Source organism: Emys orbicularis, chromosome 2 (genome assembly GCF_028017835.1).
Source record: "Emys orbicularis isolate rEmyOrb1 chromosome 2, rEmyOrb1.hap1, whole genome shotgun sequence".
NCBI classification, from domain to species: Eukaryota; Metazoa; Chordata; order Testudines; family Emydidae; genus Emys; species Emys orbicularis.
In genome coordinates this window covers 118,082,532-118,154,620 of record NC_088684.1, presented here as the reverse complement: position 1 = coordinate 118,154,620, position 72,089 = coordinate 118,082,532, and the positions used below count along the sequence as shown (strand labels likewise).

Sequence of the window (72,089 nt, the reverse complement as noted above, 5' to 3'; positions counted from 1 at the left end):
CCATAGACCCTGCATTTGTATGTGTTGCTCCCACTGGCCCTAATGAGCATTCCACAGCTATATCCTATTTGTCCTGCTCATGCAGATAATCCCACTGACTTTAGAGGGACTAACCATGTGAATAAAGTAAGCAGGACTTGGCTCATATGCTAAATTTCTACACACACCGAGTTTAGCTTGCTTTTCTATCAAAGTATATCGAACCCAGCTATCTGTTCTTTAGAGGTTTCCCATCCAGGTACTGACCTGGCCGGACTCTGCTTACTTTGTGAGATCTGACAAAGAGTTCACAAGTCTAAGAAGACAATTAACATAAGATAGGTTGGAAGAGGGGGAAAAACATACAATTTAAACAAATGTCCTGAAAATGTCAGCTTTCCATTGTGTCAGGTTAACATGTAGAGTTTCTGCTGTACAATCACACTTGTACCTTGCATGTCAAGCTACCCAAATCTCCTTGAAGCTTCTCGTTTTCTCCTGTGAGCCTCTTGCATTCTTCTTCCTTTAGCACCAGATGGTTTTCCAGTTTTGTAATCTCAGAAAAACAACAAAAATATTTCATTGACAGTTACTGTCTTAAACGTATCCTGTTAAACATCAGAAATAAAGAGCAACCACTCAGAATGGAAGAGTGGAAGATAGAGGGCAGCCATGATTTCCTGAAAAAGGAGAGTGGTCTTTGCAAGCCTTTATTTGTCACTTGTCTCAGTTCCCAAACTGTAAAGTGAGGATAACGTTGCTTGTACTTACTAGGGTATTGTGAGGCATAAATCAATATTTGTAAAGTATTTTGAGGCTCCCAGATGGCAAGCACTATAAATAGAAAATGCCATTACTTATCACCACCAGAATGTGTTTATGTTTGTGTGTGTATGTACATATATCCATAGGAGTATATACAGTTCACCAGACTTAGGAAGGGAACTAGAATTCAGTGTGACAAAGCGGTATTGTACACTGATTTCCAACAAAAATAACTTCCAAGGCCTTATTCTGTCAGATACTGGTTTCCTCACCTGGCAATGGAGGTCATCACTTTGGTTATGGTATTCATCCAGTTTTGTTCTCAGCAAATCAAGCAGTTCTGTGCCGTTCCCAGTTTCCTCTTGACCAGCACCTGCATCCTATGTATAAATGTGCCATTAAGGAAAATTGGGTCAAATCCAATATTAGTCATTAGACTCGTTTCCTTTTCTATAATAATGGATTTCAAGTTCCATAATGTAATTAGTCTATTTTTACAACTATTATCCAAACCACACAATCTACCAAAGATTAGTTTGGTCTTCAACACACAAATTTTTTTTAAAATTTGCTTGTCAAAATCAGGACAATATAGTCTCTGGGCTTGATTCTCTACTGGTTAATCCAGGTTTAAACTGGTGTAATTCTGCTGATTTTAGAAGTGTTACACTTACCTAAAACTGGAGTAATGCACTAATAACTCAAACCCTCTATTTAGTATGTTTAAGTTTTCCTAAAGACTACATCCCATAATTTAAAATGTTTGGTAAAAGTGACTGATCCACAGAGCTCTACTCATTCTGATATAACTTTTTGAAGTGTAAAATGTAAAAAGATTATGGCGCAAAATCTCACCCCAACTCCACTCCCTTTGTGACTCTCAGGCAATGTAAAGGAAGCTGAGACTCACTATAATTAAGGCTAAGATTTTGTCATGGTTATTTTTAGTAAAAGGCATGGACAGGTCACAGGCAATAAACAAAAGTTCACAGAAGCCATGACCTATCTGTGACTTTTGCTGCTGCTGCAGCTCCATGGTTTCCCCCGCTACTGTGGTGGCTGGGAGCTGTGGGGTTTCCCCTCCGCCCACAGCAGCTAGAGGCTGCAGGGTGGCCTTCTCCACCCAAGGTGACTGGGAGCTGCAGAGTGACCATATTTCCTAAAGAGAAAATGGGACACCCCCAGCCGCTTGCCTGAGATGCCCCCGTCCCTCCGCACGAGGCTGTCACCTGTCACTGGAACCCCAAGGAGGGCCCGCTCAGGAGACTGTTGCTGGAACCTTGCAGGGGGCCCCCTGTCGCTGGTGTCGCCTGTCGCTGGAACCCTGCCAGGGCCCCGCTGGCTGCCAGCTCCAGAGTCCCGCAGCCCCTGGGGCTGAAGCAGAGAATGTCATGGAGGTCTCTGGAAGTCGGATTCCGTGACTTCCATGACCTCCGTGATATAAATGTAGCCTTAATTTTAATTCCCATGCAAGGAATTCCCCCAGCATTGGATGTCCCCAGATGGCACACAGATGTCAGACAGGGCTCTAGGCTGCCTTCTCTGCAGGCCCTGGTGCCAGGGGTATATCGGGACTGGGAGTGGAGAGCAAATGACCAAAGTTTGACTCCCTCAAGCAATCCCCAACTGGACCATAGCCGGCTAGGAGAGGTGAGGCATGTGGCAGTGGAGTATGGGTGCTGGGAAGCAAACACATCCAATTCTGAATCCTGACTTACCTGCACCTTGTCTTCTTGACAGTCAATAAAAATATAACAGCTCTTTTACAGATAAGGCATGAAATTTGGAAAGGGAAAGGAAGAGTGAAACAGGAGGCCTGTCTAAACTAGGCAAGTCACTATGTTAATGAATGGGGTAGCACTGCTAGTGCTGTCTTGCCCTGCAACAGAGCAGTGTGACTTCATTAGACAGTTTGGTTTATATGTATTAGTGCAGTGCATCCAAACACACCCAACTGTTATGCACTGAAACTCCTTCCCCAAAGTTCCCTGCATATGTGTCCTCAACGGGGCACAGCAGCAGGTGCAAAGCCGGCAGCACTCGGATACATACATCTTGTTTTTATTGTACCGTTAGTAGTAGTGTATTCTTCTTAGCAACCAGAACCATAAATCAGGACTGAGACCCTATTATATTAGGCTCTATACAAACACAAAGGGTATGTCTAGGAACAATCACAGGGTATCGAATAGACTTTCCTGAGCTAACTTTAATTTAGCTAAGCTGCAACAGCGCACGCTTAGCATAGGCTAGCCCTTAAAGTAATTATCCAGGGTTCTGGGTGGGCCTGTACAGCCTGTGCTGCCGCAGCTTCACTCCAGGACCCGAGCCAGCTAGATTAAAGCCAGTTTGGGTTCATCTGCTTAAACGGCAATCACGCTCTCTAGCCACACCCACAGTATGAGACAATCCTGCCTCTGGGGAACTAAGTCATATTCTATTTTAATATCACCGTATATTATATTAATACTGACCAAAAAAACCAACCTACTACCTCTAATTTCTGTAACTGTTGATAATGTTGAACTCACCTCAGTCACTTGATCTTGGGAAGCTTTCTCATGAATAATTAACTCTCTCATGGCTGCTATGCTTTCCCTGTGTTTCTGTAACTAAACAGTTACAGTGATTAAAGTGTATGTGAGAGAGAGAATATATGCCACTCAAGTATAATTTATTTTTAACACAGACATCGTAGAAAAACTATCAATCACACAAGCAAATCTTGAGTGGAGAGACTCCCAACCAAAAAATACTGCTTTATAAATGATGCACAGAGCCTGGGTAGTACATTATTTATATCACTTCAGTATCCCCAGCAGGAAGCACAGCTAACAAATGTATCCAATTTATTCTGTTCAGATTTTTGTATCATGCCCATCACTGTGTTCATCCAACAATTTTTATCACTTCCCATCTTAGGCCCCAGTCCATGCACTGATGCAGGGGTACAGCTGCATGGAGATAATTGCAGGATCTGGGCCTTAAGGATCAAGCGTGCCTGTTAGACCCTAACCCCTGCTGGAACCCATCTCTCCCCTGGGGCTGGCTACAGATCTGTTCATTAATTTCTTTTTTTATTTATTTTGATTTTCAAATCCATTTTCTCTTTTCTTCAGAGAGAACAGCAAACCTGGGTACATTAAGAGACATTTTATAGCAGTAATAGACTGCAGCAACTGACATTCCTTTTAAAGAAATTCAGAGCTCCAACTGCACTGTCATCTCTTGTAACAATATTTTGGTATCAATACAGGGGCATATTCACTCTGTAAAACGGTATGTTTATAAAAGCCTATTTATAAGGCGGTATCCAGAATGAAATGTGAGGATCAGAAGCCAGGTTCCCAAGATAAGTCAGTTTAACCAGCCATTCAAGGTTAAGTGGGAGAACAATTTGATTCCATTTAGAAACATACACAGAGTAAGTTCCACCACTGTGCAGCACAAGGTAGGGTGGCAGGATTTGTAGATGCAGAGTATTCTCCATCCACAGTACTAGCAATGGAGCTTGAATGCTTCACCACAATGGGCTTGGTTCTAGCTCCTTCTAGTGGACCAGTACAGAAGGTATGGACACTGCATGCAGTATTGGTATTAGCATACTGCAATGTATCTGCCATTTATCCCCATTCTTTAGAGTCATTGAAATACATTGCCTGAATTTGTTCTTGGCAGTCTTCCCAATTAAGCAGCCATGCTTTTTGTCAGGTTGCTGAGTAAATGGATTCTACTGTATAAAATATTTTGACTGGAGTTTTGACTTACACTCCAGTGGAAACCTCTTGGCCAATTTAAAAGGTGATTAACAGAGGGATATAATACCCAGACCCACAGATCAAGGGCACTGTTTTGCTGAGTTTGCCCCAGAAATTTGGGAACATATCTCAGCAGGAATTAGAATGATAAAAAACAACAACATCATGAAATTATAGGTGATGCCTTTTATTGAAATAATTCAGAATTAAATGGGTAAGCTTTTGAGGATTGCACCTTCTTCATCAGGGACCAAACAGAGATTCAGACCCCGATGAGGACAGTTTGAGTCTCAGAAATCATTTTCATAGTCATTCCCATAGAAGACATCACCTAACGTTGTCTTGTTGTTTTGCTGAATCTGTCTTTCTTCTCGGGACAGTCTGGGCTGGCAGGAGCCCTCACTTCTATCTTCACCAAGAATGAGGGAAGATTTACCTCTTTCTCCAAGGTTTTCTTTTTAAGGGTGACGTTCTTCATTTTTTCTCCCAATTCAGTAATCATTTCACTCTTCTTGGAATATTCAGTGGTAGAATCCATGTCCTAGTAAGCATAACAATGGGACAGCATTAACAATGTTTAAATAGTCAGACTAATGAGATTTACCAGGCCTAACTGAGGTCTGTTCAGAACCATCAGGTTCTGAACTTGTTCCCTAGGCCAGATAGTGCTAGGAACAGTAGTGACTTTAAGGGGAAAGAACACCTAATATTGTTGTTCAGTGACATCCTGATGGCCTGCCCAGAGATAGTTCACATCTAGAGGTTCTTTGCTGGAAGTCCAACCAACAGGCTTTTAATCATATAACAGCAGTACCCTGTGATCTGCACCGGCTGCTTGTTAGTTTCCAGGTGGAGTTTAACTTACATTGTCCCAAATAGTTTGGAACCACCTGCCTACCTGAGAGATTGGATCCCTCACCTTGTGGCACAACCTCATCTGTGATCAGTAGAGATTTTTGTAGCTGGAGAGCCCTGGCTTAAACAGGAAGGGCCTGCTTATAGGACATTTTCCATGAGGGATCCGTGACTCTAGAACTTACTTCCCCCTTGGTTTACCAGAGCACAGATTTGTGAACCTTCCCGACATGCTGTAAAGGACCATCTTTCTTCTCTTCCTGTTTGGGAAGCATGACTTGAAGGACATGGATTGAATAATGTAGGGAAGGGGAGGTTAGCTAGGATTACTGTGGTGGGAAAACATAACTATGCCAGTGGAGGGAGATTTAGTTTATTACATATAATGATTTCAGTGTTACCTTATCTATTATAAAAATTCCTAGAGCAATAGGTGGACACTTGAAATAAGTAAAAAATGAATGACAGAAAGGAAGGATTGAGGGGAATAAAAATAATTCTCTCTCCCTCCCAAAGACTCCCCAAGGATTTGCCTGTGATTAAAATTGAAGGGTAGGCTTGAAGTCAAAGTGGGAGCTGTTCTCCTTTGGAATTTTATGTGTGAATTATTTATTTTTATTACAATAGCAACTACAGGCCCATTATGCTAGCCACTGTACATACACTTAGCAAGACACAGCCTCTGTCTCAAAAAGCTTACCATCCAATTAGACTAGACAAACTAAGGGATGGGAAAAATGGAATCTTATTCCCCTTTGATAGATGGGAACTGAAGCATAGAGAGAGTAAAACCCTGGTCCTGCAACTGATGATGTGCGATTGCAGCAGTACACCCATAATAGATCACTTCTCTTCACTGGGGCTCCACATGGGCTCACTGCCACTACATGCAGTTAGTTGAAGGACCAGGACTTGACCAATGTCATACAGGATGTCTGTGACAGAAATTGAACCCAGATCTCCTGAATCCCAGTCCAGTTGTGTAGGATTTGACCCCTGGTTTCAATTTTGTCCTTTGTTCTGCTCTGAATTTGTCAAAGAGGGCTTAAATAAACACTCAAAATATTGAATAAAATATAGACATATTAAGAAATTAAATGATGAAATAACAAACATATCCCATATAGGAATAGCCAGTAATGCTGTTGTACATCATGAAACAGCCATACAACTGAGGAAGAATTCACCACTTCACTGATCCTTGGGTTTTGAAAATTCTTTACTCTTTTCAAACACTGAACTAAAATTAGTCCAATATGAGTTTTAAATTGTCCATTTCTATCTCTTCTCTTCTTCCATGGGGCTTGTAGCTGTTCTGCCATGCAAGGAGTCCATACAACTTTAAAGGTCTTCAGTATGGTTTGAATAGAATAGGCCAGTGCTCCATTTCCTGTACATGCCACATACTGTATTACCAATCATTATTCGCCTGATTCCCATTGACTTCAATGGACACTGAGTCAGGTCCTAGATGAGAGGGGAGACTTAGGCTTCCAAGCTCTCCCTATGGTACTGAAATAGGAAAATTACTGATATATTTTTTAAAAGTTTATCATAAGGAATGTCATACAGACTCCTGCTACCTCTAGCAAGATTCAAACGGAGTATGTCAGCGCACACTATGGAACTTTTAGTGCATGGTAGCAGGGTCCAATCAGCAAGTTAATGCACGGCAGGTCAGTGTGCTGTAGATTCACACCCTGGCTTGCTGCACACTAACTCACCATGTAGGCAAGCCCCTCTTTTACAAACATAGGCCCTGCTCCTGCAATGTGAATTGCATGGGTGAATCACTGCACCCACCTGGATTCCTGTGGGCTCTGCCCACATGCTGCTCAATGCAGGATTGGAGCCTTAGGGAGACAATGGAAGGAAGAAGCTATTTTATACCATTGCATCTAGGGAAGGAATCCAAATTTTTGAAAGGTGTTATTATTTCACAGTCTATGTAGCAGGGGTGAAATCCTGGCCCCATTGAAATCAATAAAAAGCAACAGAGAGTCCTGTGGCACCTTTAAGACTAACAGATGTATTGGAGCATAAGCTTTCGTGGGTGAATGCCCACTTCGTCAGACGTACCCACTTCGTCAGACACATGCATCTGATGAAGTGGGTATTCACCCACGAAAGCTTATGCTCCAATACATCTGTTAGTCTTAAAGGTGCCACAGGACTCTCTGCTGCTTTTTACAGATCACGGCTACCCCTCTGATAATTGAAATCAATGAGAGTTATGTTACTGATTTCAAAGGGGCCAGGATTTCACCCCAGTTCTTGGAACACTGTGAAACTTCACACATCCACTTGTGTACTGGCAAGACCTTTTCTCATTTCCATGGCTATGAAACATTAACATTGCAAAAGAAAACAAGAATATTCAGAAATTTCTATTTGCCTGATGAAATAGTCACCTTCATGAGGGATACAAGAGAGAACCATCCTTGGATCCAATGGAGAATTCTCATCTTGTCCCAACAGTTCACTTGTTATTTATTGTAAATTCTCCCAATGTGTTTGTAGTTTTATACAATTCCTTAGTATCTATGTGAAGTCAGCATTTTCTGTACTACAGACCAGATTCTTTGCTACATCTGGTCAATGCAAAGTACAGCAAAGATGACACAAATGAGCCTTGCTGCAGCTCCCTGACTTTCGGACTGGTTCTGTCCCAGTCCTAGCCCTGCTGTAATTTACAGCGGCCTGGTAAGTGCTTGAAATCTGTGTGTCATGGGACGGGTTTAGGAGGATTGCAGGTGCAGGGCTGGTGTTTGGGAGCGGCAAACAGGGTAACCTCCCAGGGCTCCATGCCACAAGGGGCCCTGTGAAGCTGAGTTACATGCTTCAGCCCGAGCCCTGCTGCGCAGGGCTGAAGCCCAAGCCCAAGCCCCACCGCCTGGGCTGAAGCTGGAGCCCGAGCCCCGCTGCTTGGGGCTGAAGGCTGAGCCCAAGCTTTAGGGGGTAAAAAAAATTGTTTAAGTCCAAAGGTGGTTGCGCGCACAAGAAGGTTGAAAAACACTTCTCTAAACTATGCCTAAGGGTACGTCTACACTACAATAAAAGACACACATGGTATGGCTGCTGTTGGCCTGGGTCAGCTGACTAAAAATTGCAGTGTAGCTGTTTGGGCTCAGGCTGAAGCGCAGCTCTGAAACCCTGTGCCGGAGGTGGGTCTCAGAGCCTGGGCTCCAGCCCGAGCCCAAATGTCTACACACACTGCAATTTTTAGCCCCGTGGTCCAAGCCCTGCAAGCCTGAGTCAGTTGACCAAGGCTCTGAGACTTGGTGCTGCAGGTTGTTTTTTATTGCTGTGTAAATGTACCTTTGTGACCAGCTAAGACATACCAGAGCACAGTAGCACTCTGGCCACACCTCCAACACACCTCCTCTGCCAAGCCATGGAGGAGGGTAGCAGCCAGTCATGCCAGCTCTACTCCAGCGGAGGAGACCCCATGCTGGAGGAATTTTCAACTGAGATCCCATTTTGGCTCCTTAGTGCTGCCAGCATGGCACAAGTGGGCTAAAGAGGCTAGATAATTTGGCCCTACATCTCCAACACTGTTTATCTCCGACACATTCTTCTGTTTCCAGTAGACATTGTCTATAAAGAAACAATGTGAACTTAATGCACAAGAATTTTCACATTCTTTATACAATTGCTCAGGAGTCACATGGAAATCTTAATGGCCCCACTCTTAATGGCAGCCATCTGTTCCATAGATAGAGGACACTTCATAGCTACCAAATCAGCTCCCCTGGGAATTAAGTAAAAGGAGCCAGAAGCAACCACTGAAAATGTTTCTTCCCTGGTTTGACACCTGTGGCTAAGCCAAGGATACTATGCAGGTAGGTATGGCCTACACCAGGAGCATTGCTCAAAATGCAACCTTGTTGCTAACCCTATTTCAGCTCCACCAGTGTTAGTAACTCACCAGCACTCACTCACCAGAAGTCTTTCTTAAGCAGCAGATCTTAGACACACATTTGGTCTAACGTACAGTGCTTAAAATGCTGGCAGCAACATGGAGCCTAGTTTACACCCTGGCTCTCAGCATCGTTACGTTGGTGGAGCTGAACCGGTGTTACCAAAAACGTCCCTATTGTAGTCAAGACCATAGAGGCTTACAGATAAGAGGGGAGCAATAATTTTAAATTTTTCATTAACCTCAGCCACAATTATTTTTCTTTTAACACGTCGTGTGTGTGAATTTAATGCTCATGAAAGGTGCGGGACTGACAGTCCTGAACAACAATGAAAGCAGTGTTAAAACATTTATTCCACCCGTTTGTCAGTGGAAGGGAGTAGTTTGAGTGGGGTTTTGGCAGGTAGGCAATGCTAGAAGGTGTTTCAGGTACATCTCCATCTGTTTTTCTTCTTCTTGCCCTTCCATGCATGGACAGAAAATGTTGCTTTGGAACCAGCAACCTAAAATCGCTTCCAAGCTAGAGTTACCAATTTAGCAAGGGAATGGGAGCTCAGCCGCGTGACTGTGACTGGTTAAAGTTGCAGGGAGGAGTTAAAATAATAGGGATTTTTTTGTTTGTTTTCAAGACATGTCTGAAATTCCTTTATTTTAAATTACTGGAAAAATACAGCAAGAGTGAATACCAGGTGACTAGCTCCGAATGGATCTGAAATCAGTGCCTAGGACTTGTGTAGATAGGCATTGACAGGGCTGTTTTGCATTACCTGGCAGGTAAGTAGTCCCTCTGTGAGAGACAGAAGGCTGCGAATTTTAGATAGAAGCTGGGATGCTCGCTGCACACATGGAGAACTGAAACGGTCTTCTTCGCTGTGGAGGTTTTTCTGGATTAAATCAGAATGCATCGACTTCATATCCTGTAAGGACACATTGGGGTCTGTCAGATTACAGGACAAAGGCTGCCTTCCAAATGAAAACGCAAGTAGTTTGCATAACTAGCGTTACCAAAGAAAAAAAAAGCTACATGCAACACAGGATTCTCACCAGCTATAGTTACCATTCATAAGAGAAGCTTCAGAGTGAAATCTGGGGACTGAACATGAGTACATGACGCTGTGCTCTTAGTTTTTACAATGATGCTTGTATACTTCAGGTTCTGACAAAGATTTCCTACATGGCCATTGAGGGCATATTCCTATTTACCAGAATTCCTTCCCCATGCCTTCTTTTGTATTTGGAAAGTACCTAGCACACCATGAGTGTTGGGGAACCTTAGGGAAGTGGAGCTTTCAGTTCCCACAGAACAAGCAGTGTGTCTCTCCTACCCAAGATACATCCGGAGATCTGTAGGTCCACCCTGCTGGTCTCACACATCAACAGAAGGGTGATACATTCATGCAAAAGTCCAGTGGTTCCTCACTAATCCTGGTTCTCCCTGACTTTCTTAGTAACTGCTCCTACTAGCTCCCCACTGGATCTATCCCCGTTCTGAGAGTTTGACAACACAGAGCTGGAGTCTGCATAAGATAGTACATGGAAATCCCAAGAGGTGGTGGGAGAGCGAAGCAGGAGGATGACCCAGTCATGCCAAAATCATGTACAGAGGTTTCTGCAGTGCTGGAGGAAAAAGGTATGATGTCACATTAGCTGAATCCCCCTTCCTCTGACATAATTTGGGACAAATTTGGTATGCAATTCCATTCTTTCATCTGCTCCATTGAGGGAGGCGCAGGTAGATGTGGACACACCTATTTTTCCACTTTAATTTACTGTACACTTCAAATTAAAAACTGTAAAACTTATCTCCATTCTATGTAATCCAACATTTGTGTGAGTCACTGTATAAGACATATTTCCCGGCTTAGACCCCAATCCAGCAAAGCACTTAAACATATGCGTATCTTTTAATTGCAGGAGTAGTCCCATGTACTTAAAGATAAGCACATGCTTAAGTACTTTTTTCGGATAGAAGTCTTAGTACTTAGTCCTGTTCCTGCACTTCTTACTCACTCAGAATTCCCACTGGAGTTAATGGGAGTTTTGCATAAGTAGGGAAGAAAAGGACTATGTCATCCGTAGACATGAAAGTGTAACTGTTATTTCTATAATAAAGCATTCTTCTAAGAAAGGACAGCACATGTCCTAACATACCAGAAGAAACCTCCCCAGAATGTGCATCTTCCACTCTATTTCTTCTTCTTTCTTCCTTAGTTCTTCCTTCTGTATGCCAATTTTATGTCTGAGTGTTTGGATCATTTGATACTGCATCTGCTCCTAGCATGCAGACAGCAAAATTAAAGAAGAAATCAACATATGCTGCTTATATCTCTGCTCAATACAAAAGCTCATTTACTCAGACCAGGGGTGGGCAAACTTTTTGGCCTGAGGGCCACATCGGGGAATAGAAATTGTATGGCGGGCCATGAATGCTCACAAAATTGGGGTTGAGGTGCGGAACCTAGTTTGCCCACCCCTGACTCAGACCCATACTCCCGCCTTTCATGAGAAAAGGGGAAAAAAGATAGAAAAATACTACTTTTTAGGGGACCAAAATTCTCTCCCCCCTCCAAACACACACATTTTGAGCACCATATTTATTTCAGTGAGGGATTTTAAATACATAATCAGTGCTCACAACCACAATATTCAGACTGTAAAAGTTGCATTTAGCAGCTACGTGTGACTTGCATTTTATGCAAGTGTGTGTGTTTGCTATGTGCTCTTCGGGTGAAATTCACCTCTGTATACAGAGGCAGATCAAGGCCTGTGTACCACTGAAGCCTTCAAAGTAGGTCTTAAATGGGGCACCGGCCTTGTGCTGAGCTTCTGTGGAGAGGTGAATTTCACCCCATCTAAAAAAGTGAAGGAAAGGCACATGGTGGTGATTGAGTGTATAAGGCAGCTGGGCTTTCTATTCTATTCTAAATGACATAGGTTCTTTTACTTTTATAGTAATACAGTACGTCAAGGATCCAAAGTGTATACTAATACCTTTACTATCTGTGACTCCCTGATTTTGTCATACTGCTCTTTCCACCTGGCAGTTTCAAGCTGGAGAAAATGATTTTGCTCTCTGTCTTTCACTATCTGTTGCTGGAGCTCTTGGTTCTCTATTTTGAATGCACTGATCTGTTGTTGCATTTTCTCTGTCTCAGCCCGCTCATTTTCAGATTCTGTTTGCAGGATTTTAATCTGAGTAACCAGCTTGTTATATTTGGACTCCAACTGCTGCCTTTCTGCCAGCCTGTCGTCTTTCTGTCTCTGAAGTTCTGCCTGAAGGGACAGGAGTTGTTTCTCTGCATTCTCCTTTTCTTCCCTTAGTCTGTGCAAGGCGGAAGTAGCAGTCTTGACCTCATGCTCCAGTTTTTGTTTAAGATGCTGCAGCTCTTGTATTTCTTGCTCTTTCCTGCGTATAGTCTGATCCATCTGTAAGCACTGGGTCGTAGATTTGATCTTCTGCTCCATCTCTGCCTCATGCTTTTCCTGAAGGAGACTATAATCGGTTTTAAGTTTTTCCAGCTGCAGCAGAAGGGCTTTCCTTTCAGCCCCAGCTTCCTCAAGATGGTCCCTGGCATTGGATAAAGCCTCCTGCACATTCTTCAGGCAGCTGTCAGTCTCAGACTTCTCCACAGTGATCTTGTCCTTTGCTTCAATTAGATCTTCGATGTTCTTCTTCAGCTTGTTTATGGTGTCTATAAAATGCAGCTGCTGGACAATTTCCACCTCTAGCTGTTTAATCTTGGTCTCCAAAGAAATGTTATCATAGTAAAGATCCATGATTTGGGTCTGCTGTTTCTTTTGGTCCTGTTCTACCTTCTTTATGACTTTGTCCAAGTCTACACACCCCTCTTCAAGCAGCAGCTTCTCTATTTCTTTAATCTTCTTCTCCAAAAAAATATTATCATACTGAAGATCCATGATTTGGGTTTGCTGCGTTTGCTGGTCCTGTTCTAATCCCTTGATGACCTCATTCAAGTCCACATCCCCCTCCTGAAATTGCCATTTCTCTGGGCCAAGCTCTGAGTTTTTTGTCTCATACATATTGAAGGATGCTTCATAGGGACTCAGGCAGTCGCTTCTTGTACTATGAGATGGGAGAATTCCTTTACTACCTGTGTCCCCTTGCTTGCATTCTTCTTGGCCATCGAGTGACTTTTCAGAAGGATGGAATAAAGACTCTTCAGATATACATTCTCCCTGGGGGACAACCACAACCTATTGTCAACTTATTAGAAAAACAAAAGCATACATGACTTGATTGGCTGTGACTGTCTGCCTTACCTGACTAGTTCACCTGAGGATAATTTGAATGAGTTCCATTTACTGTAAGAGAACCAATATTGTTGCCATTTTACCATTACAAACAGGAGGTCATATCCTCCCTCTTTAGTCAGTCCTCCTTACTCACACTGCATTTCCATTAACTTAAATGGAAGTATTACTTATCTGAGAACTGAATCAATCTGGCCCAGGCATTACAAAGCAAACCAAAACAAGGTTAATAGATAAATATAAATTTTCAAAAACACTTTTTTATAATCATTTTTTCTTTTGAAATTATTATCAGCTCATTTTTGTAATGGCAAAAAATAAAATTGCAATAAATTCAAGACACAGAATCTTTCCCAACCAGAACTAGGATGCTGTGTATTTTACTGGACTGACAATGAATAAAAAACAGCATCTCTGTAGGGCCCCAGTCCTGCAATGGCACCCATGGCCACTGTGTCTGTGCAGAGCCAAAAGGAAATGAATGGGGCTCACAAGGATGCCATTGTAGGTTTGGGTTCTAAATTGTGTTGAGCAACCATCTTACAACAGGAATTTTAAAAATTCAAGCTATTAGGCACAGCTATTACACAGGATAGCATGAAAGTGGAGACAGAGAGCATTTAAGTTGAAAGGGTAAACAAGATCACAGATAAAAAGTGACTTTCACTGATCCGTGCAACAATGTATGTGTTGAATTTCTGTATGCCCTACATAAGGGAGATTTCACTCAATGATGGTACAACTCAACCAAAAGAGAGATAAAGGGCCAAATTCTGCTTTCCATTCTACTGGGCAACTCCACTGACTTCAGTGGGACAGAACTGGGTATCAGTGATGCCTAACACAAGAAGGCCCTGATTTTTGATTGAGAGTTCTCAGATGCTATAAAACTAATAGTAAATGGGAGCAGAATTTGGCCCACACATTTTTATGCAGCTTTTCAACTCATTTAAACTAAAAATTTCTTCCTCTTGTTGCATATCTGCGGCTAAAAGGATAGAAAAATTATAAATAAAAGGCATCTCACAGACTCAGACAGAAGGCTGCCGCCAACACTTTCCTCTTTGTTGCAACTATGTAGTAAGTTGCTCTTGATATTTTCTTTCATGAGTCTATTTGATTTCATCAGAGTTCGAATATATTCTATGTTTTCATCCAAAGAGACTGGAGAAATATCCTTCAAGTTCTCTGCACAGTCAACGTGTTGTTCAGTGGCTGTCTGCCAAAAGAAGGTAAGTGTTTGTAAACTGAATCCGTACGTCAGTGAAAATATGCTCTCTCAGAAAATTCAGAGCTCAGTTAATTCAATAGGCATTTCTAATGCACCCAACTGTAGTATCAAGGGGGGATATAGAATACATCGACTCTATTATTAATAACATCATACATCAAGGAGGTGCACTACTCTCCCACAGAGTGTACGACTAGGTATACACATCATTTCAAATATCACCACTAGCAATAATAGGGAACATCGTTTTCATCAACATGCTTCCACTTTCTTGTGGATTGCAGTTTGAAATCTTACCATATTTCCTTCATGACTGGCTGCTTTGCCAGTCAAGTTAAAGTTGTCCTCTCTGAAAAATAATTCTTCAGTAACAAAACACGGATTTTTCTTAATTAAAGAGCCTGTGGGTTGAGTGAGAAAATAGGACACTTCTTTTATGGGGGATTCCTTAACAATGCACTCCAGCAATGACTCTCCCATTATCACAAATGGATCATCTTCCAGAGGTAACAATTCTTTTGCCAGTGAAACTTCCTCATTCTCAGTTTCCCATGATGCTTTTTTAATCAAGTCTTTTCCAGTAATGGAGCTTTCCTTTGACCAGTCCAGCATTTTGCTGTGTTGTGTTGATTCTCCTTTGGATAATGATTCCTCCCTGGGGAAGAATATTCTTTCATTATCTGAGGATTCCTTCCAGTCTGCTACATACAGAGAGCCCTTGTTGCTAAGGCATGTTCTTGTATCACATAATGGTGTCAAAACTTTCTGTGAAGAGTCTTCAAAATCTGCACATAGTCAGGATGGGATCGAGTAAATACATTGGAACTGGTTCATAGAACATTAATGGAAATATCACACTGTAACTGGGGAGAGGTATGCTGTTCTGTTTCAGGTTAGCACAACAGGTATATGATTTCCCTTCAGTTTACATGGCTTTCTGATCAGAAATAACCTAACCTGAACATGATGATGCAACTGCGTGAATGCTCACACCAGGGATTATGTTAGCACACTCAAATTTCAGCCCTCAGATACATGTGTACAACATCCACTGAAATCAATGTGCATGTGAGAGAAGAATTTAGCCTACAAGGTTGGAGAATAGTGAATAATGCAAAAAAAATTAGCATGCTGTGGACTGGATCCTGGCCTCTATTGAGCTAGCATGTAAAGGGAAACAGGGTATAGGGAGCCTTTTATACTGGAGCAAGCAGCAGAGCAGAATCAATACTAATGCTCAAAGCAATACTAGGAGGTACTTATGACTAGCATGCTGGCTTGCACGCTATGGGCCAGATCCTTAGCTGGTGTAAATCAATGTAATTCCATTGACTTCAGTGGAGCTATGCTGATTTTCACCAGCTGGGGATCTGGGCCTCTAGCCTCTAGAAAAGGTAATCTGCCAGCTAGTGGGTGTGTGTAGCCCCCGCAGCCAGCAAGCACATATGCGGCTGTCAGCAGCAAGTGCTAGTTGGGCGTGCATGTTGCTCCAGCTCACAGCAGTAGGCAGCAGCGTGTTGTGGCAGCCTGTTCTGAGTCATCAGTGAGCCTGCACGGAATGAAGGTCTGACAAGTCAGGAACAGCTGTGAGGACCAAATTATCTCATTTCAGTGTCACCGTGGACACAGTGGAAGGGAATTTATTATTCACTGCAATTTACAAGTGAAATTTGTGTGTTGGTGAATTGAATATGGACCTCATGTTTCTTCTCTAGGTTATTTTCTGTCCTGTTGACATAGTTGTGTTTTTATGTAAATAAATACACCTTTGCTTAAACAGTATCTTGATTATATTCCTACTGTTTCCAAACCTCCTTGCTCCATCCTGTCTCTACTGCTTATCTCCCTTACTAATGTCACATCTGAAAGGTAGATGGTAAGTGCTTGATCTAAAATGTATTGAAATCAAAAGGAGCTTTCTATTGATATCAATAGACTCTGGACCAGGCCTCATGTGCTTTGGGGAAGGGAATGAGTCTTTCTATACCTTCTGTGAAGGGCCACTGTAGCACACTTAGGGGCACTATAAAAGAAAGACAGTTAAAGTTCTTTCTATTTCCTGATTCATTGCCAAAGAGGAACATACTGTATATCAAATTTTCCAACTCTGGCTCAAAAAGATGATCTCCTTTGTAGAGTCTGCAGCCAGGATCCCCTTTCTGCCTCGCATTCTGTATTTCATCCTGTAAACACAAAAAGAGGACTCCTTAACAATCCTCATCACTTGGATCTTCAGCTGGTAGCAAGGCCTCACTCATCACAAAAAGAGTCACTACACACAGACGATTTTTCTGTTTATTTTCTTCAGTAAGTGTGAATCACGGTGTATTTGCTTTTCCTAGCCAAAGATGAGCAAGCGTCATCATTAAGGTAACTGAACTGAGGCACAGAGAGGTTTAGGGTTAGATTGAGCTTTTAGGCACCACCCTGTGTATGGAGCAGTGCATAGCTACAATTCCTTGTTCCTGGAGGTTAGTAAAAATCTGATACTGGCTGTGATCAGTAGTAGATTACAGCTCCCCCCATGCCAGCTCACTTATGCCGGCTGGCATGTTGAGTGGGGGTAGAGCTGCAAGTTAGTCCTCTCTGTCCACTCCCTGCTGACCTGTATGGGGGTGGGGAAAAAGTTCTGGGCATGCAGCCCCTGCTTCCTCCCACCTGTGCTTGAGACCAACGAGACATGGGGAGGCTGCACAGAGGTGGTGGTGGTGGTGTGGGGATTGTCTTACAGCTCTGCACAGCCATGTAGGTCAGGTCACACCACAAGAAAATAGCAGAGCAGAAATTAGAATCCTGATCTCTGAACTCCAGCCCTCTGCTCAGTCCAATAAGTTACAGCTTCCCCTCTGTTTCATTGGCTATCTAGATATCAATGGGATATCCATCAACATACTATCTGAGTTTATTTATTCTCACAACACCTCTGTGAGGTAAGGAATTGTTATTTTCCCCATTTCACAGCTAGGGAACTGAGTCACAGACATATGAAGTGATTTGTGCCAGGTCACACAGGAAGTCTGTGGCAGAGCCAGGAATGAAAGCTGATCTCCTGAGACCCAGCACAGTACTTTAAACCTAGACTGTGAGCCCTTTGGGGCAGGGACTCCCTTTTTTGTTACTTGTCTGTACAGTGCCAAGCATAATGGGGCCCTGATCCTGGATTGGGTTTCTTAGATATTACAGTATAATAATAAGTAAGAATACAGTTTGTTTTCATATGCTGCCTTTCATACTCAAGGCATCTCAAACAGGAGCGCCGCCAGCTTTTCTGCCGCCCTAGGCGGCAGAAGGTCCCGCCCCGAAATGCCGCCCCCCACAGAGGCGGCGGATGGTCCCGCCGCTGAAATACCGCCATGGTCGCCGCCCCCCAAATTGTAGTGCCCTAGGTGACTGCCTAGGTCGCCTAATGGGTTGCACCGGCCCTGATCTCAAATCACGTTGCGTCAAAACGATGTACATACTAATAGAACGTTAAGGCTGGAAGAAATGTTGCAGCTCTCTGCAGTGTATAGGTACTGGGCAGTAGTGCTTTAAATAGTTTGGGAGCCCTTTGACACCACCAGAACCCTAACAGAGCAATGCTGTATATATGGAGCTAGGCCTCATATACTTATATATTTAGTAACTACAGTTATTTGGAACCCAACTGTGTCTGGTTTCCTCATATTCCTAATGCTGTGTAGAAAGCAAAGACACACTACTGTCTTAACAACAGCTCACACAAAACCATAAGAACCTGCCTTACTGGGGGAGAATATCAGTTAGGATACCAGCATGTAATTCCCCTTCTCCTTTGGTAAAAATATTCATGGGATATTTAATTTCCATGTGAACTGATACCAGAAACTGGCATGGGAGAATTTAGAGATATCCCAAAGTAGCTCTATGACGTACACACCTGAGAGATCTCTGAAGCTGTACTGTTGCTTTCAACGTTAAGAGAATCGCGGTGGGTCACCTGCAGAGAAGCATTGCGGAGGGAAATGGCATCTCCTTCACTCATTGTATTTAAAGGCTGCTGAGTAAAAGCATCGACCTCTGATTTACTGATTACTGCCAAAGTCAAAAACTTTTGATAGCCTTCATCTTTACATACTGGATGGTGGGGAAACATCTACAAATAAAAGATTGTAACCCTTTTAATTTCACCTAGCATAAACCACAAACAATGGTAGCAAAAGGCTGGCCTCCACCTTCATTTTTCTAACACACCAACAAACAAGCAAGCAAGCAGTGATCAAACTGTCTGTGTATTGGTTATTAACAGGGTTGTGGCAACCATGTTGGTCCCAGGATATGAGAGAGACAAGGTGGGTGAGGTAATATCTTTTATTGGACCAACTTCTGTTGGTGAAGCTTGAAAGCTTGTCTCTTCCAACAACAGAAATTGGTCCAATAAAATATATTACCTCACCCACCTTGTCTTTTGTATTGAATATTAAGACATTATTATGACATATGTAGAGAAATGAGATCTAGTGAGGACTGAAAATTGGGAATTCCATTGGGTTCAGTTGGAGTTTTGTCGGAGTAAAGAAAGATTTTATAGTATATTATATACTCCCGTATATATAAGACAGAGACCACATAATCTACACTACATACTACATAATGGGTATATGAGTGTGTATATATATCTGCCTTTATAGAGTAGCAATCTTTACTCAGAGAAAGCTTCAATTGAAGCCTGTGAAATTCCTGCGCCCGATATATATATTCTGCCAAGTAAACTCTTCTTGAAAGTAGTGAGTAGTTATTCCTAATAAGGAAGGGTAAAAGGACTTCTGGGAGTGATAGTACTACTGATTTATGTAACCTATGTATGAGAATTCTGTAATTCAGACCTGCCATGGCCTCCAGAATAGAAAGCCCCTGCTTGTCCATCTATCATGGTGATTGGAGTATCAGTGATTGGGGTATCAGTTTAGAATAAGGGACAAGCAGAAGAGCATATGGAGCCATAGTGGTGGTATTGGTCAGACTCTTCTGCCATAAACAGGACTGTGTGCTCACTATGTTCACAGTGGAGAAGTAAGGGCCTGATCCAACTCCTATTAAAAGATTTTCAGATCTAAGGCAGAATCCACCGATCCAGGTCTCCTACTCTGAGGAAGCCCTAGTATTTTTGATAGCATGACATGACATGACAAAGTATGCTTTCAATTTAGAATAAACTAACAAAATAAGGATGACTTTATAAATATTTGTATTCATCTTTTTTTTAAATCACCAGAGTTTAGTATTAGAGATGGATGAACTGGTTTGAATTAAAAAGGCCTGGGATTAAATCCTGGCCTTATTGAAGTCAATGGGAGTTTTGCCATTGATTTCAATGGAGCCAGGATTTCACACAGTTCTTAGACCAGAGGTGGGCAAACTACGGCCCGCGGGCCACATCCAGCCCACGGGACCCTCCTGCCTGGTCCCTGAGCTCCTGCCTGCGGAGGCTAGCCCCCAGCCCCTGCCCTGCTGTTCCCCCTCCCCCGCAGCCTCAGCTCACTGCACTGCGGGCACAATGCTCTAGGTGGCGGGGCTGCGAGCTCTTGCTGGGCAGCGCAGCTGTAGAGCTGTGGCCTGACCCGTTGCTCTGTGCTGCGTGGTGGCATGGATGGCTCTAGCCAGGCAACGGGGCTGCCTGTTCTGGTGCTCTGGGTGGCGCGGCTGTAGCACTACCAGCCACCGGTGCTCCAGGCAGCACGGTAAGGGGGCAGGGAGTAGGGGGGGTTGGATAGAGGGCAGGGGAGTTTGGGGTGGTGGTCGGGGGTGGGGATGTGGATAGGGGTCGGGGCGGTCAGAGGGTGGGGAACAGGGGGGTTGAATGGGGGCAGGAGTCCTGGGGGGGCAGTCAGGAATGAGAGGAGGGGTTGGATGGGGCAGCAGGGGGCAGTCAGGGGCGGGGGGTCCAGGGGCAGTCAGGGGACAAGGAGTGGGTGGTGGTGGATGGAGCGGGGGGGTTGGATGGGGCAGGAGTCCCAGGGGGGCTGTCAGGGGGCGAGAAGCAGGGGGGATCAGATAGGGCCGGGCCACGCCTGGCTGTTTGGGGAGGCACAGCCTCCACTAACCGGCCCTCCATACAATTTCGGAAACCCGACGTGGCCCTCAGGCCAAAAAGTTTGCCTGCCCCTGTCTTAGACCAAACCTCTCCCTGACCCAATTTTCATGCACCTTTACACTTGCTGGTCCTCGTTGGATCAGAGGCATATAAGCCAAAATAACATAAGAAAAGGCAATTTTCACAGTATTTATAGAAAGACTGAAAATAGACATCAGAATTTTTGTGAGAGAGACTGATTTTTGCAAACCAAAATAGTTCAAATATTTCAGAAAAGCATTTGAACTTTGGAGCATTTCACTGATCCAAACCTCCTTAAGGTTAATACAGGGGTTCTCAAACTTTTGTACTGGTGACCCCTTTCACATAGCAAGCCTTTGAGTGCAACCCCCCCTTATACATTAAAAACACATTTTTATATATTTAACACCATTATAAATGCTGGAGGCAAAGTGGGATTTGGGGTGGAGGCTGACAGCTCGTGACCCCCATGTAATAACCTCACGACCCCAAGGGGTCCTGACCCCCAGTTTGAGAACCCCTGGGTTAATAGTTCATGCCATAATATGGGATGCTTAGCAGTCTCTCTTAGAAAAAAAAATACCTGTCATGGTAATGATAATAACCTGCCCTCCCCCCTTTGTATTTTATGAACTGTATTTAATCCAGTTTAATCTTACAGTTCTATTTGGGACTATTTTTATAAGTGGGGGAGAAATTTATCACTGGGCAGCACCTCTTTTCACTTCTCATAATCAGTTTTTGCTACGTTTTAAATTCTAATGGGCTCACATCTTGGATCCATGGAAACTCTTCTGAATTTCGGCCAGGTGCTTCCCGTTCCCTGGACCATCTGCGTATGAGGTGGGTTGGGGTCTCGCTGGTTTTATAAATCCAGTTGGCTAGGACTACGGTGACGTCACAAAGACCCGCTGTGACATGACAAATCCACAACCAATCCCCCTACCTGAACGGCGGGAGAGGGGCGGGGATGAGAGAGCATTGAAGCAGAACGTTGGACTTGTCTCACGGGGACGTGTAAACGGTGCCGGGGATTTGTAACAACCACGCCTCGGCCCGCGGCTCAAGTTCAGCCAGCGACTTGTCACTTATCCCCCGCAACCTCACACCGCGTTAAACGCTATTGGTTTTGACAGCCAGCTCCTAACCATGTTCGAGAAGCCTGATTTCAGTGTTCATAAAATAACACCTGTACACACACACACACACACACACACAGTGTGCGAACACGATATACATATTGCGTTTATTTATAAATATACCGATGTATATAAATTTTGGCCATATAAGTATTGTACGTATGTGTTTATGGATGCGTCTGTACCCCGACTACCTGCTGCGTTTCTGTGTGTGAGAGATGTACCGGTTATGAACGTACTTGGTTTCCGTACCATATTATGGGTATATATACTGCTCTGTATAGGTACTTGGGGTATATGCACACTGTGTCTGCTTACACAACGTACATGGTGGTGCGGCTGGGATTTATATACTTTGCACGGAGGAGGGCGCGTGCAGTCCTGGCGCCTCGGCATTGGTTTAAATGAGACCGGCACTCAGATGGGCGCGGCTTCTCAGAGCGCGCGGTCGCATTCGTGGCTTTTTTGAGCCTCTGGCTCTGCCGTACAAGGTGGTTCCTGGGCGGTGCTAGCGGCAGCGCGTGTCCGAGCTCGGAGTCCCGGGACGCGGAGGAGGCCGAGCGCCGCACCCGGGGAGCTGCAGCCCCAGCGAAAGGGCCACACGCACGTAGCCTGGGACCCGCGCGCAGCGAGGAGCCTGCGCACCACCCAGTAGGCTACGCAACACGTGTGTGTGTGTCACACACGGTACATAGCACGCTGTCTTCCTAATGCACTGCCTGTGCGTGTGGTAACACACACAACACGGCCTATCGAGTGTTTGTGTATAACACACACGTATAGTGTATTCACTGTAACGTGCACAGACTGCCTAACCTGCATACTATAGTATATACACGAGTGTCCTGAGCATACACTGTGTGTGTATATACATCTAACACACGCAGCTCTCACATCAGACATAGCTTCAATGTAAGGTGTAGGTCTAAGAAACTGCACATAGAATTTAGTTTATAGCTCATAAACAAAGAGTACATAAGTTATTCACCTATCGAACACATTGTGTATATGACACAGATTGCAGTTCTCGGTACATGGTGTGGAGACCTACTGCAACAATGAATTACAGGAAGGAGATGATGCGCCGAACAGTCCCAGGACAATTCGATGATGCAGACTCCTCAGACAGGTAAGGAGAAAACAGGCTGCCAAGATTATTTTCAAATCGTGAAAAGTTAGAGCAGAGTTTGTTTTCCCCCCTCACTGACCGCCTACTTGTATTTTTAAGATAGTGTCGAAGAGTTGGGGCAGTGTTGGTGGGATGGTGGGGAACAAGATTTTTTTTTTTTTAATACAATGAGGAACAATCTGTTAATGATATTTCCTCCCCTGCTGTTTTGGCCCCTAAGACTTCTGCATGGGTACAGGGGGCCTCTTGGCAGGGCCGGCACAGTCTTGCAAACATTACTTATGAGGTGTAGTGCTTACTGTTAGGAATAGTCTTGCTGACTTAAGTGGAACCACTCACTCGAACAATTATATGTGTATGTGTTGCAGGATTGGACCCTTGATGATTAAAGATACTTTTTGCCCATCAGGTCCTACTTCACAGCATGGCTGTTGCTTCTTGGTCCTGCAACGACATTGTAATCCAATGTGTTTTACTCCAGATTCTGTTGCCAAGGGAATAATTTTGGCATCAGGCAGTTACTATTGTAAATTAAGTCCAGGAGCAAATATGGACAGGGTGGACTGTGAGGAAAGATACATTTTGGATGATTATCAAAGGAAAGAAAAATCTATGAAACACACAAAACATGACTAGATTTAAAGGAATGCTGTCAGGTTAGAAATTGTATGTGAGACTATATATAAAGTCTATTTACTTTTTACGCTTTCTGCTTAGGCAATAAAAATAGATTGGTTTGTTGCAAATTTGTTTATCGGGAGTTTCCAGGCTGTTTCACTCTGTGATTCTCCTGAATTGTTTCAAAGCATGGAGGAGAATGTTTTTGTTTAAAAATAAAATTGTTTAAATAAAATCATGGAAATATTTCCATTATGTGTAAAATTTGTGAAAGGTTGATTTGAATGGGGAAAAGTTTTTTCTTTTTGTTTTTTGTCTTTGTTTAACAAAACCTGTGTTCAGCACATTTGACATTCCACAGTCAACCTGTAAAACTCATTGCCAGGGGATGTTTGGAGAACAAAAGTATAACTGGGATCAAATAAGAAATTAGATAAGTTCATGGAGGATAGGTCCATTAATGGCTATTAGCTAAGATGATCAGGAATGCAACCCCATGCTCTGGGTGTCCCTTAGCCTCTCCGTGCCAGAAGCTGGGACTGGACTCGATAATTGTCCTGTTCTGTTCACTCTCTCTGAAGCAGCTGGCGCTGGCTACTATTGGAAGACAGGATACTGGGCTAGATGGTCCGTTGGCCTGACCCAGTATGGCCGTTCTTATGATCTGGAAGGATCCCCATTCTAAATTGAATAGTAGAGTTGTCAGCAAAGGATGGAGAAGTGCAGTGGGGAAGGGTTGATAAATTCTTAGGGTGAAATTCACCCCTCCTCATCCCGTATTGGGTCCATGTGAGACCTTCTGCCCTACTTGAACCCTACAGATCTACAACTGTGGCATGTGAGAGCACAGTGGATATACACAGAGGCCTCCTCACTCCTTTGCTTATCATGTAAGAAGGCTCTGAATTTACGTTGGTGCAGTGGCTCAAAACCCCAGTGTAGGAGGTGCTGAGGGGCAATGCTAGGTCATAGGCTGGAATAGCAACCGTGGAAGGGCTGTGGTGAATCTGTGGCTTTCCTGGATGTTGGAGGTAAAATCCATCTCCCAAATTATCCTTGAACTTCTTCCAAGAACCCATTTCCTCAGATTTTGTGTTGGGGAGGAGTAAATTTCACCTCTATAGCCTATGGTCTCATTTTTCTATTGCACTTGATGAAAAGATCTTCTGGACTGCATATGCTTATGATAAATTGATCTGGAATCTAGAATTGGTATGTGTCAGGCTAAGGTGATATTCAGTTTATTTTTGAGGTGGGAGGGAACCTTACAAATATCTGAGGGTATGTTTATATTGCGATTAAAAACCCTGCCGTGTCGAGTGTCAGCGCGTGGGTCAGCTGACTTGAGCTCGCAAGGCTCATGCTGCGAGGTTAAAAATAGAAGAGTAGACATTTGGGTTCAGGCTGGAGCCCAGGCTCCAGTGTGAGCCCAAATGTCTACACTGCAATTTTACAGCGCTGCAGCCTGAGACCAAGTCAGCTGACCTGGGCCAGTTGCATCCATGCTGCGGGTCTTTTATTGCAGTGTAGACATACCCTGAGGTGACTAAGGAGAAATCAGAGGTACATGGGAAGAATATGAAGAGACCTGACAGACCATAGGGACCGGGCTTAGGATGGATCATAAGCGCTCATAACAACTAAATGTTCCTTTCTGGGTCATCAGTTTTAGTGCTAGATCCGTTGATCTCTCAGACCGGGGTATTTGTTGAGCTTTCTGCAGTTTACTGGTAAGGTCCAGTTTGGGAACATCTCAGCTAGAATCCTTGCCTAGCCTAGTTTGCTAGGACAGTGGAGTGTGTCTGCCTCTGAAGGGTGAACAGGATGGTCTTTTCTAGTGTAGGTGTTCGATAGGAGTTCCAGAGAGTGCCAGATATCTGTGATTCACTGAACAGAGTAGATGAACGAATTACAAAACAGCATTTAAACAAAGGAAGAAGATACTTAAAAGTGCTATAGTAAAAGTGAGCCACCATGCAGAAGAGCTCTTCAGGGCAGGTGAAATAATAAAATATTGAACAGAGAGGTACCCTTGCTATTTCATTCTTATGGATTACTGTACATTAATTTCACAATGATTCTGTACGGGGTTTATTTATTTATATATGGGATTTATTTATATAGATTTTTTTTTTTTTTTTAAGTGAATTGACCCAGGGCACGGAAACAGTTAAACAGGAGGAGGTAACAGTTAAACATCAGCAGTCATGTTTGTCTGAGGAAGTGGACACTGATGAAATTGAATATGACGACGACGATGATGAGGATGAAGAGTGGGACTGGGATGATTCAGTTGGAAGACTCACCAAGCGTCATACTGCAGCTGGAGGCTGCAACCCACAGGTACATTAAAGACACTTCCAGGACACTTTTCAGAGTTTCTAATAGCAAAAGGGACTAAAGCAGGACACAATGATATGTGAATGTGACCCCAACCATAAATTCAAGTTGGGACTTCTCACTGCACTCTCAGCTTAGGAGCATCCCCATGCCTCATATCTCTCCTCCTCTCACACATACACACACACCATGTACCTCCTAACCAATGCCACCCTCTTCCCATGCCCCGGTGGTTCTCCTTCCTCAACTCCTATTGCTCGGTCTTGCCTGTGGCTGCAACTCTGTTCCATTCCTTTGGGGTCTCAACCTATCTCCCCACCCTGATATCACTGCGATGTCCTCCTTTTCAATATCCTCCCTCTATATTCCTGGGTTTCTGTCTTTTCCTTCTCACCAGTTTGTGAGACAACATGCTTGATGTGACTGGGGAGTGTGAGGGCAAGCATGCATTTTATATCATTAGTAAAGGAGGCAAGTAAACCTATGAAAAACACCAAAGGTGAATGGATTTAGAGGGGACTCTATCAGGTTAGAAATCTTGTCTGAATTACTAGCTTAAATAATTAACCCACAGAATTTGAAAACTAATTTACCTTTCACTATGCTCTCAGCTTGGGCAGCGGAAGGAGAATATTTCTCCTTTTCTCTTTGACATAGGGACATCAGAGTGTCTCTGGGAAACTGAAGGGGAGCAGTTACAGAATGTTGTGGCTGGCACAAAACATATTTCCTGGGCTACCTATTTCTGCCTTATGGGCTTCGGAAGGAGACCTGTGGAGAAGGGAGTACAGTGGTGTGTGCTATTTAGGGGCTTATGATGGGGATCTGGCTGGGGCAGACATTGATTGGGTCTGGAGAAGAGTACCTAGGGGAACTGATGCCTTTTTGGCAAGCCATGCATGCTTCTTTGTTCTCTCTTTTTGCTCTGATTCTTTCCCTTCTCAGTTTTTCTCCCCATCTCTCTCTTGGTGTTTTCTCTCCTTGTTTTCCCCATCACTGGTGTTCTTGTTCCCTCTTGGGAGCTAAAATATGCTAGTTGACTGAGTGACAGTCAATCCCCTGATTAACAAGCACCTTCTCCTTGAGCTCTTCGCTAATAGGATTTTGAACCCACATATGTTTTTTGTTTTCTCTTAACTGAAATCATTTCCAGTTCTAAGTTATGTCCGTACCCTGACAAATTCTGATTTTCTAAATGCAGATAAGCTTGTACAGGTGTTTAGAGACACGAGCAGATCAAACTAGATAAATTGATTTCCCCCCCCCCACCCCCCAAGGTACTGTGTGTATTTAGAAGGACTACTTAGGAAAGGCAAATTATGTAACAAATCCTTTGTTTCAGGCAAATAGACAGACCCCTAGTTGCAATTCAGCAAAAATGTCCACTCCTACAGACAAGGCCCTAAGAAAATTTGAGCATAAAATTAATCTAGGTAAGTATAATCCTATCGTCATCTTTTATGGTAATAGGTACACCTTGGTGACATTCAGTGACTAATTCTAATTACATTGAGCTAGAGCTTTTAGGCATAACTAGCCAGCTGTTACTAAACAGTTAAAAGGGTTAATATTGGATGTCACCTTCAAACATCATGTTTGTCTTTAGATACCATTCCTGGAGTCTCCTCCTCCCCAGAGAGCTGTCAGTCTCTCTTCCCTCTGCCTCCTTCTGATTACACAAAATAATTCTTCTGTAATTTCACCCCAGAAACAATCTGATTGGCTGGGAGGGAGGGACTCAGCTGTCCATCAGACCATCATCTGATCACTCTCAGAGCTGCAGCACCTCAGCTTTTTTGGTTCTACAATATTCTGTATAGTCAGTATGCAGTGAAGTTGCTGTGTAACATACCATGGTATCTTGTGATAGCAAATTTATACTAGGATACAGTGATTTTGTCTAGTACCTTTCATACCAAAAGATTTCCAAAATGATGAGATAAGTGAGTAGGGCAGTGATTTATAGACACAAACAGCAGCGGTATACTTGGCATTAAGTCACATGCTACCTTAAACATCAGAATTAGTGTTGTTGAGGGAATATTGGCTTGGACACTGAGGGCTATTGCTTACTCTGTTTGGAAAATGGCATGGGATTTTTTAAGTTCCTTGAGAGAAGGGCAGATAGACTTCTGTTTAACATCCCATCTGAAGGACAGCATCTCTAGGCACTGTCTCATCTTCAGGGCAGTAGCCCCTGTTGCTCTTCTATAATCCTGGAGTGGGTCTCAGACCCATAGAGGAGAATGCTAAGTTAACTCATGCTGCTAGTGCATATGTTTTGAAAACCTGATCATCTTGTTACAAGTATTTCTTTATGTGCCTTGAATGTGTGTGATGTGTGATATGTCTGTGTCTGTTGGCAGCAGAACTGTAGCTGCAGTTTTGTGTGTGGAAAACCTCTTTGATCTTCACTTTTTTTTTTTTAATGTATTTTTCAGATAGGTTAAATCTTGCTGACTCTGTTATAAACAAAGTCACAGAAAAGTCTAGGCAAAAGGAAGCAGATATGTAAGTACTTTGGGTGGCTGTATTTCTGTTTGTTTATTGAAAACTCTAATACCCTCAAATTGTTTTCTACTATGAGCTGCAACTTGATCTGTGATGCTGAATAAACTAGAAATTAGAGGTTTCAGAGTAGCAGCCGTGTTAGTCTGTATCCGCAAAAATAACAGGAGTACTTGTGGCACCTTAGAGACTAACAAATTTATTAGAGCATAAGCTTTCGTGGGCTACAACCCACTTCTTCGGATGAGAATGTAAATGTTCTGTGTGCTGTTTGTATTTTGGATAGGGCTGTCAAAGGATTTAAAAAATTAATCATGATTAATCATGCAATTAATCGAACTGTTAAACAATAGAATACCATTTATTTAAATATTTTTGGATGTTTTCTACATTTTAAAATATATTGATTTCAATTACAACACAGAATGCAAAGTGTACAGTGCTCACTTTATATTTATTTTTGATTACAAGTATTTGCACTGTAAAAAAACCCGAAAGAAATAGTATTTTTCAATTCACCTAATACAAGTACTGTAGTACAATCTCTTTATCATGAAAGTTGAACTTACAAATATAGAATTATGTACAAAAAAACTGCATTCAAAAATAAAAGAATGTAAAATTTTAGAGCCTGCAAGTCCACTCGGTCCTACTTCTTGTTCAGCCAATCACTCAGACAAACAAATTTGTTTACATTTGCAGGAGATAATGCTGCCCGCTTCTTGTTTACAATGTCACCTGAAAGTGAGAACAGGCATTCTCATGGCACTGTTGTAGCTGGCATCGCAAGATATTTACGTGCCAGATGCGCTAAAGATTCATATGTCCCTTCATGCTTCAACCACCATTCCAAGGGACATGCGTCCATTCTGATGATGGGTTCTCCTCGATAACAATCCAAATCAGTGTGGACCAACGCATGTTCATTTTCATCATCTGAGTCAGATGCCACCAGCAGGAAGTTGATTTTCTTTTTTGGTGATTCGGGTTCTGTAGTTTCCACATCGCAGTGTTGCTCTTTTAAGATGTCTGAAAGAATGCTCTACACCTCGTCCCTCTCAGATTTTGGAAGGCACTTCAGATTCTTAAACCTTGGGTTGAGTGCTGCAGCTATCTTTCGAAATCTCACATTGGTACCTTCTTTGTGTTTTGTCAGATCTGCAGTGAAAGTGTTCTTACAATGAACAACATGTGCTGGGTCATCATCCGAGACTGCTATAATATGAAATATATGGGAGAATGCAGGTAAAACAGAGCAGAGGACATACAATTCTCTCCCAAGGAGTTCAGTGACAAATTTAATTGATGCATTTTTTTTTAATGAGAGTCATCAGCATGTAAGCATGTCCTTTGGAATGGTGGCCGAAGCATGAAGGAGCATAAGAATGTTTAGCATATCTGGCACGTAAATACCTTGCAATGCCAGCTAAAAAAGTGCCATGCCAAATGCCTGTTCTCACTTTCTGGTGACACTGTAAATAAGAAGAGGGCAGCATTATCTCCTGTAAATGTAAACAAACTTGTTTGCCTTAGCAATTGGCTGAACAAGAAGTAGGACTGAGTCGACTTGTAGGCTCTGAAGTTTTACACTGTTTTGTTTTTAATGCAGTTATGTAACAAAAAAAATCTACATTTGTAAGTTGCACTTTCACGACAAAGAGATTGCATTATAGTACTTGTATGAGGTGAATTGAAAAATACTGTTTCTTTTGTTTATAATTCTTACAGAGCAAATTTTGGAATTGAAATTTTCCCCATAAAATGGGATGATTTGCAGAGCCAGTCACTAAAATCATTGCCAGGTCTTGATCCTGCTTTCTTTGAAGTCAGTGGCAAATCTAATTCATTTCGATGGCTGTGGGATTAGCCAATAAGGCAGAAAATGCTGGCGGTACTTTGGCAGCAAAGGAATCCCATTTTAATGTAATGATGCTTCCTCTTTTCTCTCCCTTCCTTGCCTAATTTTCTTCTTGAGCAATCATTCTGGAAAAATTATTGGCGGAGCTATGGGTATTTCTCCTGAGTAGATCATGTCATGCTGTTATATTTTAATTTCCACTAGGTATCGAGTCAAAGATAAATCTGACAGAGCAACAGTGGAACAAGTAAGTCTTATATATATCAAACTGTTTGTTAAAAGGCTTATTTTCATTTGAATCAATAACCAGAGGTAAAATCCTAGCTTCGTTGGCGTCAATGGCAAAACACTCATTGACTTCAGTGGGGTCAGGGTTTCACCCCAGGTTTTTCTTGTCTTTCTGAACAAGACTGCTTTATAAAAATTGTGTCTGCTTTCACAGCTGGTTTGGAGAACATTGTGGTGCTTAGTATTATGATTTGCTGTTGTATTCAACTGGGATTTTGTTGATAGGCATAGAATTTCATCTTAGCTTTACTCAAAAGTGGAATTTTCCATGGAAAAGACTAAATGGTTCAATTTTTTTTTTTTTTTAATCCACACATTTTTGCTTCTAAACCTAGTATGATACATTAAAGGCCTGTATACCACAAGGACCACCATGTGCTATTATGAATGCCTGGCACATTTTAGGGTAGCTGTGTTCTAATGCACTTTTTTTTCTTGGTATTGTGGATGGGGAAATCACTCCTCTATTAGCATTAGCCTAAGGATGCATGTCAAATATTATAAATCACTGATCAGGAGTTGCATACAAGTCACAAACACATTTTCCCCTAATATTTTAAAGATAATTCCAAAATTATAGAAGAAATAGAGCACTATCCAGATAGAATTTTGAATGGCTTGGTCCACTAAGATGCTGTGGTTCTGTGAGTTCTTCAGTTCAAGATGGATTAGTTTAATAATATTTTCAGTAAACTGGATAAAGTGATTTTGCTTATTTCTCGCCCCCCCCCCCCAATTTCCCATGAGGTATTGGATCCAAGAACACGAATGATCCTGTTCAAGATGCTAACTAGAGGTGTCATATCAGAGATAAATGGCTGCATCAGCACAGGAAAAGAAGTGAGTTTCATTCCAACTGGCATGCTACAGTCTTCTGTGCAAACTGAAAGGAAATTGACTGTGCTGAAAGGGAAATAGTAAAATACTTATCTCTGGCATTAAATTAATTTTCTTGTGTTTGTCAAGAAGTTAATTTATTTACTGTAAAGTGAGACATCTGTTACTTTGAATTTTATCACATATCAATAGTGAAGCTACTGAACTCTGTTTATTAATCAAAATATGGAGCACCATTTAAATTCCACTTACCCCATAAGTGGTCATGAGGACTTGAGTGGTACATAGGCCTCATGCTGGCCCTCGGCACAGAGGCTAGTTTCACTCGTACAGCCAAAGGCTGGTCTCATTGAAGTAACAGGCAAAACGCCATTGACTTCAGTGGAACCAGTATTTGGCTCTGAAGATCTGACCCTGCAGACCCCTGCTTATCATATGTGTAGTCCTCACTCATTCAGATAGTTCCGTTGACGTCAATGTGATCACTCTCAGGAGTGCAGAGCGTCAGTAAGAATTGAGGGTGCATGGCACCTCTTTGGATCAGGCTCCTCTCTAGTTATCTGTAATGAACATCCCAGCCATTATTGTGAAGTTCTACTGCATGTACGCATTTTAGAGCTTTATACATATGCTAACATCTTTGTATGGTTTTAGATCCCAATCCTGCAAACTATTCCCTGTGGTTGGATCCCTGGGCCCATGCAAAATCCTGTTGACTTCAGTGGGGCACCCTTGTTGAGTCCAGGGGTCTCTAGGATTGAGGCCTGTAACAGCATTGCCACCATCTTATATCTTGGGATGTCCCGGCAGCACCCCTGCCTCAGTTTCCCTCTTCTGAGGGCTCCTTAAAAAATTCCACACAGTCCAAGATACTCAAAAACAAGGTTCCCCTTCTGAGGTCCAATTTATTAAGTCCTCATACAGTTTCCAATAGTCTCTCTCTCTCTCCCTCCCTCCCTTCTCCCTGATTATACTCATTTAGTTCTATCTGGACTGGCAATAAAGTCTGTCAAAACAAGTGTAACTCAGAACAAAACCATCTTAACAGTCCTTCCTCCAGGGCATTTCTGCTGGAGTGCTGTTTTCCCACCTTTCTCCAGGGCTTGGAGGCCAGGACATACCACCAGGAAGCGTGCAAACAACCTTCCCCTGCTGTCTCAGGCTACGTCTACACTTACCGGAGGGTCCTGCGGCAGGCAATCGATGTTCTGGGATCGATTTATCGCGTCTGGTTTAGACGCGATAAATCGATCCCGGATCGATCCCGGAAGTGCTCGCCATCGACGCCGGTACTCCAGCTCGGCGAGAGGAGTACGCGGCATCGACGGGGGAGCCTGCCTGCCGCGTCTGGACCCGCGGTAAGTTCGGACTAAGGTACTTCGAATTCAGCTACGTTATTAACGTAGCTGAATTTGCGTACCTTAGTCCGAAGTGGGGGCTTAGTGGGGACCAGGCCTCAGGGTCTCCAGCAGGAGCCTTCTTGCTTTCCACAACTGCGCAGGCTCAGATCTCTGCCTTACCCAAAGTCTCTCCCTTATCTACACCAGAGGCCTGATTGGGTCACCCCTCTGCGAAGGAAAGTTAGCTGTGTCACAGGTGGGATTCAGACCCATTTTCCTTTAAAGGGGCAGCCACCCTGTGACAAAGCCCAAGGTTTAATTTCTCTCCTAAAAAATGGTGTTCTTGACAGTATTTGATACATGAGCAAACTTCTCAATACTTAAACTATTCCCAGGACGTTAATATTGTTTCTCTTACTTTCTCACTTATAGGCTAATGTCTATCATGCCAGTACAGTGAATGGAGAGAACAGAGCAATAAAGATTTATAAAACCTCTATTTTGATGTTTAAAGATCGGGATAAGTATGTGAGTGGGGAATTTAGGTGAGTTGGAGTTCTTTTCTTTAATGACAGCAAACTTCTCCAGGGCTAACAGTGCGTTTACCTACAGATTGTTCTTAATTTTTGTCACAGATATTCTGTAAATGTTTGTCTCTGTGGTGTGCTTGTTTTTAAGATTTCGTCATGGATATTGTAAAGGAAACCCGCGGAAAATGGTGAAGACATGGGCAGAAAAAGAGATGAGGAATTTAATAAGGTGATTTTTATATTTAACTTTGGTGCAGACGTGACTTGTGCATTCCATTGCTGGTGGGAATGCAGCTGATGTATTTAAGGGTCTGATCCAAAGCCTGTGAAGGTGAACGGAAAGACTCCTGTTGGTTTTAATGGGTTTTGGGTCAGGCCTCAAAAGAAGCAGCATGGATGTTGTTCATCACCATGTTGACATCAATGAAGACCAGCGTCTGTCCCATAAACAGAGCAGAAACCAGACTGCCTGTGAGCCAGGGAATCTGGGTGTTCATCATGTCCCATAATTCATAGAATATCAGGGTTGGACGGGACCTCGGGAGGTCATCTAGTCCAACCCCCTGCTCAAAGCAGGATCAATCCCCAGACAGATTTTTGCCCCAGATCCCTAAATGGCCCCCTCAAGGATTGAACTCACAACCCTGGGTTTAACAGGCCAATGCTCAAACCACTGAGCTATCCCCGTTTGATTAAAACCTTCCCCAGAATAGTAGGGTGAGAAACAAAGTGATCGTAGGAGATATTGTCAGTGTCAAGGGTGATTCTCCAGCAAGGGTCAAACAATTACTCTTTTGAGTGATTCTGGCACCCTGCCCTCCCCGGGGAGGCATCAGTCACTTCTTCCTTTTACAGACCCAGTGTCTTCCCACTAGATTTAGTGTGGGATTTTCAAAAGTGTCCAAGTGAGTTAGGAGCACAAGTCATTCACTTTCAATAGGCCTCGTTCTCCTAATTCACACATTTTTGAAAAACCCTGGCGATGAGGGACATAGATCTAAATCTCCAGCATTTCCACACCTGCACAGAGTGAAAGCTGCTGGAACTCGAGAAGAGACGACGTTGTGGCCTCCTTCCACTAGGATCAGTGGTTTGTGCGTGTGTAGTGGGGTCTCAGGGAGGAGGGAATCAGGCAAGCTAGAGAGCTAGCCAATAAACCGGTGCTAACAGGGGGTGGATCATTTGATGGTAGCTGTTCTGTTGAGCTCCTGCTAGTCCCAGATGCCCCGCAGGCACAAAAGGTGGGTTCTGATTTTAATCTGCCTCAGATCCTGTCCTCAGTTATGGAGGGCCAAGATGTTTGGAACCTGATCTCCCATATAATCCCCCATGACCCATAGTGTCACTCACAAAGCGGCGATAGAGGGTGGGAGTCTTTAGTGTTGTCTGTTTCAGGAGTGAAACAGGAGAGAATCCCAGCCACTGCACCAAGGTATCTCCCAGGACTGGGGAACAACCCACAGGAGACAGCCCTCCAACACACACACAAGGGAGCTTTATTATCCCCTCTCAACCTGTGACAGCCATGACAGGGAATAATCGTAAGGCTCTTCCTGCATGCTGATCCTTCTTCCTCTAAAAGTCCCCTCTTCCTCCTTGGCATGATTCCATGGCATAGTCTCTTGGGGTCCTCCTTCCTTGCACTGCTTGGTGTGTTCCCTTGGGGTCCTTCCTCCTCTTTCTGCCCAAGCCCCAGCTCTGCGATTCGATTCCATGCGCTCAGCGTTCTCAGCTGGGTACAGGAGTCCTCTTCATTCCTTGCCCTCTCAAACAGCTTCTGTGTCCCAGATCCTGGGTGGGGGAACGGATCCCCTTATGTCCCAAAACCAGCATTGAAAATTATGTTAGAACATGGTCAGTTTTCCCCATGTAGATGGGGAGCCAGAAGGGCAAAGTATTATTTATTCCCTGTTGAAACACTGTGACCTGTGTGCTGACCTGACCCCATCACGCTCCATGGTAGAACACTGACTGATGGGCACACTGCTTTCTGCTAATGGGCAGTGTTAATGCCATTTTATTGCAGGGTAAAGTTGGTCCCCACTGCACAGACCCTCCTAACATCCCCTCCCTTCCATCAGGGAAGAGAGTGGAGCTGCAAAGGACACCTGGGACAGGGGAGACCATTGCCTTTGCAGAGTATCAGTTACACAGGCACCATCTCAAGGAATCTTTTATTATTTAATCTTTTTGTGGGGAGAAAAATCACAGCGATGTCAACAACTCGTGACCAATTGTTGCTAATGGAGGCATCTGTCTGGGGAGGGCAGCGTAGGATAAGGATGAAACACTTGGTCAGCAACAGAGAGACAGACTGGCTGATGCAGCTGGATAGTGGGGTGTATGAGGCAATTTAGTTTAACAAAATATGTATAACTAAGGGTATATCTACAGGGTGTAGCAGTGCACTGCAGGGGTGTGATTTCTAAAGCACACCAATGTGTTGCACACTAATTGGTCCAGGTAGAGTCTGCTGGTGCACACTAAAAGTTCTCCAGTGTGCTTTAATGTAGCTGTGTTTTTAAAGTGTGCTATGGAACTTTTAGTCTATACGGACCAATTAGTGTGCAATATGATCGTGCGCTTCAGAAATCACAGCCCCATAGCGTGCATTGCCACAGTGTGGACAACACTGGACGCTTGTGGCATACCTTTTCACATTCCAAGTGGCTAACGCAGGACTCAGCGCCACTCAGTTTGGAGGCCCTCTCAAACGGTGGGCCAGGGCAAACTGCCCTTCAACCTGGACAAGGGGCTTAGGGGGTCAAAGCTCAACAGTCCCGCAAAACCCAGGACTGTTAAGAGGTCTGATTTATGGTCTTATGATTAAGACACCAGACTGGGACTCAGGAGGTGTGGGTTCACTTTTCAGGTTTGCCACAGACTTCCTGTCCAACCTTAGACCTTCTCTCTGTGTGTCCATTTCCCATCTGTAAAATGGGGATAATGATACTTCCCTTTGTATATTTAGAATGTAAGCCCTTTGGGACAGGGACTGTCTGTTACTCTGTACAGCACCTACAACAGAGGGGTTCCAAACTTAATTGGTGCCCCTCGGCACTACTCTAATACAAATTATAAGTAATATAGATTGCATTTGTTTTTAATAGGTAGTTATGGGGTTTTTGTTGTAATGTTACAGGTTGAATACAGCACAAATACCTTGCCCAGAGCCAATTATGCTAAGAAGTCATGTACTTGTCATGAGTTTTATTGGTAAAGATGACATGTAAGTATCCTCAGAAAATCAATGAGAACTTCTTTATTGATAGGCTTGAACAAAGGTGAATTAAAAAAAAATCTGTTGAATTTGCTTAGTTTATGGCATAGGCTGGTGATTAATTGAGTACATTGCTCTGGTGTATAAATGAGATGTAAAATATCAAGATACTTCCCAGCTCCTGTGGCGCAGGGTCTGCCTGAATCCAAAGCCTTATCCATGCAAGGCGTGAGCAAATACTCTGCATTAGCTAGAAATTAAGGCCCCAGTTCTGTAACTGGATCTGCATGGGCCTCTTTATACTTCATAGAATACGGATGGTGAGGATTCTATGTTCTAGAAATGTAAAATAAACTTCAAAGCTCAGGTCGTGATGTGTTAATGCTTTAGTTGGAAAGTTCATTAGTGGTGCACACAGAAATGTTAACTCAGCATTTGTAATGTAAATATTTAATATAACGTTGTGGTCTAGTTCTTCAGCTGGTGTAAAACATTGTAGTTCCACTTTCTGCAGTGGAGCGATGAATATTTATATTAGCTGTGGAGCTGGCCAAGTGTTTGAGTAAATCACTGAGGTCTTTCCATTTACTGAATTAAAATGGATCAAGTATTGTGGTGAAGGGACTATACAGCTGGTGTAAAACAGGAGAATTTATTCTGTTTTTTTTGTTTTTGTTTTTTTAAATCCAAGGCCTGCTCCTCTATTGAAAAATGCTCAGTTATCTGACTCAAAAGCCCGGGAGTTGTATCTACAGATCATACAGTACATGAGAAGAATGTATCAGGACGCCAAACTTGTTCATGCAGATCTCAGCGAATTTAATATGCTGTATGTTTTTAAACCTTGCTCTGTATTTTAACATTTAAAATGTCGGTATTGGTGGTTTCTCTCATAATATGTAGAGCTGTGCAGTACTAATTCGCTCCTATGGGAGGGCAGTATCTTCCTTTCAGCTCTGCTTTGTAATTTACCTGATTATTATACAGATTTCATCCCAAATCTATCTCAGATAATTTTAGCTTGCAAAATACTTCCCTGAATAGGTTATTCAGGGAGTTTTTTTCATCAGCTGACAAATAAACAAGTAAGCTATTTTAATTCATTGTTCTAAAATTGCTTTTTGTGTTCACCAGGATTGTTCTCTCAAATAACGTGCAATAGTATAACTGAAAACAACTATTATATGGAACGTGTCCATAGCAAAACTTTAGTGTCAGGCCCCCAAAACTTGAACCATTTTTTTCAAATGGTGGGATTTAAAAAAAAAATTTTCTGCTTTTCCCTTGCTGCACCTCCAGATACCACAGTGGAGAGGTGTACATCATTGATGTGTCTCAGTCGGTAGAGCATGACCACCCACATGCATTAGAATTCCTGCGGAAGGACTGTGCCAATATCAATGGTGAGTGGGCAGTAGTTCAACTCCTCTTCTAATAGGTCATTCCTTTAGGAAGATTAACTGTGTACTTTCTTGTATTCTTCAAACTGACATTGTATGTAGAACAGGATGGATTTCGTTAAAATGCACATCATCTTAGGATGTGTATAAGTTTCGTTAGGAAACCAACAAACTATGCTACGCAAAGTACAGCCAAGGTAGAGTATGTCACACACATTCAATTACATGTGAGCTTATGTTTTAGGCTAGCCTACGGAAAGCAGAGTTCACACAATTTCTGCAAATTTCACTGTTTGACATCTACAAAATTTAATCTCAATACACTGCAACTGCTTGATCCTTTATGAAGCCTTCCCTTCCACCCTCCTGCTTTTCACTTGTTTCCTGGTCGCATTTGGCTTTCACTGAAGTCTATTTGACTTTTGCCGTTAACTTCAATAGGAAGGGGGGATTGGGCTTTGAATTTGCATGCTTCATTCAGCATTTGTTGTATCTGAAAGATGGGCAACTTGGGCTTTGGGTGACTAAGAGTTTTCTGATAACCACACCCAGTGGGATTCTGCAAACCTTGTAGGGAATTTCCCCAATTCATAGAGCCATTATTCTGTATTTACCATCACTTTGATGGTGTAGAAGCATAAAGTGAACTTGAATCAAACTAACTTTGTTTTTTTCCCCTGCTTCCTGACAGACTTTTTCTGGAAGTATGGTGTTGCGGTGATGACTGTCAGAGAGCTCTTTGAGTTTATTACAGATCCTTCTATCACAAGCGACAACTTGGATGCTTATCTCTCAAAGGTCAGACTTGAAGTTCCTGCTTATGTAGGAAGATTTAAGGAGTAAAATAAGATCTGGTTCAAGCTCATCTATCCCATTTATCCCACAACTATGCTTTACAGTAAATATTGTGCATTGAATAATGAGACAGCAACTTAAAAAAATATAGAAATGTTTTAACATTAATACATGTAAGCTGTGGGAACTTATCCACACCTCCCCACCATGTTTGTGTGGGGTGGGGCGTATGAGTGGGATGAGTGAGGCGGACTTGGGGGTAAATGGGTTTGAGTGGAATGAGGGAGGCTTTCACTCCACCTTAAAGTACCCAGCATCACCAGCTAAATGCTGATTAGTCCAGTAGGTGAAAGGAACCTGCCTATTCTAGGAGGAGGGGGGGTATGCTGGCTCTAGGCTCCACACCTGGAATGCTTCAGGCTGGTCTGTTACTCACCATTGCTCTCTTCCCCTTCCCTCTGTCTGTTTAGTCTTGTTCTGACTCAAGCAGGGGTGGGTGTAAATTCAGCTGGGGTTCAGTTGTTGCTCCTTGGGATGCTAGTGAATAGATGATCATTTTCCAGCCCCCTAGCTCTAGCAGTCCCTTCGCTGTTTCATCAGCCCCAGCAGCCACGTTGGGTTCTCCTTTACCAATTAGCTATTGCGGTAAATCCCAGCTCAGGTAGTCAAAGCAACAAAGATAGTGAAGGATCAAATTAAGACTCCTGTATCCTGACCTCAGCCATATTGGGAATGGGGTGTCAGGAGACATTATTCCTGCCCCAACCTGGAATGCTGGGTAGGGGGCGAGTGCTTCCAAGCAGCCCATAAACGCTTGTATGTCATGCACAGGTTTTAGGTACTCACCAGAGCACTGGACTGGAGGGAGTAGGACTGTGGCTACAATACTCCCATCTTGCTCACGCATGCTCCTCCGGCTATTCAGTGCTGCTGGCAGCAATAGCAGCAACTCTCTGCATCTGGGGGGTGTAGGCAGCCTCCTGTGTGAGAGCATGAGCAACAGACAGAGGCTCCCTGTGCCCTGTTATCCCACACTGGTGTAGGGACAGCCATAATTTGGCTCTGTGTTTGGATTGGCGGCAGTGGAGGGAAAGTTTTTTTGCTCTCATTAAGTAGATCAGTAGCTAGGAGTGGGATTTAAGTGGGTGTGCCATGCAGAAATGTTCATCACCATTAGGTGTCACTAAAGGCATTGTGGTATGAAAAGCTGGAGTGTTTTACATGAGCAGGAGAGAACAGTTTCCCAGCGAATGGAGTGGAGGTGGGGAAATATAGGTAGGAACAGCTAGGTGAATTATTATCCAGCATGAGAGACTGGATTGTGAAGAGTGATGATTTTGTATTGCATTTCATATTGCTGTAGGCGATGGAAATAGCAACCCAAAGAACAGAGGAAGAAAGGTCCAGTCAAGATAACGTGGATGAGGAGGTGAGGATTTTTTTTCCTCTGCCAGGAGGGAATCTTTGCAGTATCCCTTTTGAAGACTTTTTGAAATGTTCTCTTTGATACCCTGATCCACAGAATGTTACATTTAATACATTGATACATCCTGAGATAAGTGGAGAGGCTTTCAGATAGTAAATGGTTCTTTATATGCTATCTAAATGCTTCTCATGATATCTTCTTTGCAATCTCTGATCAGTATCACCTGTGTCATTAGGATGTTTCCTAGATCAACATGCTTGGCTATAACTGGTCTTGAACTTAGACATCACAAGGGACCCAGCTAGCAATGAAGGGGAAATCTTTGAGTTTCTGCAAATAATCTGCTAAAATGAGGATTCATAAAGTGTTAAGATGTGAACAGTTTTTGCCCTGCGGTTGTTCATATTGACTGAAAAACAATTCCAGCTCCCTCTCCCAGATTCTGATTTGGGTCTTCTAATTATGGTAATATTGTCTCTCTGCTTATTTCTGATGCAGCAGTAGGCAACATAGGTCTGTTTTCTTTGCATCATTGAGGATGTGTGGTGCACTGGCAGTATTGTTTAGTATGGGAGCAAAAGACAAAATCACTGTCTTGATTTGATTCTTTTAACTTGTCAGCAGCAAAGTGATGGATTACAATAAAACCTGAATTTAGTATATTGAGGGGCATTTTGTACCAGATAAGAACTTTTTTAAAACAGGTCACTCTTTGTCCCTTAGCTAACTGCTGGTGTGCTTATAAACCAAAGGCCCAGTCTGTGAGGTGCACAGTGCCTTCTGTGAGGTGCCGAGCACCCTCAGCTCCCACTGAAGCCAATAGAACTTCAAGTATGTCCATCTGTGTTGTTGGCTTCAGTGGGTGCTCAGCACGTCAGAGGAGAGGGCCTCGTTACATACTCTATATTGTTGCAAGCTCATCTTGTGTAAGGAGATCCACTATTGTAACTTGCATGAAGTTTTTGTTTATGTATAATTTAAGTGTACCTGTACTGTGGGAGGAAGGGTGATATAGTAGTTAAGGCACTGACCTGGGACTCAGGACATCTGGGTTCAATTCCCTACTCTGCCACAAACTTCCTGTGTGACCTTTTAAATAAACCCCTTAACATTCAAACAAATTAATGGTGAGGATGGGGCAATGTATGGAGGTGGTCATAAAGAGGTGGCCAATAGCAGTCATGCTATCAAGACCTTAATTATAAAATCTTAAGATGTTGTCATGGGTGAGCTCCATTCTGTAGGGCCCACCACAACAAAGAGACGATCTCCTGCTGGACAAAGACAGTGAGGTAGGATCTCTAAATTATGGGTGTTGTCTGATTGCAGACACTAATCAGGATGATTCCCAAGGAAGAGGCCTATAATCAGGACTATATGTAAATCAATAAAACTGCTTCTTGTTTCATTTCACTCTGTTAGGTGTTTAAGAAAGCTTACATCCCTCGAACCCTGACCGAAGTTAAAAACTACGAGAGGGATGTAGATGTCATGATGAAATTGAAGGAAGAGGACATGGCATTAAACGTGCAGCAGGATAATGTAAGTAGACTTCCCAAAACATTACAAACAACTTGAGTTGGCAGAGAGAGACAATCCAAGGCAGTACCATTAGCTGTGGATTGTCATGGAAGAACCACCAGCAGGGTTTGTTTGAAGTATTGATAAATCCTGGTTCTATAGCAATATACTATAAAAAACTTCGAGAATTAATGCTTTCAAAAGACACACTAGCATGTCAGGGATCAGTTGCAAACAATCACATCCTCTTTCTGAGTGGATGTGCGGTAGCTGTCAAATAAACTTGACATTCAGTTTCAGCTATGTATGGACTAAACTTCACATATTGTGGGAGGAAAGACCAAATTAATCTCTGGTGTAAATTCATTGATCTTAGTTATATCTCAGCCCAGGAATCTCACCTCTGACTTTTGTTTTTACAGAATTAAAATGCTGCCACATCCCTTTGAAATTAATTTTATATTGGTTTTGGGCTTGACTAGAAGCATAGGGTGGAAATACATAAGATGGTACCTGGAGTCTAGTAATAGGAATCATTGAACTTATATTTTTCCATCATTCATTGTCCTGTTGAAACTTTAGATATTTTCCAGTTTCCCAGAGTAAAGCTAAAACTCTACTACAGGCAGGTGTTCATCCATCAACCTTACTTCAGTAGAGCTGTATAACAGAACTTCTGTGCTACTTATATAGACATATCACTCACCATAGGGCCCTTGTTAGAGGCCTCTGTTACTCCATGAATAATGCAGATCTTGCTCAAGGTCTGAGAAGTCAATTTACTGATGTGTTACAAAATGTAGGGACTGAGTGCTTAAAAGCTATGTTATGCACAGTTGCAGATTCTAGCTCAGAAAAACAAGGCTTTCCAAACAGATCCCTCCTTGAGTGACAAAAGAACATAATTAAGAACACCTGTATAGCTGAAGATTCTAATAAGTGAAAATTGGGGAGATGATTTAAGTAAAGAAGTCAATCACAATATTCCCTTTGTGGTTTTTTTGTTTTGTTTTTTTTTGTTTTTTAAGAAGTGCCATCAGTGCATTGGAGCATATTGGCTGTACTACATGTGTTGAAACGGTATTATTTGTCCCTTTTCTAGATGATCTTCCCATTCTGGATAGTGCCAAGAAAAAGCCAAATCACCAGATTGCTTGCAAAATATAGACAGCATAGTTTATAACGGCGGCATAGCTCTGTCCCCCACCCTTCTTCTGTTTTGTCATTTTAGACTGCAAACTCTGTAGGGTGGGGTTCTGTCTTTCTGTGTGTTTGTGCAGTGCCTAACACATTTGTACACTACTGCCATATAGATGATGATGATGATGGTGCTAGTGAGCTGATAATAAGACAAACCCTTCTAAGGCTTTACAGGAAAGAGCTGTGCCTTCTCCCTCTCAGCTCTTCCGTGTACATGTTGTGAAGTTTCTCCGTATAAAAGATTCACAGGGAACAGAGTCTGATCTCAAAAAATGGAGGTCAGGCCTAGGGAATCTCTAGTTTCTAAAACCTGATGTGCAAAATCTACCGCCTGTGCACAGAGAGCTCTCTGGGCGGTACTGGAAAACGGCCACACCTGATACAGTCAGCCACCTGTTTTCTCTGGTTGGCAGGTTGAAAATGATAGTTTTGCAGCTAGATGTTTTTGTATAATTGATTTTCATTTATCCTCGTGTATAGATTCTCTACCAGACGGTGACAGGATTGAAGAAGGACTTGTCAGGTGTTCAGAAGGTAAGAAGGCCTGTTGTAAAGTTTTTCTTCTATAGTGAATTTCATTGTTATAAAGGTGCATGAGAAGTATTAAATAAGGCCCGGTCTTGCATTTGGTTTCATGCAGGCAGCCCCCGGATTTCAGAAGGGCTGACTGCAGGTTCTTCCAGCACAGAGGCAGTTGCAAGATCAGGGGCTAAGATCTCATCTTTACACCACTGTGTACCTGCATACCATGTGGTGCAGTATGTGGAATGACTTTGCATTACTTAGCCAGTGCTGGAGTAACTCAGGAACAAAAATACTCACGGAGCCACCAGATAGATGGTCAGTATAGGAAGATACAACATATGGCCAGATCTACATTTAGGAAGGTGGGGGGGGGGTAGATTTCCCAGTGCAGAAAACTTACTTTATATAGAATGCTACATCATCACAAGTGTTGTTACGTTTTGTGTGACTTGTGCTGTAATTGTTGTACCTAGAGCATTTATGCAGAATAGGGCATTGTACTAACTAATGGAAATGTTGCAATGCAATACTTTAAAAACACACTGGATAAAAATGCTGTACTAATCAGTCTGTAAGTGATTGCAGATATCCTGCTACTGCAGGAGCCAGGTTGGGTTTTTCCTTTTTTGGAAACCATGCTTAGTTAAACAGCACTAGGCAGACCCTGTCTACAGTGCAAATATAACCATGTCAAGCGACCAGGTTATAACACGTTTGTTCCCCAGTATGATTAAAGTACAGCTCTGTTTTGCATTGTAGATGCCTGACTGTTACTGCTAAAGCCCAGGTGGGTGACTGCTAAAACTGGCATTGGTATGATTCTTAAAAAAAAAAAAAAAACCAAGGTCCTGTGTACACCACAGAACTGAATGGTACTTTAACTCTGTGTGGTGGGGAGGTAGCGGTGCAGCTGTTTTGTAACCAAGGGCTGGTCCACACTAACCCCCCAGTTCGAACTAAGATACGCAACTTCAGCTACGTGAATAACGTAGCTGAAGTCGAAGTACCTTAGTTCGAACTTAAAGGTACTTACCAAAGGTCCACACGCGGCAGGCAGGCTCTCCCGTCGATTCCGCCTACTCCTCTCGTGGAGCAGGAGTACCGGCGTCGACGGCGAGCACTTCCGGGATCGATCCGGGATCGATTTTATCGCGTCTAGACAAGACGCGATAAATCGATCCCAGAAGATCAATTGCTTACCGCCGAACCTGGAGGTAAGTATAGACGTACCCCAAGTCCCCAGACAAGCTGTATTTCCATTGTTTACTGTACCCTTTGTTTTTAACTTGGATTAATTTTGTTTCATTCTCTTTTTTTGTAGTTTTAATACTAGTGTCTAGAGGCACATTGTTCGTGGAGAAGTGGATAAACACAAATTAGCTGAAGGCTTCCTTTCTAGGATGCTCTACCACTTAAATGCTACATCTTTTTTGTTGTTGTTGTTGTTCCACCGACTTTTGATTAGGGACAAAATCCTTCTGTGTTTCCTTTAGGTCCCCGCACTCCTTGAAAAAAAAGAAGACGACATAGAATCAGATTCAGAAGATGGGGGCAGTTCTGATAACTCTGACTCAGGCTGTAAAGAACAGGGAGAGCCACTGCATCCCAAAGATCAACCCACTGACGCTGGCATGGACAAAAAGGTCAGTTGGCCAGGAAGTCGTACACTTCCCCTCTCTGCTCCAGGGAGCTACTCAAGTGACAAATATATTTATTTTTCTACATATCTACTGCTCAGTGAGAACAAAAAAGCTTTTAATTTATTCTTTTGAGTATTTTAATTAAGAGAAATGAGAGCAGATATTGAATGTCCCCAATGAAGCGTTATTTGAAGTGCTCTCTTGGGTTTTGCTAATGTAGTTTCTATAGAGTAACATTTAACCTACACTTACCCACCCACCCCCAAACCCAGAATACATAAGCTTTGTGTGGGGAACTCCACCCGAGATGTGGGGAACAGAATCCGATGTGGACAGGGCACAGCACAATTCTACAGCGTGTTTTCTAGCTCTTGGGCTGGAAGAGGGGCCATGACCCCTGCCCACTTTATATAATTGTGGACCCACTGGCCGTGGACCCGGCTTCATCCATAAGGGTTTATGTAGAGTTGAGTTGTGGAGCCCAGCTCTGCCTGAGCACTAGGTATAGAATCTTCCTGAGAGTCAGCTCTGTGGCTTCCTGAACCCTGCACAGTGGATCCACTCCAGTGGGTCAGAGACCTTAGCAAATTTCACTGAGTGTCCCTACCTTTTAGCAGCATTCCAGGCGCTGCACTAAGGGAAAACTCCATGCAGTTCAAAAGGATTAAAGTGGCATAGAAGATGAGATAATTAACATTGAGCCTAAAAATCTGAACTGCAGTGGCTGTGCCATGGTGAAATTCTTGGGGCTAGGATTTGTCTTTGTGCTGTAAAATGGAGAGTTCTTGGCCACTTCTGACCATCATTCCTTTTTCTCTTTTGTAGGATGGGATGTTAGTTAATCGCATTGTATTGGTCAGATCCCAGTTTGAATTATATTCTGTTTAGCTAAATTGCAGCTGCGGTCTCAGTGAGATAAAGTAGCATTCACCCCTGGACTTAGTGCTGCATAGTGTTGTGGTATCAAATCCCCTCCCTTCAACTCTGATGATAATCAAGTTGCTACCTTCTGAGCTCATTGCAGGCGATGGATTGGTCTCTCTTGGCAGTACATGAAAGTGTCCATTGCAGTAGTCCAGCCTGGATATCGGAAAGCCATGCATCAGATTCCTATTACAATTTGTATTAATAGTGTAATTTACAAATTAAATAATATGAGTTCTCATCCCCTTCGTAATCTGCTGTGTTCAGCAGTTGCTCCCACCATAACTTCCTGGCTTCAAACTCCTCTGAAATTTGGAAACTGGATTTTGTGGATCAGTCTCATCTCTAGAAATGTGGAGTTCATTTAATTTCCTAATACAGCATTTGAAAGCCTGGGCCAAAATTGCTTAACTTCCCCCCTCTACCTTTTCTAATAGTAACATATCACGTGTTAAGCACTTGCTCACAATCGCTCTGGATCGTTATTGTAAATGAAGTCTTGTTCACTTTTTATAGGAAAGGAAAAAGATGGTTAAAGAAGCCCAAAGAGAGAAGAGAAAAAACAAAATCCCAAAGCATGTGAAGAAGCGAAAAGAGAAGACAGCAAAAATGAAGAAAGGCAAATAACATGGCTTTGATCTTGGGGGCAGGGTTGGCTGTTGTTGACTATTGGTCTCCATCAGTTATTTTCGCTACAAAATATTCTATTTATGTAAATATAGATTTCACCGTGATGGTGGATTGTTAACAATCTTGAGATTGGCTGGACGCAGCGTATACCATGGATTTTTCGATGGAGAAGATTGACTTGTGTAAAAATGTGCAAAGCCTTTAGCCCTCAATGTGGGTGGCTGTTCTCCTGCTTCTCGGACTGCCAAGAAGAAGGAGCTTTTTATGATTCTAGCCCAACGCAGAAAAAAGAAGCACATACTTGTTTCTCTCTTTAAAAAACAAAGCAAAACCCCAATAGCAGCATGGATGTCTAGTTATTCTTTATCATGGGCATTAGTACCATGGTCAGTGTTTTCACATGGAGGGAAAATACAGATGCACAAATCCTTATCTAGGCGCACATATAAGCACCTGTGGCAAAACTGCCAACAGCTACAATGGAAGTAGGACTGAACCATGAGTGATTTTTTTTTTTTTTTTCAGAGGTGCTAAATTCCCTAAATTGACTACAATTCCCACTGGAGTCAATGGGAGCGATGAGTGATCAGCACCTCTGAAAATCAGGCCACTTATTTAGGTGCCTAAATATGGGTTTAGGTGCCTGACTTTAGGTACCCAAGTTTTGAAAATGTTGGTGTAGCTATTTAAATGCTTCACCTTAAAACTCTTCCCCCATCTAAGATGCTTCTCATACGGTTGATGTCAATTGGCTGCAAGCTGCTGAGAGGTGATAATTGTTGTTAAGCTTCTAATAATTCTTCTGTGCTCTGTTCCATACCTGTTGTTTCTGGGTCTCAATGCTCATTGGGTGTTTCAGTGGTAAAATTTAACATGCAGATGTTTCCATTTTGAATGAGAACATCTGTACTGAGGTCGTCACATAAGACTGCAGCTTCAAATCAATATGGCTTTGGATCTGCTTATGCAAGCAGAACTTGGTTATATTTGTTGTCTGGAATATATTTCAAAATACAAGCATAATGTTTTGTGACTGGCATACTTCTAAAAATGGGTTTTATTCAGATTCTAGCAAACAGTATAAATCTAAAAAGCTTCAGTATGATGCTTATTTAATTATAAGCTGCTTTTGTTCTCCCCAATGGCTAAAGGAATAGCACAGATATAAGTGGTTGGTTGTAACAAGGGTGCTATGGAATGTTTTTAATCAGTACATAATGCTAACAATTCAAATGAACAAGCAGCCATATTTCATTTCACTATGTATGAATAAGATCATGATCATCACATTGGTTTGACATTTGATCAAGTCTTAAAACTGGTATTATTTTTTCATCCAGAGCTTGATCTGCAAGGTGCCGAGTGCCCTCTGCTCCTACTCCCATTAGAAAACATAGGCCCTTGCTTCTCTGAGTCAAAGTGACACTAGTGATTTTGGGTACTTAACTTGAGAACACTGTAAAGGAGCCTGGTTTTTAGAAATTGTGGAGCACCCGTCCTCTGAAAATCAGACCCCTCTAAGGCACCTCACATGGGACACTCAAAATCACTAGTCACTTCTGAAAAGGTAGGTCAAAATGCATAGTAGTATGCAAGAGGATTAAACATGCAGAATATGAATATCCACAGTTACACTGGTTAGGGTAAAAATGAAGGGATGATTTACCCCCATGCTTCAGGACATAAGCCAACCACTGGATTTAAGAAACTTTCCCCTGTGGGCATGTTGTTGCATATTAGTTGTACATTAGTTAGTTTTTTTAATACCTTCCTCTACTTGCAGGCATCCAACACTCTCCACTGTTGGAGAGAAGCGGATATTGGATTTACATGGCCTGATGCACAATGGCAATTGCTCTGATACTGCAATTCTAAACAACGTATTTGTATTCTTTGGTCAAGCCTTGCAAAATTCAGCTCATATATAAAGACAGTACTGGGCCAGGTATTGGCATGCTGCTTCTCTCACACGTTAGATGTACGCTCTGTTTATGTAACTGTTGCACAGAAGCTTTGGGAGGTGGAGATGTGCAGATGGTGAAGCCAGTAAATCCAGTTTTGCACATAAGGAGGTGTTGACAGGGAGGTTTTTTTGCTGCGCTGAAATCTTTTGATGAAAGAATGCAAAACTAGCTCTGACAGGCCTCTGTTGTACTTGCATCAGTCACTCATTCAAGAGTTACACCTAAGATACTGCAAGATACGGTCTCTGAGAAGCAAAAGCCCGCACTTTCCAAAAACCCTTGGCCTACCCTGTAATTTTTCAGCCACAATCAACTGAATTCATTCACATGCATGTGCAAAGGGTAGACGTGGACCTCTAACTATCTGATTTGTAGGTACATTGGAGGTAGAAATGAAGTTCAGTCATTTGCACCTGCAAAATTGATTGTGGATGTGAAATACGGTGCAGAGTGCAGCTGACTTCCCCTTCCTGATCAGCAGAGCATGAACCTTACAGGGCAGCTGCAGAGAGGATTTAATAGTAACAGAAAAAAGGGAAGCATGCTAGGGAGTCCACATTCCTATCTTCCACCGCCACCCCTTGTCTCACTCCCCTCTGCTCAGAAATGGGAAGGAAGGAATGAAGAATCAGGCCCTTAGTTGCTTCGATGTAATAGTGATAGGGGGCTCATAAAGTACTTAGATTATTATTTTTTTTGTAATCGATTAAAAGAAAATTGATACCATGATAAATAGTTCAGTGTATATATTTTAAAAATAAAACAAAGGATCCATGTACTGTTAACTTCTTGGGGTGTTTTGCTTGGTTAAAATTAATAAATGTATAACATTTTTTCCTGAAAGCACACAACTCTTATTTTAATATCCGTAATCTTACCTTTCTAATGTGAGGGATGTGCCTTCTCTCCCCGGCTGCAGCAGCCCCCGAGCTGGGGCTCTTCCCGCCACAGCAGCCCCACAGCTGAGGCTGGGAAGGAGGGCCGTCTCTCCCCGGCAGCCACAGCCCTGGAGCTGGGGAAAGTCGCCTCTTTCTCTGGCCGCCGCAGCCCTGCATGTCCCAAATTCTCCCCCACCCCCTCTTCTCACCCCACTGACCCCTCCCACCTACCCCTTATTCCCCCCAAGGCCACCACCTCACTTTACATGTGCATCTTCTCCAGGGTCCAGGCACCTAATTAGTGGAGCCATGCCTGCGCGGCTCCACTAATTAGGTGGATGGCCCTTTATTTTCTCATGTGCAGCTGCCCTGGCGCACACCTTGGAGGGAACTATCCGCATATCACCTGAATGGAGCTCACGGACCACTGGTGGTCCATGGACCACAGTTTGAGAACCTCTGTGTTAAAGCATCATTAGCTGAAAAGAAAGAGCTCTGGCCTAGTGTCTGTGTAATGTCCTGCTCCCCATTTTATTTACTTTTATTTGAGATCATTTTTACTTCCTCTGGTGCAAGTTCTTTTTCAGTACATGCTGGAAAGCAAGACAACTCTCTTGCGGATTTTTTTTTTTTTTTAATAGTGGAGGGACTTCTTAATTGCATTCATTTGTGAAAATATTGAGCTTGATACTGTAGCCTTTATGAAAGTCAAACACATTATATTCCAGAGGTCTTTGATGTGTATGAGGACTGCAGCTTCTGAGCCATTGTTAAGAATAAGCTTGTTTTGATCCGGATTTCATCTAGGCCAGAACTCTGGGTGTTCAAATCTGGTACAGCTGGTTTGGCTAATTATTCAGGTGTGGGCCATTTGCAAAATGTGGAGTTGAGTCCAGATTTGGATTTCAACACCCCAACATTTGGGGTTTCAGTGTGTTTCAGCCCATCTGTGTTAATATATTAAAAGTGCTAATGAGGTTTGTACTTCCGCATTAAAAAAATTGGTGAATTATGGTGGGACATACATACACACTCTTAGTACAGACCCAAAGAGAACTGATCTTTTCACGTATACAAAGACCGCCCCCAAGAGAATGACTGTCTGAAAAATGTATAGTTCTTCTTCGAGTGACTGCTCATGTGTATTCTCCAATAGGTGTGCGTGCTTGCCATGTGCACCAGAGCTGGAAGTTTTTCCCCTAACAGTACCCGTAGGGGAGTGCCCTAGCGACCCCTGGAGTGCAACACTTGTAGGTGACCTATGCCAGTGAGTGATCCCCATGCGGACTGTTTACGCTGTTTCTGGGGAACCCATCTCCGCGATCACTGCAAGATTTGCAAGTCGTTTAAGCCTCGGACCAAGAGAGAAAGGGACATTAGGCTCTGGGCTATTCTGATGGAGTCGGTGGTGACCCTGGGTCCAGCACGGTGCTCCGAGTTGGCACCAAGCACCGTGGTGTCAGTGCGCGGCGACCCTTCGGTGCCATCGACTAGTCGGCACCGCTCCCTGTCCACCGGGCACGCCAAGAAGGCTAGGAAGAGGACTTCTTTGCCACGGCACCGGAGTAAACCCAGGACAGAGGCTAGACCCATGTTGGCAGTCCTTGATCCCTACCGGCCTTTAGGCCTTCGAATCAAGTCAAGTAGAGTAGCCTGGCCCATTCGGAGCAGGCCTCCCCAGATGTCCCGATGCCCTCCACGCAGGTGGCCCAGGATGTTATGTCCATGCCGGTACCAGGAGCACGGCCGATGTCAGCCCCGCGCTCCAGAGGCAAGCCGCTGCTGGGATCTCCGCAGTTGCCCCTGGCTCGGTACCAGTCTCAGTCGAGGGGATGTCGGGAACACCTATTGTGGAATACATGTTCCCAAAGCCGTTCAGCACCCAGCAACCGTTCAGGGCAAAGTCCACGTGGATCGCCCTCGACGCCCTCCAGGCTGTCTGGTTGGGTTCCGTCTGGCCGAGACTCTCAGCACCGCTCTGCCTCGAGGAGCAAACATCAATAGGACTAAGGCAGATGACGCAGAAGGTCCCTGTCTCAGAGGGGCTATCGCAGCTGGTCACGGCACGAACGTCGACATCATTCCCGTTTTTCGTCCCGCTCTAGGACCCCGCCACGGCACCACCTCAGCAGTCCCGAGCATCAATTGCCGGTGTCTCGCCATCGGGGGTCCGATTACGGACAGTACCAGTTCTCCATATCGGGATCGCGGTCCCATGGTTGGCATTGCTCCCGTCGCCGCCGCTCCTCCCGATCCAGGGACAGCGGCAGGTCGTATATCAGCCTGGCCTCCCTTTGTAGTCATCCATCGATGGGCCAGGCCGAACAGCCGGCTCTGCCGGTGCCACAGCAGGTGCAGTGGCACCGGGCCCTGTGGCTGGCCTAATGGTACCAGTGGGCACCGTGGCCCCCGACACAGCCCCCAATGGGGGCTTGCTCAGTGGCCGGAGCCTCAGAAGGACCGTCAGTCTCCCTCTCCAGACCTCCGAGGAAGGAGTCGGTGGGATGTACATTCTCAGCACCGTGCCTGGAGACCGACCAGGTGGTGGACCCTCCAGTGCTGGTGGACACACAAAGTACCAGATGAGGCGATTACGGCCCCTCCTCCCTTTGTCCTGCAGGAGGACTTTAGGGCCCACCAAGAACTCTTAAAAAGGGTGGCATCAAGCCTCCACCTCCAGGCAGAAGAGATGGAGGAGTCCTCGGACTCCCTGTTTAATGTACTATCCTCCTCGTCACCGGGCAGGGTGGCCTTGCCTCTCCACGAAGGGGTGGTGAAAATTTCAAATGACCTGTGGCAAACCCCAGCCTCATTGGTCCCCATCTCTAAGACAGCAGAACGCAAGTATTTTGTACCTGCCAAGGGGCATGAATACTTATACACCCACCCTGCTCCTAACTCCCTGGTGGTCGAATCGGTCAACCACAGGGAACGGCAGGGCCAACCAGCCCCTACCCCGAAAAAATAAAGATTCAAGGAGGTTGGACTCATTTGAAAGAAAAATTTATTCGTCCTCGAGCTTCCACTTATGGGTGGCAGGCTCTCCTGAGTTCAATCTGTGGGGCTCGCTGCCCAAGTTTGAGGACTCCCTCCAGGAGCGCGACAAGAAGGAGTTCAAAGTGTTGGCGGAGGAGGGCACAGCGGCTGCCAGGGCAACCCTGCAGGCAGTGTCGGATGTAGCAGAGACAGCCGCGCAGTCCATGGCCTCTGCGGTGTCCATGGCTCCTGCTCTCTGGGATGTCCAGCGAGGCGCAGACCTCCCTGCAGGACCTTCCATTTGATGGCAAAGCTCTGTTTGCGGAACAAATTGATACAAAACTGCATGGCCTGAAAGACTCCCACATGACGCTCCAGACTCTGGGTCTCTGGAGTTTAAGCTGCAGCAGACTCCCGCTCAGGCCACCCATTCAAAATACGAGACCGCGTATAAAAAGTCGCGGGACTATAAGAGGCGCCCACAGAGGCAGTCTCGGCCTGCCCCCCTGCCTGGGTCCTCCAAGGACAAGCAAGCGGGGAAAAGGCGGTTTTGACAGGACACCCGGGGGCGCCCTGCCAGTTCTCCTCAGGGATCCACCCTCAATAAAGCTTCCCTTCTCCAATCGGTTGTGTGCTTTCCTCCCAGCGTGGTCGCGGCTGACCTCGGACTGATGGGTCCTCAACACCATCTCCCAGGGCTACACCCTCCAGTTTACTTCCACCCCGCCCAACCACCCTCCGCCCCTGTCCCTCTTGGGGAACCCCTCGCATGAGGCTCTGCTCAAGCAGGAGGTGGGGCAGCTCCTGGGACTAGGAGCGGTGGAAGCGGTACCGGGGGAGTTCAAAGGCAAGGGGTACTACTCCCGCTATTTCCTTATCCTGAAGGCCAAAGAGGGGCTCAGGCCCATCTTGGACCTGCAAGGCCTGAACAAATACATGGTGAAGCTCAAGTTCCACATGGTCTCCCTGGCCTCCATCATCCCCTCCCTGGATCCCGGGGGCTGGTACGCTGCCCTCGATCTGCAGGATGCGTACTTCCACATTCATATCTTTGAGGGGCACAGACGCTTCCTCCGTTTCATGGTGGGGCAGGAACACTACCAATTTACAGTCCTCCTGTTTGGCTTGTCCATTACCCCCAGGGTATTCACGAAATGTATGTTGGTGGTAGTGGCCTACCTCAGGCGCCAGGGAGTCCAGATCTTTCCCCTATCTGGACGACTGATTGGTCAAGGGCAACTCCCAGTTGCAGGTGCGGGATCATGTGGCGCTCCTGTCCACGTGCTCCACTTTGGTCCTGTTAGTAAACAATACCAAGTCCACGTTAGTCCTGGTATAATGCATAGAGTTTATCGGGGCGGTCTTGGACGCCTCATCAGCCAGAGCCTCCCTCCCACCAGACAGGTTCGAGACCCTGAAGGGGCTCATCGACACGGTCACAAGGTTTCCGGTGACAACAGCCAGAGCATGTCTCCAGCTCTTGGGTCACATGTCGGCGTACACATATGTGGTCCATCACATGGGACTCAGGATGAGGCTCCTCCAGCTCTGGTTGGCCTCGGAGTTCTCCCAGGCCAGGGACAGGATGGACAAAGTCCTCACGGTGCCGGAGCCAGTGATCACCTCCCTGTGGTGGTGGTCCTCTCTGAGAAACATGCTCCAAGGGGTCCCATTCAGGGGCAGGGCCCCGTCGCTGGAACTGGTATCCGACACGTCGGACCTGGGATGGGGGGCCCATGTGGGGAATGTTCAGACCCAAGGTCTGTGGTCGGCTCAGGATCTGATCCTCCACATAAACGTCAAGGAGCTCAGGGCAGTACGGCTGGCATGCATGGTCTTCCTCTCGCACCTGGAGGGCCGGGTGGTCAGGGTCCTCATGGACAACATGGCCTCGATGTTTTACATCAACAGGCAAGGCGGGGCCCGATCCTCTGTCCTCTGCCGCAAAGCCCTCAGGCTGTGGGACTTTTGTATAGCCCACGACATCTGCCTACAGGCCTTCCATCTGCCGGGTGCCTGGAACGTGCGGGCAGATCGCTTGAGCAGGGACTTCTCCTCTCAGCACGAGTGGTCTCTCCACCAAGAGGTGGTGCACAGACTTTTCCAAGTGTGGGGAACTTCCCAGGTGGACCTGTTCACGACTCGGCAGAACCATCGCTGTCCCCGGTTCTGCTCTGGGGAGGGGGGCGCACTATCTCCAATGCCTTCCTCCTGTCCTGGTCAGGCCAGTTTCTCTATGCCTTTCCCCCGTTCCTGCTGATCGGCAAGGTCCTGGAAAAGATAAAGACAGACAAGGCCCAGGTCCTTCTGATTGCCCCGGTATGGCCCAGACAACATTGGTACAGGACCCTCACAGACCTGGCGGTGGCCCCACCGTGGCCATTGTCATCCCGCCTGGACCTGCTCTCCTAGGACCAGGGCCGCCTCTTCCACCCCAACCTAGCGGCACTCCACCTCATGGCGTGGCTTCTCAATGGTTAGGGAGGGAGGAAAGGACTTGCTCGGAAGGGGTTCAGTGCGTCCTCTTAGAAAGCAGGCGGCCCTCCACGTGCCCAGCCTACTTGGCAAAGTGGTCTCGGTTTTCCAGATGGGCGGACGAGTGGGGCATTTCCCTGGTGGCCACCCCGATCCAGCTGATTCTGGACTACCTCCTTCATTTTAGAGCCCAGGGCCTGGTGCCCTCGTCAGTCAAGGTACACCTGGTGGTCATATTGGCCTTCCGTCCGCCGGTGCAGGGCCACACGGTATTCTCCCATGCTATGACTGGCTGATTCCTTAAGGGGTTGGATCACCTCTTCCCATATGTTAGGCCCCCTGTCCCGCTGTGGGACCTAAACCAGGTGTTGACCCGTCTCATGTGGCCCCCGTTTGAGCTGCTAGCCATGTGCTCCTGGTCGCACCTCTCGTGGAAGGTAGCCTTCCTAGTTGTGATCACGTTGGCTAGGTGGGTCTCGGAACTCAGGGCCCTGACCTCTGACCCCCCGTACATGGTGTTTCATGAAGATCAGGTCCAGCTCCGCCCATACCCTTCATTCCTCCCAAAGGTGGTTTCCGCCTATCACATGGGTCAGGACATTTTTCTGCCGGTCCTCTGCCCCAAGCCCCATGCGTCCAGTGAGGAGCACCGCCTCCACACGCTGGATGTGAGACGGGCTCTGGCTTTTTACCTGGAGCGGACTAAGCCATTCAGAAAGTCCTCGCAGCTGTTCATCCCCTCGGCTGAGCGCATGAAAGGTCGGCCGATCTCTACTCAGCGGCTCTCCAACTTTGTGCATCCGTACCTGTTATGACCTGGCGGGAATCCCTCCGCCATCAATTGTGAAGGTGCACTTGACTAGGGCTGCCTTTTTGGCCCATGTCCCTGTTCAGGACATTTGTAGGGCTGCCACGTGGTCTTCAGTTCACACGTTCACCTCACATTATGCGATTGTCTCCCAGACCAGGGAAGACGTCGGGTTCGGCAGGGCTGTGCTCCGTCCCGAGAGTTTGTGAACTCCTTCCCACCTCCAACAGATATAGCTTGGAATCAACTATTGTGGAATACACATGAGCAATCACTCGAAGAAGAAAAGACAGTTGCCTTTTCCGTAACTGGTGTTCTTCGAGATGTGTTGCTCATGTCTGTTCCACATCCCGCCCTCCTTCCCCTCTGTCGGAGTTGTCTGGCAAGAAGGAACTGAGGGTGGGGGGAGCGTGCAGTGCCCCTTATACTGCACCATGGAGGCGCCACTCCAGGGTTTGCTAGGGTGCTCCCCTATGGGTACTGCTAGGGGAAAAACTTCCGGCATCGGTGCACGTGGCGAGCACGCACGCTTATTGTGGAATAGACATGAGCAACACATCTTGCAGAACACCAGTTACGGAAAAGGTAACTGTCTTTTCTTCATTCAAAAGAAGACAGTCCAAGGACTGGCCACATTCATGTTGTACAAACTGTAGCTTTCTGTGCAATTAAGTAATAAGTGATCTCCATACCACATGCTTCAGCAAGTACATAGTACTGATGGTAATCACTAGCCATGGAGCAGCTACTATTTTTTTTGTTGCTTATTTCGAGAGCATCAATTAACTGTTACAGGTGACGCCCACCTCAAGCATTCAACTATCTGTTCTTTGCAGCACTTATTTTCTGCTGCTTAACAAAATATTTAATTTAAAAATGGAAAAAAAAGATTTTTTTTTTTTTTTTTTAAAGAAGTGTAGTTAAAAATCAAGTTGTATGCAATCCCTGGGGGTGGCTGTCTTAGATGAGACCTTCAAAAGCAACATCCTGTGCAACATTATAGATCCCCTGCTGTGTTTGATAAGAGTAAAGGTTTGTCCCAACCAAACATTTCCCTCCCTAGTCCTACTGTTGCCTGGCATGTTGTACACCAGGTGGCTGCTTGCTTCCTTCAACACAGGAGGTGGCTGCACTTTTAGGGTATGCCTACACTGCAGCTGGGAGCGTGCTTCCCAGCTTGGTAGATAAACAGATGTTCGCTTCGCTTGAGCTAGCGCACTAAAAATAACAGTATTGTCGGGGTGCGGGTGGGGGAGTGTGTGTGAAAAAGAGAGACGCCTCATGGGAAGATCCCCCCCCCCCCCATTGTCGGTGGCGGCTTAGGCTAACCACCTGAGGACAAACCTGCCAAGACCCACTGGGTTCACACTCGGGCAGCTAGCTTGAGCCACCCCCAGCTACACTGCTATTTTTAGCAAGATATCTTGAGCAGAGCTAGTGTGTGTCTGTCTGTCTGAGGTGGGAAGCACGTTCCCAACTGCAGTGTCGAAATATCCTTAGTGGTACTCTGTATGGGTTCCCGTCTTGCAAATACTTATGCATGTGAGTAACCTTGAGTTTAATGAAGCTACTTGTGCATAAAGTTACTCCCTTGCAGATGTGTTAGTAGGCTCAGGACTGTAGATTGGGGGGGGGGGGAGCTCAGTGGTTTGAGCATTGGCCTGCTCAACCCAGGTTGTGAGTTGAATCTTTGAGGGGGCCACTTAGGGATCTGGGGCAAAATCAGTACTTAGCTCTGCTAGTGAAGGCAGGGGGCTGGACTCAATGACCTTTCAGGGTCCCTTCCAGTTCTATGAGATAGGTATATCTCCATATATGAGATTGTCCATGCTTTGGGAACTGGGGGGATACAAGGAGCTTTGCAAATGTAAAGTGTATTTTATGATTCTATATTAAAAAAAGCATGACTTGTGGGCTTATTTTCCCATAATTTTTAATACCAGAAACAACTTGCTCTGCCACAATGATGCTTATGTTTCAAGTGAAGGGGCAACTGCAGGGGATGGGGAAACTAGATGAAAGAGAGCCTGTGAAAAGCCTGTATGTTGTTGCTCTAGAATGTCCCATTCCCCCAGAGCTGCAGTAACTTGTGTGTGGTACTTGTTTGTTTCAGTTACTTTTCCATTAATCTACCCATATGCAATGAGCACCTGCTTGCTCGCCCCCCACCCCCATTTTCGGGTTCATCCTACCTCTGTCTCCTTCTCATGGCCACATCCTTCAGAGTAGCTTGAGCGCCGATTACGTGGGAGGCGAAGTAAAGGGAAGGGAGGGAGGAGGTGTACTTAATAATTCCGGAGTGGCTTCAGCTTGCTAGGGATGCCCTGTGTGGGCAGTGACTTGCTTCTGGTGCAGCAGCACTAGCACCACAGTGGAGTGAAACCATGGCATAGTGTGGGTACAGTATAAACAAACGCTTGATCCTGTGAGATGCTCAGCACTCTCAATGCCCAGTGTGGGTAATGGGCGTTGAGATCAGGATGAGGCCCAAAGCATGGGTACAGGGGAGATACTGGTTGAGATCTTCAGAGCCAATTAAGGGATGTAACTGCACAACTCTCAGTGAAAGCCATTTCAGTGGGAGTTGTGTGGCTAAATCCCTAGTTAGCTATGAAAATCTCAGCCACGGTTACTAACGTAAACAGAAGAAAAAATTACACGGCTCCTTTAAAAACAATTTTTACTTGGATTTGGAGAAGGGGCCATTCTGGAGAGGTAATTATGGGCTCTCTCTCTCTTTCCAGACTTCAATAGACGTTGCCTGACAATGAGATTAAAAAGGACTGGAGAAGATGAAAAATATCATATCTTTAACAGTCTTTTCTGTTATGATGTGCCCCAGTGATTGTCATTGCTATCCCCCTATTGTGATCTCAGTGCTTAGTCACTAAATAGTAAAGTAGAGGGGGAACTTAACCATAATCTCCCCCAAAAGTAAAACAAACGCAGCCCTGCAATTACAATATACACATTTTAAAACCAATTGATTTTACACTTAAAAAATCATTCAAAGAGGATTGAACTCAGCAGGCTGGTTTCACAGATATTAACATGGAGGTTTTCAAACTTTTTTAGAATGTGGACCACATCTTAATGGACAGATTGGCTCCTGGACCATCTTCCCTCCCACTGATGATCCAAGAACACCCTGTGGTAATGACAGCAGTTACACACAAGGAAAAATAGATAGTAATGATATAATAATGAGAGTAATGTATTTCCAGTGCCATTTAACAGCTAGAAAGGAGGAGAAGCCAGTGCTATGTGACGAGTCAGTTCTTTGTGTGGGACCACACTTTTACCACAGCTGTCTTAAAATACCCTACAGCCATCTACATGTTACACTGTTTACCACTGAAAGAACATTGTGCTTGGCAGAGCTTAGCTACAGCTAAAGGGTTTTTTGCTCTGATCCTCATTTGTTTTGAAATACATTTATGAGTACATTTTGTGGAGAGCTTAGGGAGCACAGAGTATCGCTGTGGAACAATGGATGAGGGCCGGGGCTCTTTGGGCTGACTGGGTGACCTGAGGTATTCCGAATTCAGAGACTGAAAGGTAGTGAAACAGGCTATGCAGCTGCTGGGTGACTTAAAGTGCTTCGTATTTGAATCACATCTTGAAGAAAACAGGAGAAAGTTCTGTGCAGGGGTGAGAACTTCCTTAGGTTCTGTACTTTGGGTGCGGGTGGGGGAGTGTGTGTGGAAAAGAGAGATGCCTCATGGGAAGATCCCCCTACATAGGGAGATCCATTAGTGGCACAGAGCAGCTGTAGTTGTCCCTGTACTCTGGTGCCTCGCTTTGGTCAGCAGTGGGTGCTTGGCTGAAGTGTATCTAGGACCATAGGTAGATGGTGCAAGTTAGAGCAGCCTTTTGGACTTAAATCTTAAATTGTGTGGCCCTCAAGTTATTGCATCAGGTTAACGTTTGCAAAACAATGACCGCTGTAAAAGATGCTGATTGTACCACATGTGCTTTAGGCGCTTCCAAGCTGCAGTCAGAAGCAGCATAGTGCATCATAAAATAAATATTGAAATGGGGTGCTGGAACAATTTGTATAGTGGGGGTGCTGAGAATCATTGAACCAAACTGTAAACCCTGTATAGGATGGGAACCACTTCAAGCCAGGGGGTATGGCAGCACCCCTAGTTCCAGCTCCTATGTGATGAAAAGACACTAAAATCAGTGGACACATGGCTTCCTTTTGGTCTGTTTTAAAAATGTGTAAATTTGGGATTCATGAAATGAAAGTCTGAGAGCACGGAATTGGAAAAGCGGGCTCTGTGCAGTCTTTCTTACTCAGCTCTGCTAATTATTTATTATCACTTGTATTACAGTAGCATGTGGAGGACACAATCAGGGACCATTGTCCTTTGGTGCTGTACAAGTATTAAAAAGCCAGTCCCTCCTCCAAAGAACTTACAATCTTGGTCAGTGACAAGAGACAACCCCTGGCTGGAACAAACAAATGGATGGGAATGGGGACGAGGGAGGACAAGGTGACAGCCATACTAGCATGTTTTTGCACAGACTAGCTCTATGCCCAGTTTAATTCTAGCCATTATCAGTTGGCAGCGTTTGGTAGGCGTGATGGCAGAAGTGAGCTTTGAGGAGGAGTTCGGAGGAGGATAAGGTAGCGAGCAACTTTATGGCTCTCTTTAGGGATTTTGTGTCAGTGCATTAAGGACAGCAAGGGGAAAAGTGCAAAGGTGGTTGGAGGAAGAAGGAGATTAACATCAGTAAAGGCTGCGCTCCCCTTGATATTCCAGTTCAGAGATTCTTTCATGATCCCCTCATAAATTACAGTTACACCCATGCAATCCCACTGAAGTCAGCAATTGCCTATTTTACAAACACTGCCTGATGCAGTAACTTGGTGGCCACACATTTTAAGATTTAAGATGTACATGTACTACACAGCTGTCAGTGACAACATACATTGTTTGACATGTAATCATGGCTACTTAAGCAATTCTGTGTAGCTGAAGTCAGGTTGCCCGGGTATAACTAAGAGTGGAACTTGGTCTGTAGCGTTAGTAAGAGTTATCCAGTATTATATGGGACTTCATCAGGTGCAAGGGTGTAACTGAGAACAGACTCTGCTCTGGAGTGTATCCATTCATAATGCTACTTTCCCATATTGGCCACACCCTGCAACAATTAAATACTCCTTTAAACCCACCCTTGAACAATTAGTCACTAAAGCCATGCCCCAAACTGACATCACTGGAAAGTCTAATAAGACAGCAGCAGACTTCCAAACTATCCCAAGGAAAGCAAAATAATCTGTGGTGCAATATCTTATCTCTTATTTTTCAATATCTATACTAGGAAGAACTGTTGTGGTGTTTGAGTCTACTCCTAGCAAATGGCTTCTGTGATCAACAAAGCCTCATCTTCTCTCTGGCATTTAACTAGCAACCTCAAAGGGCAGTTTATTGTTTCATTTCTCCTCAGATCTCATGAATATTATTCTCTGGAGGGTCCAATTCTGTGAGGAACTGAGTGCTCCCAATAGCAGTGGAGGGTGCTGAGCACCTCGCAGGATCGGGTCCTGCATGTCTAAGTCAGAGATACCTTTTTTACATATGTCTAACTGTGTCCCCATCCCTTTGTACTTGATCAGTTATTGGGGAGCATAATTGTAATAGTCCGGTGAGGGGGGTGGGGTTCTGCCCTCTCAGGGGCCGTCGGGAGCCAGGCCGCCTCACTACACGGCCCCCCCCCTCAAGGCTGGTTCCCGTGCAGCGGGGCCAGCCCATTCCACACCCCCCAGCCGAGAGAGGAAATCCGCGTTCGCATGATCCTTACCAGCTCTATGGCGGACCGTGAAGGCGAACGGCTGGAGGGCCAGGTACCACCGTTGCATCCGCATATTGTGGTCCTTCATGCGGGCCAACCACTGAAGGGCGGAATGGTCGGTGACTAAGGTGAAGGGAACTCCCAGGATGTAGTATCGGAGCGCTTCACAAGCCCACTTCACGGCTAGGGCTTCCTTCTCGACCACCGCATAGTTCTTTTCGCGTGGGAACAGTTTCCGGCTAATGTACAGGACCGGATGCTCCTCACCGCCTACGTCTTGGGACAAAACAGCCCCGAGTCCTACTTCCGAGGCGTCGGTCTGTAAGACAAACGGCTGGTTAAAATCGGGGCTATACAAGACCGGCTCGCTGCAGAGGCACTTCTTAAGAGTCCGAAAGGCCCCGTCGCACTCGGTAGTCCAGTTCACCTGCCGTGGGCTGTCCTTTGTTAGGAGCCCCGTTAAGGGGGCTGCAATCGCTGCGAACTGGGGAATGAACCGCCGATAATATCCGGCCAAGCCTAGAAACTGCCGCACCTGGCGCTTTGTGGTCGGCGGGGGGCAGTTTGCGATGGCCTGGACCTTCCCGATCAGGGGTTTTACCCGCCCATGCCCGATAGCGTACCCCAGATACTTAGTCTCTTGCCAGCCGATGCGGCATTTTTTTGGATTGGTGGTTAACCCGGCCTCCCTCAGGGATCTCAGGACGGCTGCGACTCTCTCCAGGTGGTTCTCCCACTGCGGACTGTAGATAACAACGCCGTCTAGATAGGCGGCCGTGTAGTCTTGATGGGGTTGGAGGAGACGGTCCATTAGGCGCTGAAAGGTGGCCGGGGCCCCGTGGAGGCCGAAGGGCATCCTGGTGAACTGATAGAGACCTGTGGGGGTGGCAAAGGCAGTTTTCTCCCGGGAGGCGGGATCCAGGGGGATCTGCCAGTACCCCTTACTCAGGTCCAGGGTGGTGATATAGTGGGCCTCCCCCAAGCGGGCCAACAGCTCATCTATCCGAGGCATGGGATAGGCGTCAAACTTAGAGATGGCGTTGACGCGTCGGAAGTCAATACAGAATCGCTGGGACCCGTCGGGTTTGGGCACCAACACCACCGGGCTGCGCCACTCACTCTGTGATGGCTCCACCACCCCCAGATCCAACATCGCCCGTACCTCCTTTTCCACGACCTGTCTCCTGTGATAGGGCAGGGGCCGGGTCGTCCCCCGGATCACCACCCCAGGTTCTGTTTGAATCCGATGGTGTATCAGGGAGGTGTATCCCGGTTGGTCCGTAAAAGTGCGGGAGAAAGCTTGGAGGAGGCGCCGAGTGTGTCGGAGCTGGTCCTCGGTTAAGGTCTCCCCGAGCTGGGGTTCCTCGGGATCTCCGGTATGGGGAACCTGGGGTCCCAGTTCTGGTTCTGGCGGGTAGGGGTTGATCAAAAGCCCTTCTCGCTCCTTCCAGGATTTAAGGAGGTTGACATGATAGCGCTGGATCTTCTTCCTCCGGTCTGGCTGATTGATTTCATACGTGACCGGGCCCACTTTTCTGACCACCTCATAGGGTCCTTGCCATCGGGCCAGGATTTTCGATTCATTGGATGGGAGGAGTAGTAATACCCGGTCCCCGGGTTGGAAGTCCAGAGTCTGTGTTCCCCGGTTATACGTCTGCGCTTGTGTGTCTTGGGCGGCTTTTAAGTTTTCCCGTGCCAGATCCCCCGCCTGCCTGAGGCGCTCCTGAAGTTGAAGCACATACTGTAGGAGACCCTGGGCCGGAGAGGGAGCCTGTTCCCAGGTCTCCCTCATGAGATCTAGCAGGCCCCGGGGTCGCCGCCCATACAATAATTCGAAAGGGGAGAACTTAGTCGATGCTTGGGGAACTTCTCGTATTGCTAGAAGTAGAGGTGGAAGGAGCTGGTCCCACCGGCGAAGGTCCTCCGGGGAGAACCGACGCAACATCCCTTTCAGCGTCCGGTTGAATCTCTCCACTAATCCATCGGTCTGGGGATGATAGACGGAGGCGCGGAGTTGCTTGACCCCTAGGGTTTCGCAGACTTGCTTGAGCAGCCGGGATGTAAAATTGGTCCCTTGATCCGTGAGGAGCTCTCGGGGCAGGCCTACACGGGCAAAGACCTTCACCAGTTCCATGGCAATGGTGCGGGCTGAGATATTCCGAAGGGGAATGGCTTCAGGGAACCTGGTGGCATAGTCCATCATGACTAAGATGTATTGGAACCCTGCGCTGCTCTTCGGGAGGGGCCCCACCAGGTCCACGGCCACGCGCTCAAAGGGGGTTTCCATTAGAGGCATCGGCACTAAGGGTGCCTTCGGGGTCCCGGCGGGGGCGGCCAACTGGCATTCTGGACACGACTTGCAGTAGTCCTTTACCTCTTGATAGACCCCGGGCCAAAAGAAACGCCCCAGGATCCGGGCCAGGGTTTTGTCGTGCCCGAGGTGCCCAGCCGCCGGGACGTTGTGGGCCAGTTTCATGACCGTCCGGTGGTGACACCGCGGCACCAGAAGCTGTGTCCGGATGTCCCCGGTACGGGGGTCCTTCTCTACGCGATACAGGCGTTCTTCTCGTAGCTCAAAATGGGGCCACTGCGCCGCTCGCTGGGGGTCGAGAATAGTCCCATCCACGGAGGCTAGCTGCTCGTTGGTCCGGCTGAGCGTGGGGTCGGCCCGTTGGTCCCGGCAGAAATCTGTGGGCGTCGGGGAATCCTCTCCCTCCCTCCGGGGCGGGTCTTCACGCCCTTCCGGGGAATTGGTGGGGACGGGGGTTTCCATCTCGCCCTCCTCGGTCTCCAGGGACTCCCCTCCCAAGGCCGGTGTGGCCTGCGGGCTACTCTCGAGATGGCGACGTAAGACGGTCGTAAAGTCGGGCCAGTCCCGTCCCAGGATCACCGGGTACGCCAGCCGGGGCGCCAGCCCCACCGTCATCTGTCGGGTGACCCCGTCAATAGTCAGTTGGGTCCGGACGCTGGGGTAGAGTCGTACATCCCCGTGGATGCACTGCAGGGGAATCTTCTCCAGGTGGCCGTCCGCCGGCGGGCCTAAGGCCTGGCAGACCAGCGTTTGGCCGCAGCCTGAGTCGAGAAGGGCCACCGCATGGCGTCCCTCAATGGCCACGGGTACGGTGATCTTGGCCCCTTGCGGACGTCGAGCACGGCCTTCCCCTGAGTAGACTTGGCCAAATGCACAACCCCGTTCAGGGCAATCCCGCAGCAAATGGCCATACTTTCTGCAGGAGTAACAGGGTCCCAGGGTGGCTCGCTCCGGTCATGGCCAGGCCCTGGGGTCACCCCCGGGGGAGGTCCGGCTATATCCCCCGGCGGTGACTACCGGATTCTGTGTGAGCCTCGCGGAGGGCACGATCACCCGAGCCCGGCCCTCTATGCTGCGGGAGGGAACATTCGTGGCTGCCAGAGATTGTGGCCCCCTCTTTTCCGGGTTGGGGCGCTCCGTCCGGGCTGGGATCGCCCGGCTAGCGGACCCCGACGGGACCTCAGCCGCGAGGAAGTCCTCCATTAACGTGACGGCGGCGGACACCGTCGTTGGCCGGTGGCGGAGGACCCAGGATCTTCCCCTCGGCGGGAGGACATGGGTAAATTGTTCCAATATCACCTGCTCCATCAGCTCCTCTGCTGTCCGGCGTTCGGGCTGTAGCCACTTTCTGCAGGTCTCCCGCAGTTCCTGCGCCACCATCCGCGGCCGGGCCCCTGGGGGATAGCCCAGGCCCCTGAAGCGTTGTCGGTAGGTCTCTGGACTCACGTCCAGTGCGTCCAGAATAGCGGCCTTCACTAGGTTGTAGTCCTGGGCCGCTTCCACCGACAGGCCCCGGTAGACCGTCTGGGCAGTCCCCGTTAAGTATGGGGCCAGGATGGTGGCCCACTGGTCTGGGACCCAGCCGGCGATGACAGCCACCCTCTCAAAGGTGACGAGGAACGCCTCGGGATCATCCTCCGGTCCCATCTTCGTCAACCGGATTGGGGGGCTGTGCCGCGGGGCCCCTGGGACGACCCCGTGTAGGGGTTCCCCCGGTTGGGCCAGGGCGGCTGCAAGCTGCTGGAGACATTTCTGCTGAAAGTCCTGCTGCTGGGTAACCAGGTCCACGATCAGTTGCCGCTGTTGGTCCCCCAGCTGCTCTACGAGCTGCTGCTGCTGGTGGGCGGCCTGGTGCTCCTGTTGGTATCGCACCTGGGCCGCCTGTTGTTGCTCCTGACTCTCGGTCATGCGGGTCATGAGCTGGGATAAGTCTCCCTCTCTGGCGGGAGGTCTCTCTCCCATCGCCCCCTTCTCACCGGCGTCTAGGGCTCGTGCCCACATACTGGGCAAGAGAGCCCCACGTTGGGCGCCACGTGTAATAGTCCGGTGGGGGGAGGGGGGGGTTCTGCCCTCTCAGGGGCCGTCGGGAGCCAGGCCGCCTCACTACAATAATGAAGAGTTAATTGTGGTTGGGGAGGGAGAGGAATGTGACCTTGTTTTACTTATAAACACAATTCCTTTGTGAAGAAAATTCTGAGGAAAACCTCTTGAGATTTTGTGAATTGGGTCCTTGGTATGTGAGAAACTGGAAAGCCATCACATTCTTCGCATGAGAGGTGAGCAGGGAAGCTGGCCCTGAATCAGAGGAATTAGATCTTTTCAGGAGCATGTCTGGCTGGCAGGCCTACCATCCAGAGACAGTAGGATTATATTTTTCAGTTTTGCTTTGCCTGGGACCAATCCTACAGAAAGCGACCTTCCGGACACAGTAAAAAATTAAATGAGTTGCAAGAGAGTGGAAGAAAATAATGGGAAGTTATCAGGGAGAGACTGCTACATATTAACATGGATGATGGAGGCAAGAATCTTTGTGATTGGAAACAAACATTTCTACCTTGGCTGGCATATGTATTTCAGTTTTGGGTGTAACCCTTTCGTGTGCACAGCTGCACTCCGCATTCCCATGGGTCGGAATGATGGGTAAAGCCTTTGATCTTGCATTCTAGGCTTACTTTGGTTACATAGTATTTATTAAGACTTTCTAACTCCCCCAGAGCTGGGTGTGAGAGATGCTCCTGGAGGAACTGCCCTCTGGAACCCTGTGATTATAGCAAGTTGTTAGTTTCTCCCTGACAGGTGCAGGCAAGTTGGTTAAAAATAATTTTAGTAAAGTGAAACCTACCTCGTGTCAGCTTGCACACATGGGCCTGCACCATGGAGGCTTGTTTTCCTTTTCTAAAGGTGGTGGTTTTCCTTTTCTCCCCAAAAAATGTGATCTGTTTGAATTGCAGATGACCTCTTGCTCTTGCCATTCTGTGTCAGCAGTGGCTGAACACACAAGACATGGAACCATTTAACCTCAATTTAATGCCTCTACATTTTTTTCTCTGTCATCCAAAGCCCCTGGAAGTCACTATGAGGTGGTGGAGAGAAGTCTTTCCGTTGACTCCAATGGACACTGGATCAGGCCCTGTATTAGATGTTGGTGCTGATCCTGAATTCCTTGCACAATCAAAGCTCCCTTTGATGGAAACCTCCAGCATTTTGCACTTCTGATGGAACTGACCGTAGATTTTGATAGCTTCAAAGAAGCAGTGTCAGCCTTTCCAGTGATTCCCTTTCTCCTACACGCCTCTGTGATTTGTAAAATGCTCTGCATGGTTCCAGAGCTTGGTAAATAAAAAAATAACTCTCTGCATTTTTCACTGATTGAAATATTTTGTAAATGTATGCAAGCTTGTATACAAACTAGGTGCCGACTTCAGGCTCCTGACAAGCAGCCGGGCCTTTGGTGCTGAAGAGGTTATGTATCACTTCCTTCATCAGCCAGAGGAGTCCCTGTTGAGCAGTGTGAGAACGCTCTTCCCCAAAGAGATTTTTGTTTAAAGAAACCTTTCAGTCTCTGAAGTGCTACACGTATGATTTTATTTGTCCTGTAGAAACAGGAGAGTAGAGGGGCTTGGAACACTACCTGTGTGTTTCAGGGATGTTGTCCCCTACCCATTCAGTTCTGTGCAAGTGTGCTGCAGAAACTGGGCATCACTGCAGTGAGCTAACCAAGACCTACATTTGCATATGTGCGCTGTTTTTGTTTTTGTTTGTTTGTTTTTTAATGAACCCCCCCCCCCGACCATTTCCCCCCTTAAAAACACAGAATCATACCTAGATACTGATGAAGACAATTGAAGTTTGGAGTCTCCAAGGAAGGCAAGATCAGGCCCCTAATTTCTTTGCTTGCAAACAAACCACTTTGTAATTAACCTGGTCCTATCAAAATCCATACTGCGTTTTTAAGGAAAGAAGGACAGCATACCCCCGTGTCCACCATTGAGGCCTGGATCAAACTCCTTTTGTGTAAAATACATAATATACAGCGTTGTGTGTCATCCACCATTCAGCCACACTCAGCAGCTTTTTGGAGTGTAACAAAAGTGCTTCAGGCACAGGCGTCTCCCAAGCTACATTAATTGCTGAAACTGAAGCTGCTTCCCGAGCGTTATTGTCCTGTGCCTTGTTCGATGAGCTGGCACTGCAGCCCTGGCTAACTTGAATGGCAGTAAATGAAGTACTCTGCCTTGAGCGGCACATGTTTTATGTATGGCATCTGACTTATGAAGACTACACCCAGCAGGCACCATTCAGAGAGAGAAAGAGGAAAGCTTGATAAATCTACGTGTGGTTGTTTTTCACATTTTCTTTTTATTAGAGATGGACAAAAACCAGAACCTCAAATTCAAACCCCTTTGAAACTCAATTTGAGTCCAAATTCTGCCCAGTGGTTTTATTTTAGTGCCACTGTTGTCATGTGAGAATGGCAGGGAATCAGAGAAAGGATCGCTTTCTTCTAAGACTGAACAAGGAGCTTTAGAATAAGAAAATAGTTTCCCTGAAGCTTTCCCCTTGCTCCTCCCCCACCTGCTTTGCTGTACACACATTCTAATCGGTGCCAAAAGTAGAAGAGGACTCTTTTCCAATTATGGTTTGGATGTGTCTGCAATCTCACAAAAAAACAATTCTCATGAGATTTTGGCACAAGATAAACTGGGATTTACCCCATTCAAAATGGCAGCGGTCCTGTGAGGTCAGGGGATCTTATGAGTTTAAGGCCATTTTTGGGTTGAAATTTTATGAGACCAGCTCATGAGATTGCAGTACTATGGATTTCAGTACCAAATCCAAACTTAATCCCCAGTGTCAGCGAAAAGTATCAATAATTCTGTGCCAGGAGAGGAAGACATTGGCTAGTCCTTACATATGCATCTCATTTGAATGAGGTGCATAATGTTCTGCAAGCCCTCTGTGATGCATGCCAGAAAGGGTTAAACATCCTGCAAAATAAAGAACCCTCAAAAGACATGTGGGGAGATAATGTTTGCGTTTTTGTGTAAACATGTATGAGTAGGGTCAACTATGTAATCAACAGTCCCTGTCTATGCTGTATTCTGATAATTCAGAGATTAAAAAAAAATCCTATCATTTAAATGAATTGTAAACACGGGATATCTTGGTATTCATCTCTCTTTGAAATTTACTGTGAATGGTGGAGGAACAAGCAAATTTCCTTATGTTAATTCTATAGCTAAGTACCGGTGATGGACCTCCTTCAAAGTCATGCTAATTACCTTTTGAACTCGAACTTGTCAAAAGACATGAAATTGTATACAAAATCCGTGGGTCCTGATTCTGTCATCTCAGATCTGCTTAGGCTTCATCAGGGGAAGTTTGAGTCGCAAGACTGAAGTCCCAGTTATGCAGGTACGCCCTGAATATGATATTTGGACATTGGGCTATAACAGGGGTTCTCAAACTGAGGTCAGGACCCCTCATGGGTTGCGAGGTTATTAAATGGGGGGTCGTGAGTTGTCAGCCTCCACCCCAAGCCCTGCTTTGCCTCCAGCATTTATAATAGTGTTAAATATATAAAAAAGTGTTTTTAATTTATAAGGGGGGTCACACTCAGAGACTTGCTATGTGAAAGGGGTCACCAGTACAAAAGTTTGAGAACCACTGGACTATAACCTATGAACTATTTCTGAAAGAACTCTGCAACTACAAAGCTCACCATCTGTGCTTTGAATCTGAACCTCATTGAACTGAACTCATGTCTGTATGTATAGTGATCTTTTAACCATACTCTCTCTCTGTTGTTTTTTTAATAAATTTTAGTTTAGTTAATAAGAATTGGCTGTAGTGTGTATTTGGGTTAAGAGCTGGAATATTCAATAACCTGGGAGGTAATGTGTCTGATCCTTTGGGATTGGTAGAAGCTTTTCTTTTATATGATGAAATAAGATTTACAGAAATTTTCATCATATTTAATGTGGGTACCTGGATGGAGGCCTGAGGCTGGATCACTTTAAGGGAACTGTGTTGTTTGGACTTCTGAGTAACCAGTAAGGTAATAAAGAAGCTGTTTTATGCTGGCTTGGTGAATCTAAATATTGGAATATCCACCAGCTTTATGGGGATTGTGTGCCCCATTCTTTGCAGTTCACTCTAATTGAGTGACCACAGCTGGCTCCCCACTAGGACCTGGTCACACCCTCCTTCCCATTAATTCCTTAAGTTCTATGGGAAATGAAACTGTCAAGGGGACCCAGGATCCTCCTTTCAGTGTGGGCTTATCCGCTGTGGTTCTCACACCTCTTCTATCTTGCTTTCATTCTTCCCAGACTACTACTTTCAGAGTGAATGAGCAAGTTGCCCATTACTTCAATGGAGCTGTACTTGCTTGCACCAGAGATGAACTGGGTCTTGTGTCTTTTTATCCTGGAGCAGTGTGGAGCAAAGTCACATCCGGCTGACCACATTCATATAGTAGTTTAAAAGTGACAATCTAGGATTTCTACAGAAGCAGAGGTCAATATGGGGGCTAATAATATTTTTCCGGTTTGAAAGACTGGTAATTTAAAGACAATCCCTAACTTTTCAACCATTAAAAATACTTCTCTCAGTAGGAATTATATCACTGAGGGAGGGGGGAAAAACAGACAAAGAGGTTTCTGACCATCCCTCCCTCCAAAGGGCCTGGAGGTGACTGACAGAGACTATTCCACTGTTAACAATAATGAGATTGGGAGGGAGCCCGTGCATTCCAGCAGGAAGCACTTACTGCTGGTACCACCTAGCCATGCTCTTTCCATAAGGCTCTGTGAAACCACAGCTGCCAGTTGTGTTGCACATGGTTCAAGTGTGAGTTCATAATAAACACAAACAGGACCTCCTCCTCCTTTCATAAATGCCATACTGTTTAGTATTATTTGCATTAGGGTAGTACCTTGAGGTGCCAACCAAGATCAAGAGCTCAGTTGCTAGTGTGACATTACCCAGGGTACAATCTGGACTATTGAACAGCTGTGTCACACCATTTCTCCAACATGGGGTGTCTTTTACACTACTTCACTGTGACAGCAACCACTCCTGGTCTGCTCACACACAGCCTCCAGCATGTAAATCACTCCCAGCTATACTGTATGAGTGCTATGGCCAGCCATTCCTGAATTACACTGCAGGGTACCGCCAGCAAATTCCCACTCCTGGACTTGCCCCCCAAAATATGTCTTGTCCTGCTCAGCTCTCTCCTTCTGGACAGTACAAGCTCATATAAAGTCTGTCATTTTATTAATAGAAAATGATACTCACAAATCCTATTATTTCAAATGAAGTTTCCTAAACCTTTCAGTCCAAACACACTGGTTTAGGTAAAACAATTTTATTAATTACAGAAAGATAGATTTTAAGTGATTAGAAGTAATGAGGCATAAAAGTCAGAATTGGTTACAAGGAAATGTAAAAGTAAAACACAACTAATACTTCACTTAACAAGCTAAGTGAATTCAAAACAAAAATCTCTCTCACCACATGATTCAGCAATCTTACTGTCTGAACCTCAGACAGGATCCCTCCTCAGTTCAAAGCTGTCTCTTTTCTTCAGGTGTTGTGGCTGCTTTGGATAGAGAGAAAGGGAGGGATGTTTTGGGGTGTCTGTTCTGCTTTTGTATAGTTCTCTTTTGAGAATCATTTCCAGCTGAGTTCAGGAGACAAAAAGTCCACGTTGATGGGAACCTCAAGCTGTTCTTTGTGAAAATGTAGATTTCTTGCTCACACTCTCTTTCCTGCCAAAGAATGGCCACTTAACCAGGTGATAGCTCATTTGATTTTGTTGACACCTGGCTGAGGCGTCAGTTTGCCTTTTGTCTCTGAGAAACTGGTTTGTGGCTGCTTTTCTAAACTTGGAACATGTCTCAGGGTATGTCTACACTACGAGGGTAGTTCAATTTCACTTAAATCGAATATGTGGAATCGATATTGCAAAGTCGAACGTGTGTGTCCACACTAAGGACAGTAATTCGACTTTGTGAGTCCACACTAACGGGGAAAGCGTCGACATTGGAAGCGGTGCACTGTGGGCAGCTATCCCACAGTTCCCGCAGTCCCCGCTGCCCATTGGAATTCTGGGTCGAGCTGCCAATGCCTTCTGGGGAAAAAAAATGTG

At 45.3% G+C, this 72,089-nt stretch overlaps 1 protein-coding gene across 1 annotated transcript; it reads left to right on the top strand.

Moving 5' to 3' along the window:
- Positions 1-22,649: 22,649 nt before the first annotated feature.
- Positions 22,650-46,717, top strand: RIOK1 (RIO kinase 1). Its single transcript, XM_065399224.1, has 18 exons — positions 22,650-22,678; positions 23,009-23,120; positions 25,883-26,081; positions 27,421-27,511; positions 28,520-28,589; positions 30,649-30,691; positions 31,480-31,572; positions 33,342-33,454; positions 33,588-33,668; positions 36,582-36,668; positions 37,351-37,488; positions 37,959-38,062; positions 38,751-38,857; positions 40,218-40,283; positions 41,703-41,822; positions 43,482-43,535; positions 45,020-45,169; positions 46,607-46,717. Exons 2-18 carry the CDS (start codon positions 23,026-23,028, stop codon positions 46,715-46,717), a joined length of 1,722 nt encoding a protein of 573 aa, XP_065255296.1. The 5' UTR covers positions 22,650-22,678; positions 23,009-23,025.
- The last annotated feature ends 25,372 nt before the right edge of the window (positions 46,718-72,089 follow it).

What these genes read in the sequence shown, in the direction of transcription:
- RIOK1 (XM_065399224.1), top strand. Translation starts at nt 23,026, where the DNA reads ATGGTGTGGAGACCTACTGCAACAATGAATTACAGGAAGGAGATGATG. An exon ending in AGGCAAAAGGAAGCAGATAT is followed by an intron (nt 28,590 to 30,648) that starts GTAAGTACTTTG and finishes AATTTCCACTAG; the next exon opens with GTATCGAGTCAAAGATAAAT. An exon ending in AAGATAACGTGGATGAGGAG is followed by an intron (nt 40,284 to 41,702) that starts GTGAGGATTTTT and finishes TCACTCTGTTAG; the next exon opens with GTGTTTAAGAAAGCTTACAT.